General features: G+C 54.1%; 1 protein-coding gene across 3 annotated transcripts; it reads left to right on the top strand.

The window, feature by feature from the left end:
* Window positions 1-10,226: 10,226 nt before the first annotated feature.
* On the top strand, window positions 10,227-67,918 carry LRFN5 (leucine rich repeat and fibronectin type III domain containing 5). 3 transcript variants are annotated; one of them, XM_083838148.1, is made up of 4 exons: window positions 10,578-10,859; window positions 56,066-57,473; window positions 58,142-58,854; window positions 65,837-67,918. In XM_083838148.1, exons 2-4 carry the CDS (start codon window positions 56,086-56,088, stop codon window positions 65,938-65,940), a joined length of 2,205 nt encoding a protein of 734 aa, XP_083694274.1. In that variant the 5' UTR covers window positions 10,578-10,859; window positions 56,066-56,085; the 3' UTR covers window positions 65,941-67,918. The 3 variants fall into 3 exon arrangements, with proteins under 3 accessions (XP_083694273.1, XP_083694272.1, XP_083694274.1); XM_083838147.1 differs by lacking the exons at window positions 10,578-10,859; window positions 65,837-67,918 and adding an exon at window positions 10,227-10,439 and having other exon boundaries at window positions 58,142-59,348; XM_083838146.1 differs by lacking the exon at window positions 65,837-67,918 and having other exon boundaries at window positions 10,576-10,859; window positions 58,142-59,348.
* Window positions 67,919-69,720: the final 1,802 nt, after the last annotated feature.

The following is a 69,720-nucleotide window of genomic DNA, read 5'->3' as shown; positions in this document are numbered from 1 at the left end:
ACCTTTATTTTTAGGGACTAGGCCTCAAAATAATAAATAAATAAATAAATAAATAGAATAAATAAATAAATAAATAAATAATTATAAATAAATATATAGAATAAATAAATTCTATATACACACACACATATATACTGCCACATTTGGAAACTACAGTGGAAAATTTAAAAGTAAATTTAAGATGCACATTTTTAACAATAAGGATAATAAGTCGTTGGAGCAACTTACCCAAGGGGCTGTTTGGGTTTTGCCTCGCAAAGCTTTTTTCATCCCAGACTGGATTCGTCTCTAGGAAAACTTCAATCAGCAGCACAAAGACTCTTGGCTCTTGGCCTGTGCCCTGTAGCAGTTCAGACGGGGATTACATGCCTGCCTCTTTTTTTTTTTTTTTAAGAAACTAAAATCTGTTTGCAGCCTCTGAAAGGGACCTGGGGTGCAGTGCTCGCCGTCCCGACCCGGCTGCTGCGTGCCCCAGCGTGGTGCCAGGGCAGCTCAGCCTCTTGCAGGGCTGCGCCCCTCTCCTGCACAGTCACCAGCAGCAGACTCCGCAGAGAAGCCTGTGCTGGCAACAGGAGGAGCGAGCCGGTAATTAGCAGTGACGGCTTCTGACCCCGGGCGTCCCCAATCTCCCTGACTCTTGTAAAGGGAGTTATTAGTCAGATATAGTGCCTGCGTGTGAAACAATTATCACTAATTACCATCAATTCATGACATTCTGAGATTTTTAACCACAGCATGGAAGTCTTATGTGATTAGAGAGACTGTCAGGGCTAGGATTTTTCTAAAGCAACTTTCCAAGTGCTTTGCATGCAGCAAAATTTTGCGTATTCCTGAAAGCACAGGACGATTCTGTGCCAATCAGATGACTTTTAATGCCTTCTGATCTGTACATAGTATTCAAAATAAAGTAGGCTGGCAGACTGCATTAGGTTTACATGGCAAGGTTTTGGTAGCACAGGGCTACAGGGAGGGTCTCTGTGAGCAGAGCCCAGAAGCTGCCCATACTAGAGATAAGCCCGCTCCAGCCACCTCCAAAAAGAGCCTACTGCTGGCCAGAGCTGAGCCATGGGCACCGCTGGTGAGGTGGTTAAGAAAGGGAAAAAGAAACACCAACATAACAGAACTGCTGCACAACAACAGCTGTGAGAAAGGAGTGAGAAAATTCAGAAAAACAATCCCACAGACCCCAAGGTGAGTGCAGCAGGAGGCAGGAGGTGCTCCAGGCTCACAGCAGCAGTTCCCCTGCGGCCTGTGGAGGGGCCCCTGGTGGAGCAGGCTGTCCCCCTGCAGCCCACGGGTCCCACACGGAGCAGATCTCCACGCTGCAGCCCGTGGAGGAGCCCCCGGTGGAGCAGGTGGATGTGGCCTGGAGGAGGCTGCGGCCCATGGAGAGCCCCCGCAGGAGCAGGCCCCGGGCCGGAGCTGCAGCCCGTGAGAGGAGCCCCCGCAGGAGCAGGGGGCTGGGGGGAGCTGCCACCCGTGGGGGACCCGTGCTGGAGCAGTTTGCTCCTGGGGGATGGACCCCGTGGTACGGAGCCGTGTGGGAGCTGTTCTTGAGGAGCTGCTGCCTGTGGGAAGTCCACATAGGGTCAGTTTGGGAAGGACGGCATCCTGTGGGAGGGACCCCACGGGGAGCAGGGGCAGAGAGGGACTGTGAAGGAGTGGCGGAGATGAAGCATTAGGGAGTGACTGCAGCCCCCGTTCCCCGTTCCCCTGTGCCACTTGGGGGGAGGAGGTGAAAGTATGTGGATGGAGGGTGGAGAGGTTTTTAGTTTGCTTTTAGTTCTCACTGCTCTAGTCTGTTAGTAATAGGCAATAAATTACATTTATCTCCCTTTTGCCCATGATAGTAGTTGGTGAGTGATCTCCCTGTCCTTATCTCAACCCTTTTTCATCGTATTTTCTCCCCCTATTCTTTTGAGGAGAGGGAGTGACAGAGTGGCATGGTGGAGCTGAGGTGCCCATCAGCATGAAACCACCACACAGACTGGGACCAACGCAGGTACATCTTCGCAGCACGTAGCACTAGCCCCCCAACCCACCCCCCCACCCCCCCTGTTTTGCACATGGGCGGATTGTGCGAGGATGGGACCAACAGGCCTGCATTGTGTCTGGTGTGCTGCACGCTGGCAGCCCAAGGAGAGCAGGCAGCAGAGGGGGTGGTGGGGAAGAGAGGTGTAGGGAGGAGGGAATGATCCTGAACGTGCAGTGCAGCCCCAGCACGACCAGACACAGACACTGTGGTCCCCAAACCATGCCTTGGTGGCACTGTGGTGGCAGGAGAAATTGCATGAGAAGGACATGAGTGCACCCCACAGATTGCCCCACTGCAGACATGAACAGAAAATAGGCCCAAATGGCCTTTAAAATGTGCTTGCTGCCTGACTAGACGGGAGTAAATTCTCCACTGGAAATACTGTGTCATGGCTAAACTAAGTAATTCAATAGTGCTCGGCAGTTGCATAGTCTCTTCCTTATTAGATTTATCTCACAGTTCTTCCTTCCTCCTCTGTAGGGTTCTTTATTCAGAATTTGCTCAAATATTTTCCTTCAGAAGATTTAATATCTCAAAGTGCAAGTATCCAAACCCTGTATCATTTTGTAATTTCATACTCCATGGTTCTTTCATATGCATATCACTCATTTGCTATCCCTTTGAAGAATGCAGCTTGAGTAATGGAAGTGAAAGAAAAACCATTCAGTGTTGATTTTAATTGAACAAGCTCAGAAGCTGTGGGGATCCATGCCAGATTCCAGCTCACTCTCTTTTGAACAGTTATTACTAGACTTCTTTTGCATGTGTGTCTGTATTTTTTTTCCAATTAGCAACTTCCCCAAAATATTAGTTACCTTATTATTTTTTCAGTTCTGCTTGTTCAGGATGTTTACTCCTAACAATCATTCAGCCTGCTTTCTTTTCCTGGTCCAGTGGAATATTGCATTCTTTCTTTGGTGAGCAAATCATCAGACAAATCTGAACCTTGCCTGCATTCAAGAGGAAAATTTTAGAGTGACAACTGACTCAAATTTCGTCTAGCTTTTTCATTTAAATGTGGTTACGCCAGTAGTGACCTTCTGTAGGCTTTAAACTGTGACTGTAAAGACTGTAAATTAAAGATCGTATACTATAATGTATTTATTTATTTATTAAGTTTGTGTGCATAAATGAGATTTCTAGTATTCTTCATTCTCCCATCACAGTCATCTGAACACGTGCCCTCAGCTTGTTGCTTGGATGCAAGAGAAGAGATGGGACATGTGGAAGGAAGACAGTGCAAACAGCTTGAATTATTGGATACCCTTTTCCATGCAAGACTTGGCTTAAGGAAAACACTTAAATCAGCAACTGGGAGAAGAGCAAACTTTTTCAGTTCATTATGGAAACAAGCTCTCCACATGGCTGTTTCAGAAGCAGCAAGCATGCTAAGGGACTTTGAGAAGGCTGGTGATACTGATTTTGCTATTTTCGGCTGAGATGTCACCTCAACAAGGAAAATATAAATCACATAAGAAAGAACGTGAACAGGAAAGAAGTAAAAACAAACAAACAAACAAAAAGCAACTGAGCAAACAACAAACCAAAAAGAATGCAAGTATTAAGGGATGACGTTATTAAAATGTCAAGGGCACACCTAAATACTACCAGAAGAAGGGAGAAGGTGACAGGCAATGGAGTGCATCCTTAACTCAGCCACTCTGCTTTGTTAAATAAGCAAAGAGATGGGTGTTGAGCCCTGGTGATGCAGGACAAAGGCACCTGCACTATGGCCAGGTGCAGCCCGTCCCATGCACACATCACCCAACGCTTCTGCCTGCCTAAATGCAGCAGAAGCACACTCACCTGATGATGTACAGGGTCGAAAGACTGCCAGCTCTGATGAAGGCACCTCGAGTGGTGTTCTGCATTTCTCCATCATCATCCCTGTCCCTGTGGGCCTGTCTTGGCTGAGAGAAATGGCACGGTCCCTTGTGGCAGGTGAGCTCTGGGCCAGGCGATGGCAGCGACATGAGGTCTGGCGCTGAGGGGGGTGTGGGTGCTGTGCAGTGTGCCAGCAGGGAGCCTTGTGCATCTCTGCCCTTGGATCCGGCAGGTTAAAATCCCTCAGAGAAAGGAGTCTAGGGTTGTTTTTTGCTCAATACCAGCTCATCACACAGCAGCATTGCACTGCAGCACTGAGTCCCTTCCCCGGGGACCATTGGTATATTTTGGCTCCCACCTCCCGCTGTTAGCTGAAACGCGACAGTAAAAACCACTCCTGCATCAAGAACCAGGCTTCACAGACTGAAGGCAGTGTCTGCCTCAGTAACACCTGTATGTCCTTTTACAGCTGGAAAAACAGGATTGCCGGGGTTGTCAGCAGCCCCCTTGTTTTACATTCACCTCTGCCCCAGCCCCGACACATCAGTGCCGCCCTCCCGCCGCAGCGGCAGCTCCCTGTTGCGCTTGGTGCCTTCCTGCCCAGCACTCCAACTTGGGCTGGCGGCTCGGGCAGGACGGGGCATTTGTCCCTCTGTGCTGTGAGTGACAGCCACCGCCACGGTGCCTGTCCCAAGTTAACGCCAGTCCCACCTTGAGGGACTGCAGGACAGGGAGAGGTGCTCATGTTACACAGGACCAGCATCCCTTACAAAACGGAGTTACAAAATGGATTCATAACGGATTATTATTCATACATAATAAAACAAAATTACTTTGTGTGCTAGGTCACTACTGGATGTCCAGTATTAATGTGTTAGTACTCCAGTTTATATGTACAAATTTAAAAATACTGAAAGATATTAAACGCTTTTTTGACAGACAGGTACTAATTGGTAGAAATCTTCATACAATCTTGTATGAGATTTAAAGAACAATCCAAACTACATCAGTGCTTTATTTTACTTCTTTCTCAGAAAGAAAATCTGTTAGAAGATCAAACAAACAGTGCAATTACTGTAATCATGAATATAAATCTAAGTCAAAAAGATTTTCAAAAGATAAAAAACCTGACAAAAGTAGGTTTCAGTTATTAAGCATCTCCTTTACTCGATTTAGTTTCAACTGGTGAACCAAGTCTGCCTGAGGACCAACCCAGACCCGCGATCTCCCTCCTCTCCATGGTGCTGTCAGGCGCAGGGACGGATTCACCGGCTGTGCCAGTTGTCATCAGATAGAGAAGCACACCAAAGAGCAATAAATCAATCTTTTGGTGGTAAAGCATCATCTGTGCTGATGCTTTACCACTAACAAAAGTACGCTGGGCATAAACACAAAGCCAGTCTACCTTAAATAAACTTAGAACTAATTTTAAGGAAGAGGCTCATCCAACAACTGTTTGCCTGGGTCAGGTTTATGCACAGCTCTCAGTGCCTCACTGGCTGATGAATGCAATAATCGGATAAGCCTCGCTCCAGCAAGCCTCTGTGCCTGCTGCAGGCTTGCACAGCTGTCCAGGCTTCTGCTGAACTCCTGCTGCAGGCTGCTTAAGAGATGACACAACACCCAGTAACTAGGAGGAACTGTCTGTGCAATTTTTTTGTACAATGCAACAGCTCCCCCATCTTACAGACTAAAGAACTTGAAAAGGAAAAAAAAATCCTGTGAAACGAATAGCTGGGCAACGCAACAAACTTCACTGCTTCTTCTGGAGGGAGAAGCTCATGCTAAGCCCTGTGCCAGCAGCATTTCCCATTTCCCAAGTGCTCTGGAGGAGGGGAAAATCCACTCCACGCAATGCTGCACTTGACATTTCAGTGATTAAAGCAGTGAATTTTCTTCTTGTAAAGATGAGTAAACACTGCAATTTCCACATACTTTTTGATGAGGCACAACAGCCTATCATAAAAAATAACATTTACTCCCTCTTGCCTTAAAGTTTTAAGCAGGGATGCTAAAACTTGCAGCCACCCATCTGCTGCTGTTACTGCTACACTGCACTGCTGCTGATCTCCTTTAGGGTGTATACACAGCACACTATATGAACAATCAGAGGTGCCTAATGAAAAAGGTTTTTTTTTCTTTTTTTTCCCCAACATAAAGCATTTTGATCAATGCAGAATGATGTATGCCTAATTTGTCACTCCTCCAGACTCGCACACAACCACCACCACCTTAGAAAAGAAGTATTTCTCCTTTTTTACCCCAAGAATAGTGTGCAGTTTTGCTTGCCCAGCTGTTTGGCAGCAATTCATGTGGATGGTACCTGCTTCAGTTGCATCTTTAAAGAGCATGTGGGGTTATGGCACGGAGCCAGGGAGGAGGTCTGAACTGATGAGGGACAGGCTCCTGCTGCGATCCGCCGCCGTGGAGGGCAGACAGCTGGGTCTGGGAGGCGTGGGAGCCAGCTTGGCAGTGAGGTGGGCACAGTATCCCAACCAGCCAGCTGCACGCTGGTGGCACTGTGCCCAGTCCGTACGTCCCTGCTCTGTGAGATGGTTTAGGGTTAGAAAGCTCATCAGAGCAGCTCTATGTATTATTTGGTATAAACCACTTTCCTGAAAAAGATCTCTTTGTTTCAGCCCCAAAAGACCAAGGTGATGAAATACAAAAAAAACCATGGGGCGGAAAGAGGTTAAGGAGTTATTGGCTCTTTCAGAAAAAAAGGCATTAAAACTATTCTTGGAGGCTGGAGTAAGACAAAGCTCACCCCGAAGGCTTACGGGGAAGAGGAATGGGCAAGGCACACGGTGGCTGAGCTCTGGTGCAGTGAGGGCTCCCCGAGGCCGGGGGTCCAGAGCTACACCGCAGCTCAGGTGAGCAGCCCCGTGTGCCCCCAGCCCTGTGGGCGACACATGCCCAGGCCACCTTGGGGGCACGCTGCCAGGCGCGCGGGGCCTCCCCCGGGCACGGACTGGCCCCTTCCTGGGCCACCGAGGTCTCTGCCCACGCAGCCCGCCCTGAGCGCTGCAGGGAGTGTGCAGGCGCAGCCCCCCCTGCCCGACCCCGGGCAGCCAGGAGCACCCCAGCGAGGGACCCCAGTGCAGGGGGGACCAGAGGGAGGGGACTCCCCGGGGGGGGGCTGCACCAGCAGGAAGCAGACAGCAACACCGGCCCCAGGGTTCGCTTTGCCTCGCTCTGATGTGGAACAGAATGCGCTGGTGACTGCTCCTGCCTGAAGGCAGCTGAGGTTTTGCTCTCACAGGCCATGGAGCCACACTTGGCGGTGGGCGTGCGCCTCCAGGACAGGGGCAGCCAGGCAGAGCCTGACCGCTCGCTGAGCACCACCACCCGCTGGGCAGCGCAGCCAGAGGCCAGTCACCGTACAGCCACCGGTCCTCCAGACCCGAGTCCGCGCTTGTCACCAACACGGTGCTCCCAGGAAGGGACACTCCTGATCTCCTGCAGCTGGAGTGCCTTTCCTTCTGCGAGCAGATCACAGCCAGGAGCATCCCGGTGCCTTAGGGGCTGCCCTGCTTTCAAACCAAGACCCCAGGAGCTGCTACCTGGGGAGAGCACCCGCAAGGCAACCTGGAGACCAAGGCCAAGGCCGAGGGCCGTGGAAAGTGACTGAAAGAGACATGCTGCGTCTCTTGGAGCACCACTGTCGGCATGTACAGCGACCAGACGAACTGTCTGTTCCTCTCATCCAGCAGGGGGTGAGCCCCCCCCAGCACACCCCCAGCTCTCCACACCCCCAGACACTCCACGGAGGAGCGTTTTCCACCAGGTACGTTAACAAGGCAGTGGTGCCACTTCAATCCCATGTCCGCCACAGACCTCAGGCTGGCAGAGAAGCTGCAGCAGCCCTTGCACAGCCCCCTGAGGCCAGAGGGCGTGGGGCGTTATTGTAGCTGCCTGCAAGAAGGCAGTTTCTGGGCTGTGCTGTCACAATCCCAGTTCAGAGAGCGGTTCTGGACCAGTTCTCCTGGTGTGTTTGTGTTGGATGGTAGCAAACCAATGGAGCCTCCAGTACGAGCCTGACTCTGAGAGCAAGCTTCCGCTAGCAGGGCTTTTTCATTTCCCTGTCGCCAGGGAAGCCATATCCAAACACTTGCTTCCTTCGTCAATGCCAGCCGCACAGCTGGCATCACCACCGTGCCAGCTGTCCTATTCCTGGGGCAGCAGAGGAGTTGCCAGAGCAGCAAATGCTGTGAACAGGAAGCCCGAGAAGACTGTCTAATGTGGTAGAACTCAGCCAAGACTGCAAACGTTATACCACAGAGCATCTTCTTGTCTCTGCTCTCTCCAGAGGAGAGCACACTGTTAAAGCTGAGCAGGGCTGGACACAAGACTGAGGAAAGCTGAACACCCTGTCTCCAGCTCCAAAGGCCAACAGCGATAGAAGTGGATGTTAGGGAGAGTAACTGCATGAGCCAACCTCAGCAAAATCAGCTTTCTGCCATGACCTTTCCCTTAGGGGAGAAGAAGAGTTAGTCATTCCCTCCCTCCAGCATTTTAGCCTCTCTGCCCCTGTAACAACTTGAACCACATCCATGAAACAGCAGCTGGGACTTGGAGATAAACACTGACTTATGAGAGCTGCCACGAGTACCTAGCCTGGCTGCCAGGCCCTGGGCAGCTTCACAGGCTGCTGGAAGAGCAGAGGACGGCTGCTGCTCTGCGAGGGGCACTCCTCTCTGGACCACGGTCACAAGCTGCTGTGAAGACCACAAAAACAAACTCCTTTTCCACCTCAGAGGTTGCAAGGAGAGCAGTTTTCTCAGGTTGCACGGACACACCCGAGCCTAGGAGCACTGCTGCATTCCCTTTTCTCACCCGCACTGACACCACACATCAGATCCAGGTGCACGAACAGTTTCAGCAGAGAGGTGTGAAAACTGGCACCGCATCTCTCCTTTTCTGGGGTGGAGCTCCCCCCACGTGCACCTGCAGCAAAATGCCAAGGTATCCCGACAGCACCGGGTCCGCTGCCTCTGAGCGCACGGAGCAGTTGTTGAGTCCTCCCCGGCACCCTGCAGCAGCAGCCGCCCCGTGTGCTGGTCCAGCTGCAGACAGCAGCATCCTGAGCGCGTCAGCCAGGGAAGCCGAGCAGGCCTGGGCACCTCAGAAGAGCAGGCGGATGTGGGCTATCCCAACGGAGGGCAACCGAGGAGACAGCCCATTGCAGGGGGCGCAGGGCGTGCACCTTCCTCCAAACGCAGAGTCACTGGCAGGCTGACGAGGTTCGGTAGCTTCTCTTCAAGGCTTTCCAGGCGGTACTTGTCACGCCGTTCCGCTGACAGTCCTGTAACACCACTGAAATTTTCTCGCAAAAGAGAAGCGAGCAAAGGTACCAGCGTTTCATAGCACGAGATGCACTCTTCTCTCTGTTAGGGATCTCTGGAGCCAGACGACAAGCTCTGAGTCCCTAAAAGCTCCCGAATTTATTGACCCCAGAGATAACCCAGCCTCTCCTTCTCCCGCCAGGATCATCCCCTCCTCCACGTCAGGTGTCAGGGCCCGTGCCCTCGGACCAGGCGCTCGCAGGACGGCTCCGCGGGCGCGGCTGCGGGGCCGCCTCCGAGGTGCGGGCCCGCTCGCCATGCAGGTCAGCGCTCAGCCTCCGCCGCCGCCTCGCAGCCGCGCCTTGCTGCTGCCGGCGCCGCGGGCGGATCCTGCGGCTTGCTTTTGCCGGCCGCACGGCCAGGTCGAAACCCCCGCGCACTCACGACGGGTCGCAGCCGCCCTCTCCTCTCCTCTCCTCCCCGCTCCGCTCCTCTCTGTCCGCTCCTCGCTCCCCGCGCGCCCTGCGGCGGCCCCCGCCGCCCGGCACCGCACGGCCCCCGCCGCCGCCGCCCGCGCCCTCCGCCGCGCCGGGGCTGGGGGCGGCAGCGCCCGTGGGCACGGCCGCGCTCGGCGCCGCGGGGCCGCGGGCAGGCGGAAGCGTGCCGGGTCCCGCGCCGGTGCCGGGTCCCGCGCCGGTGCCGGTGCCGGGTCCCGTGCCGGCGCCCCGCGCTCCCCCGCCCGGCGGCACGTCTGCGCGGCGGCCGGCGGCTGCGGCTCAGCCGTGCGTGCGGCGGGGCGGGGAGGCGCCCGGCTCCTCCAGCCCGCCCCGGCGCGGCGGCGCGGCGCGGGGGAGGCGGCGGCTGCCTCCATGCTGCAGCGAGCGGCGCGGCTGCCCGGGGCCGGGGCCGGGGCCGGGGCCGGGGCCGGGCGGCCGCCGGCGGCGCGGAGGATGGGCGCAGCGGCCGCGGCGGAGGGGCGAGCCGCGGGCGCCGAGCTCCCCGCCCTGCCCCGCCGCAACGCCCGGCGCCGCGGCTGCTCCGCCTGAGCGCGCCCGGCGCGGAGCGGCGCGGAGCCGCATGGCCCTGCCGCCGGCCGCCCCTGCGCGCTGCGCGCCCGCTGCGCCGTAGCTGCCCCCGGGAGGCGCCGGGGCCGCCGCCGCCGCCGCCGCGCCCCGCGCCCGCACCCCCCTCCCGTCCGCCCGCCCGTCCGTGCGTCCAGCGGCGGCGCCCCGGCGCGCAGGATTACGCAGCGGGGCGCGGAGCGAGAGCGCTCGGCGAGGATTAACCTGGCGCAGGTACACGGCAAGGTCACCGGCCGGCCGGCGGGCGCGGAGCGGCGCGGAGCCGAGCGGGCTGCCCGCGGCGGGGCGATGCGAGCGGGCTCGGCGGGCTGCGCCGCCGCGTGCCCCGCGCCGTCCCCCCGCCTCCCGCCCGCCCGGCGCGGGCTGCGCGCGTGTGCATGTGCGCTGCCGCCGGCCGCGCCGCGCTGAGCCGCCGCGCTCCATGGGGCCGTCCGCGCGGGCTGCCCTGCCCGCCCCGGCCGCCGGCAGCCGCCGCCGCGGAGCCGCTCTAGGATGCGGCTGCTGAGCGCCGGCACAGGGCAGAGAGGCGGCCGGCCTGCCTGCCGCGAGACCCTGACGCCCCGCCGGAGCCTGGCCGCGGCCGCAGCTGCAGGGGGAGCGCTCCGGACGCCGTCTTTCCCCGGGAGGCACCAGGTAATCGCGGGGCGGGCGGCCGAGCCCGGCCCCATCTGCATTGCAGCCGCCGGTACCGCTCCGCGGGGGAAGGGGCGCGGGAGGGCGGCCGCGGCGGGTCCCGGGCCGGCCGGGCAGGGCTGGCCCCAAAGCGCGGCGGGCGGCGCCGGGACGGGGCTGGCGGCGGCGCCCGGGACGCCCCTCCCGGGAGGGCGGCGGCCGCGGGGCTGCGCGGGGCGGGCGGGGCGGGCGCCCCGCGGACGGGCCGGGCGGGGCCGGGCCGGGCCGAACCGAGCCGGGCCGAGCCGAGCCGGGCTGGGCCGGGCCGCGCTCCCGCCGCTGCCCGCGGGACGGCGCCGGCGGCCGCCCGCGGCTGGGGGTGCTGCAGGGCCGCGGATGCCGCGGCGGCCGCCGCCCCCTCCGCGCCTCGGCGCGGTGCTGCCGCCGCCTGGGGAGCGCCGGCACCGCCGGGCCGGGCCGGGCCGGGCCGGGCCGAGCTCTGCGCTGCCGCGCCGGGTCCGCCCCCGCGGGGCTGCCCGTGCCCGGCGGAGGCGCCGCGGGGTCGCGGCCGCGTTCGGAGCACCCCCGGCCCCCGGGCGCTCCCGCGAGGGCTGTGCCGCCGCCCCGTCGGCTCCTGCGGCCGCGGGGTGTGGAGCTGCTCCGGAGGGAAGGCGGCCGGACGGGGAGGCCCCCGGCTCTCCGGCGTCCCCTTCTCGCCCGCCCCCGCGGCGGGAGGCTCCGGGAGCCGCCCCGTCCCGCTGCCCTCGCCCGGGCGCACGCCTGGCTCCTCGCCCCGCAGTCCTGGAAGGCTGTCGCTTGTCCCCGGCATCCCGGGATATGCGTGTGCTGCCGTCCCTTCCCCTCCCCTCTGCCCGTCCGTAGCGTGCGCTTCTAGTCTGCGGGAGAGCAAATGTAGGACAAGAGAAACGTTTTTTGCTGCTGGAAGGTTCCCGCTCGGGGAGACGGCACAACAGTTGTAGAGGAGCCAGCGGAAACCTTGCAGCCATGTTGATGTCAGGAGCAAACAAACCTGGTTCCAGGGAGCAGCCGCAGCCGAGGAGGGGCCCGTGCGAGGGGCAGCCTGCACAGCCAGGCTGGCTCGGGGGCTGCCGCACCCAGGGGGGCACTGGCGTGGCTGGGCTGGAAGCGCTTTTGAAAGCCCCTTCCTTTGGTGCTTGCCAGCGCTGGCTTGGAGGCGCAGGATCTGCACCCACCGAGGTCTGCCATGAGAGTTAACGTGAGCACTGCCCTCTCTCATTGCCTTCTGTGGTGCAAGACAGCAATGTTTCCTCTCCTGAACCTTTGTCTCCTTGTCTAGCTTGGTCTGTCATGTCTCTGGGACAGGCACTGCTTGTCATTGCATGGAGTGTCTGGAGCAGGACTTGCTGGTCTCAGTTGCAGGTATGAACGTAACCTGACCAGTCCCCCAAACTGAGCGTGGGAAAGTTGGGTGTCTCTAGCTACGTCCAGCCCCTTGCAGCCTCCAGCTGACCGTCCTGGAGCCAGGATACCTGTGCCTTGGTCATCTTGCTGTTCGGACATCTTTCCCATCCATGCTTACATTTCACATGTCCCCAGAGTGACATCGTGTCAGTGCATTCCTTCTGATTGTCCTTGGCTGAGTGTGGCATGTCCAGATGTGTTCAAGCTAACGTGGCCAGACAACAAACCTGTGAGATGAGATGGATCCACCCTGGGTCAATTGGGCCTTTTTGGTTATAGCTGTGCGTCTGAGGGCCTGCTGCTGCTCTGCGGAAGGGTCTCAGCTGGTTCTGACAGCACAAATCCTGTCTGCAGATGTTTCCAGGAGCATGGTGCCCACCTGGACTTTCAGGGCTGCGCATGCCTTACGGTGCCTCATGGCCACTGGCTGGGACCCCCGTTAGCTTAGAGACATTCCCCCAAAGCTGTGAGCCGTGTATGGGCTTCACCTTCGTGCCAGCCCATGGACTTTGCAGTGCTGCTGGAGGTCTGTCCTGGGGGACTGGAGCTGGTGTGCTCCAAAACAAGGACTCTGCTGATCTGGGTGTCAGGTTCAATTTTGTAAGAAGAACCATACAACAGAGTGCTGTCAGTGCCCAAACACCTTTCTGAAGTAAATTTCTAAATATATACTGTATTCAGGGGATCGTGCATTTGTTTAAATGCATAGTAAATGCATTTAAATGCATAAGACTATCAAAATGCATACCCAAGCTTGCCAGCTAGGCCTCAAGTCACAAACCTTACTAAGAAGCTTCCCTTGACATAATAGCTTATTTCTGAAAGAGCGGTTACTAGTTTTATCATGGCAATGCAGTCAGTGGAAATATATCCTGGCTATTTCAGGCATCTAGCACGAGTTTGAGGTAGTTTACCAGTTTGATGGTTTACTAAAACCCATACAGGTACAGGAATGGACTCCCAACTGTGCTGTTTCAGTGAGTGCTGGAGGGCTGGGTGATCTTATCTTCCCTTTATGATCAAGAAGAAGGCTGGACTCTGTGGTGCAGTGTTATTCAGGATGGTTTCGTAGGGGGGCTTCTTGAATTTTTCATATAACTCTTGTCATCTAGAGAGGCTTCCATTTGGCCACACAGAGGTGAACGGAGGTAGACTTTGGTCATAAGGCAGGGGAAGAAGGATCAGGGATTGTCTCCCCAGCCCAACAACGGGACTGCCTCAGTGTGTGGTGCAAAACGGTTTGGAACCCAAGGAGAAATGTAGCAGAACAGTGTGGCAAGAAGGAAACAGATCTTCCCCGGTCAGATCTCCTGTGAGCTGCTGCCACTGCAGGTGGCTTAGTGTGCATTGTTTCCCACAGAATTCATGGAGAGGCCGGTGTGCCCGTAGGTGCAGTCTTGGCAAGCAAGGGTGCCTGCAAGCTGGAAGCACAGTGGGAAGATAAAGCACCCAAAGGTGCCTGGAGAGCTTGTTCGCCTGCTGGGGTGTAGGGCGATATGTCAGATGCTGGAGAGCTAATGGCTTTCCATTGCTGATCAATATTTCCTATGCTTTCAGATGTGGTAACAGGTTCAGTTTTATAGAACAATCTTTGAATGTTCTCTGAGCAAGCAACCAGTCCAGAAAATCATGCTAATAGCTCTGCTATTAACAGGCCTGGCAGAATTTGAGCCAAACAGAAAAGGCTTGTCTAAGTGCTATTGAAGCGTTTTGGGCCAGGCATATTCCATGCATTAGGGAAGATTTGTACTCCTTTGACCAGACATTGCTGAGTGTTGTCTATTTATACACATCTAAATATATCCTCTGCAGTCTTCAGACTTTTCTTGCTAGTAGTAAAATTACTTTTCAATATTATGCTATTAAAATGTGCTTGCTGACACTATTTGATGAGTTTCGTGCTAAGAGATATGTCTCTGCATGTGTTTTAAATAAAAATTATTCTTGAAGTAGTTACCTAAAATGCTTTGGAAGTAAAAGCATGTTGTCAGTGCAGATGGATAGCAGAAAGCAATGTAGTTGAACAGAAGCACTACTGGAGACATGCTCAAGCCTCTAAGGCCAAATCCAAACCAGTACAGGGTTTTGTTGCTTAAAAGTGAACCACTTCTTCTATAAATATATATCAAATATATATATATATCACGTATATATAAATATATATGTGTACTTTGCAATGAAAAGGAAATATTTGCTTCCAGTTAGTCAGGTATATCTTCTGGTATGCCGAAGTTTGAGACGTCGTTCTGGAAACAAAATATTGAAGAAGCACCTTCTCATTTGCTGCGAGTGTGTAGCGGGCCCAGGGAGCCAGCCGGTGCTTTGGTGCTGGGGCCTCCCCTCCTCCAGAGCAGCACCCAGGGGAGCACCCGCCTGCCCCTGGCAGCAGGGGGGTTCACAGCGATGGGAGCAGGACTCTCCTCCCCAGGTTAACTGACCGAGCAGCTCCCGACGGAGGACGGTGAGCGGGGAGCCCGTGGCCAGCCCTCCAGCCCAGCCGTGCTGCGCACCAGGGAGCAATTGCTGGTGGAGGAGCTGGTCTGGGAAGCTGTCTCACCGAGTACTGAGGTGGAGAGTAATCATAATTGCTGTCCAGGTCGTGTATTGGAAATGGTGTTACAGACCCAGGGGTAGAAGATGGTGCCCTAATTCCAGGCTATCATAAATATTCCGACATAAGCCTGCTGCAAAAGCGATTGCAATGATGAGTCCATATCTATGAGTGCATTTCTCCTGCGGTAGGGAGGGTTTTGTGGGGCTCCTGAAGAGGGATGGAGACCTTTGATGTGTTCCCAGATAACAAACAGGATCCCTCATTGGGTTGTGGTGATTATGTGGCTGTCTGTCTGGCCTGCAGCCCATCATGAAACAGTAATAACAGTAATCTTTTTTTCTGTGGCAGCTCTTGCTGATGGTTCTTGGAGAACTAAGACAGCCCGTAGAGGAAGTGAGAGGAACTGGTATTCATAGGGCGTGGAGGTGGGGCACAGGGAGTGTAAAAGCAGTGTTCTCAGAAGTCTTGAGCCTGGTGTTTGACGCCCTGATGTCCAAGGACAGGCACTGTGCCCTCCCCAGCCCCTTGAATCACAGAATCATAGAATGGTTTGGGTTGGAAGGGACCTGAAAGAGCATGTAGTTCTACCCCCACCCCCTGCCATGGGCAGGGACAGTTTCCAGTAGATAAGGTTGCCCAAGTCCCAGCCTGGCCTTGAACGCCCTATGGATGGGGCATCCACAGCTTCTCCGGGCGGCTCGTTGCAGTGCCTTACCACCCTCGGAGGTGGTGAATCCTAGGTCCAGGCTCTGTCAGCCAGAGGTCTGTGATGTGGTGAAAGGTCGTGGTGCCAGGAGCCTGGCCCTGGAGGCCACTGCCCGGCCAAGGACCGGGGGACATGGAATCAATGGCAGCTGTGTTAGCTGACAAATCACCTTGTAATTTAGAAAGGTGTGTAGTGGCGTCTGTGGTGTCTGAAGGGAGGAGGACCTGGGGGAAGGTCCCTGGCCAAGAGCATGTCCAGGTGGTGCCCGGTCCAGAGGGCGATGGCAGCGCTGGCCCTGGGGGCTGCGTCCACACAGGCCCTGGGTGCTGGCTGCCTGCTGGCCCTGGCCTTGGGGCTGCTGGCCTAGCTAGCGTGGCAGCTTCCACCTTCCTGGGGATTAAATCACTCTGCAGATAATATTTGTCCCGAGCTGGCTGAATAATGCAAAGGGTGATTTGTCAAATGGCTAATGGGAACCCTCAGTGAAGGCCTCCTTAACTGCGTAGCATGTGGCCAGAGTGACTCTGAGTGCTTGAAGCTGGTTCCCGATGCTGTGAAACCTTTCCCTGATGCCTTGCTTTTGAGGTTGCTCTTCCAGATGAAGTTTCTCACCAGGAACTCTTAGCAAAACATTTCCATGAAAACACGTGATTAGGTAACTTTGCTTTAAAGTTGAATGCCTTTTTTGTCCTTTGAAGATTTTGTTCAGGCTTCTCTGTCAAGATCATGTTGGATTGCTTTTTGGATTAGAGGCATAAGGCTGTTTTCATTGCCTCAACATTGTTATGTTGCCACATATCTGATATTCCCTTGGTAAGTCATTGTAATTCTTTGTTTTGCGTAGTCTCTGTGCCTGGCCAAGGGGGACAGAGACCAGAGGCCGGAGCTTGGCACAGGAGCCTGTAGCAGGGAGGTGTGGCAGCGCTTTACCTACCATAGCATGAAGACTGACCACCAGCTGTAATACAGCAGTAAGGAAAAGGCGTACAAGGAAGAAGCAGCGTAGTAGAAAAAGTCTGACAGACAGGAAACCCCCAAATGTGTTTTCAGCACACTGGTGGCAATGTTCCTGGTCCTAGGATTTGGGCATGGGATTTCTCTAACAACACTGAACAGTAATTCAGAGACTTTCTGCTACGTGTGGATGAGACGTGGGTTGAATTTCTTCTAGGTTTTAGCCAGAGTTAAGGATTTACCCATTTCATGCAGTCTGTCCCAGCAAAGGAAAACACATACAGTTGGCAGCATTGCCTGTGCTCTGGAAAGCTGCATTGTTTTTGTTTTCACCAACACACTCTTAAAATACTTGATGTAAAGCCCCCTTCCAGGCTCCGTGGGAGCGCATCTGAGTAAGGCGAGCAGGACGTATCGCCTTGCCAGCTGTGACTCAGTGGCTGTGCTGAGGACGTGGCATTTCACTGGAGAGCCCCTGCTCGGGTCACGACTCAGCTGCTCTGCACCGAGCTGCCTTTGAGCCCGGCCATGCCAGGGCTCCTCGCGGCTCCGCTGCACGCTGGCGCCACTGAGCAGGCGCTGCCACTCGCGTTGGTCTAGAGTGCCACGAGAGGACCCTTCCACACTGACACAGGGCTGTGCGCCTGCCTCCGCCAGGGTGTAAGGAAACCAGATGAGAGCAGTACAAGCCTCAGTTCAGGCTGTGGTGGTGTTTGCCCATATGCAACTGCAGCGTGTCCCAGCAGGCTCTGTTCAGGAATCTTCTTGGATAGTCTGTGGTGGGGCTGGGGAGGTGGTGTGGGTTGATCCATATGAGGACCTTTCCTCACAGTGCAGCTTGCGACTCTGCAGCATTTGAGCCCCGTAGGTTATGGCTTTGGTTCCTAAAGAGGTTTTGTTGCACAACCCAGTGCCACGATGCAACTCCATGGCTTCTCTTTGTGTATCAGCTCTGTGCATACCCTGTTAGAGTGGATCCAGAGGAGGCCACAAGGATGATCAGAGGGCTGGAGCTCTCCTGCTATGAAGAGAGGCTGAGAGAGGTGGGGTGTTGAGCCTGGAGAAGAGAAGGCCCTGGGAAGGCCTTATAGCAGCCTTCCAGTTCCTAAAGGGGGCTACAGGAAAGCTGGGGAGGGACTCTTTGTCAGGGGGTGTAGTGATAGAACAAGGCTGATAGTAATGGCTTTAAACTTTAAAAGGGTAGATTTAGATTAGATATTAGGAAGAACTTTATTTTTGTGAGGGTCTGGAGGCACTGGAATGGGCTGCCCAGAGATGCTGTGGATGCCCCATCTCTAGCAGTGTTTAAGGCCAGGTGTGATGGGGCTTTGAGCAGCCTGGTCTAGTGGAAGGTGTCCCTGTCCATGGCAGGGGGGTGGGAACCTTATGATCTTTAAGGTCCTTTCCAACCCAAACCATTCTGTGACTCTGCTGGGAGAAACTTTGGGAAGGCAGCAGACTCACAGGCTGGAAAGAGCTGTGCTGTGCTGGAGACAAGGATTGTGGAGTGCACGTGGGGAGGACCAGTGTGCCAGGTGACGTTTCACTGTAAAGGCTCGGCCCAGCCTCTGCGAGCAGAGCACGCACATGGATGCCCCTCTTTGGGCTGCTCAGCGTTTGGTGCCCTGGCTGTAGCAGTGATGGACTGGGCCACTCCAAACCATGTTTGGTCCCTGTCACCCAGCCTGTGGCAAGGGATGCACTTGGTGACCAGTTCTGGGGGTGCAGTTTTCTTTCTAGTTGCTCCTTGTTCCCTTGCACGGAGCCCCCGTTCTCACTCCAGATGATCACAACAGTCGCCTTACATACGCCTCCCCATCTCTGTATCCCCGTGTCTGCAAGCAGCGAGAAGCCCTCCCGTTGTGGGCTAGTGGAAAACTCATGGCGATATGGTTAGTCCTGTACTGCGTGTCTTCAGTTGTCCAAGAAAAGGAGGTTTGTTCATGTTCCAGGTAGAACTAAGATATTTCAGCTCATGGTTTGTTAAAAACAGGTATACACCTAACAGCGTATGTGTGTGGTGGCAGGTAGATGCTGTGCCCCTTCCTGCATTGAATAGCCATAAATGGCTCATCTTAAATGGCTCTTCAGCCCAGCCCCCACAACTGTTTTTGCAATTAAGAGATTCAGAGCAATGCTTTTGTGTTGTTCTAGTGGCATAAGGCAGTTTTTGTTTTGTTTTATTTTATTTTATTTTTTATTATTTTATTTTTTTACATTATATCAGAAAACTTTAGCACTCCAATCACTTCTCATATTGCAGCTCCATAAAAATGGAATACTTCCACTGGAACCAAATTGGAGTTTGGCTGGTGTAAGAGCTGAGCGTGGTTTCCAGTCTCATTGCATCCTTCACAGAGGCCTGGCACGCTGGCAGTGTAGTCCTTCATCCAGCCTAGCACATAACGTACTTACCTAGGTTTAGTTGCAGTAATCCTTTTAGAGTCCGTAGGACTGTGCACAGCACTAGAGGAAGTGCATGCCTGAGGGCTTGCCTGGCTCGGGGCCCTGCTGGCTGTTATTAGCCTTGTTACTTCAGCAATGTAAGGTCATGCCTGACTTCACCGGACATGCCGTGCCACATGCACAGGAGCGTGCTGTTGGGACCTGCTCCTCCGCTGGGTGCGGCGCAGAGCTGACACCTGCCCAGGGCAGCAGGAGAGACATGAAGAGGGGGTTCCTGAACTTGCTCTGCTTGGAGAATCTGCTAGAAACACTACAAGAGTTGTGCATCTTGTGAAACGTTGGCTTTTAAAAATTTAGTAGAAAGTCATAAATCGCAGTGCCGTGCAGTTCTCTGTGTGGGGTGGCAGATTTACAGTAAAATACATCTCTGCAGAGGCTGCCACCTTAGGAGGAGGTTTTCATTTCTTCACATGACATATGGTGGTCTTATTAAATGAGCATTGGTCATTAGTGTTGAGTGATGACTTACTCCCCGGCGTGATGGGGAATAAGAGCGAGGGCGGTGTGCTGGGCGTGCCTCGTCGCGTGCCACGCGCCGCTCCCCGGGCGTGATGGCGGGGCTGGTGCGGCTGGGGGCCGGGGGCACCGGCCCGGCTCTGCCCTGCGCTGGGGCTGTGCTCGCTCTGCTCCCAGTGCCGTGGGCGCAAGAGAAGAAGGCGGCAGAGCTGGCTGCTGGCCTGGCCTCTTCTGGGGCACTGGCCCCTCTCCTGTGGATGTCAGATGCCGGAGAGTGGGGTCGCCTCCAGGACCTGGCCCTGGCCCCGGCGAGGGTGCAGGGTCTCAGCGCATCCCCTGGGTCACGGCACCGCCCTGGGCACCAGCCCCGTCGCCCCGCGTGGCGTGTGGGCTCGTGGGCAGCTGGGCGAGTTGAATCGCAGGACGTTCGTCCCTCACCGTGGTCCAGGGCAGGGGCTTTGTTTGCTCCGCTGTAAGTAAACAAGCGGAGCACACCTCAGTTTGCTTTTTGTGTTCAAACAGCCTGACCTATAGACATTTCGATGCAGTTGTTGAAATGGGAGGTTACTTCCCTCAGGGCTCACATTTCTGTTGTGTTCATTATTGCCCATTACTGCCCTGGGTCAGACGCTCTGTTTCCAACTTGTTTTATTTAAGAGGCAGTCTGCAAACAAACACCTTCTGTGTATTGAAGCAATCCCCATGTCCTTCCCTTCTCATAGAAGGAAAATATGATAAATACCATGGAAAAAGATGTAGTAGGTAAAGAAGGATAGTTACAGCTGACTGCTAGTTACGTGTGACAACTGTATAGATTTCTAAGGGAACAAATTAGGAATATAGTTTATAAATGAATGTTCCTAGTGTAGCGTTGTGGAATACGTAAAAACGAGTAAAAGATAAACTGCTTAGGTAAATGCCCTTTCATGGCTTACGTTGGCGAGCCACACGATCAGCGTTAGCTCTGTTTGAGTATCGCAGCCCCTCGCTGTTCACAGACGTTGTGTTATTGTCTTCCACACTTCCACTGGAGGATGCAAACAGCTCAACTGAATAAGCTTAATTTCTACTAAGAAGCATTAGAGAGGCCTGTGTATAGACTGTGTGACTGTATTTGAATTGCATCTGGAAAGCTAAAATAATAATAAATAAATAACAATAATTAGGAGCAAAATTCTGGCTGGCAGAATGAGAGGCTCTCAGAATGCAGAGTTGCCATCTGAAATTCAGGCCATACATGAAACCAGATACCCAAGTGGTTCCCTGATGGTCAGTAATGCTTCTGTGATTTATATTTGGAATGTGAAGAGAGGTGAAGGATAAAAGAGGAGAGTGAAGAGCACAAGCATTACAATTACCACATAAATCAGAAGAATCATACTCTGAGGGTGCAATGTGTTTCTCCTTTACTGCTGGACACAGAAAATCTAAACCAGAACATCTCTGCAGAGCACCCGTTCATCTGGTGGTGTGCTGACTGCGTCCATGCAGTGTGGCAGGGACAGCGGCTTGCTCATTGTCCCGCTGCCATGTGCCGTGTCCATCTTCAACTTACGTTCTGACCAGCAGTGCAGAGATTGCAAATAATACTGAGCATTAAGATGCAAAAGTAGATATTTTATGCTGTAGGCTGGTTTCTTAACTTAGATTTGTGTGCGCAGGGCGCCATGAAGCAGGATATCCTGTTGCTTTTAGGGTAGCCTCCGTGTGCCTTGTCTAAGCATGCTAAGTTTCACTGACATAGCCTTGGTTTGCGTCTCTTTTAGCAAGTGGTGTGGGGTAGCAGGAGAGCATTTCCAGGGTGACCTGATGGGTGGTAAGGAGCTGATATCCACACCGTGTGCGTCTGGGATGTTGCACAGATCTGGCTTTGGTAAGACATCATGGACCGGACGGGGGTCAGAGGCAGGAGCACACGGAGTTCGGGGCAGAGCATGCTGTCCTGTCCCGCTGTGCTTCCCTGGGAGCAGCCCCGAGCGGGGCTCCCCAGCGTGGGGCGTCCCCTGGGAGGGGGCTGGCATGGGGCCTGGCTCGCTGCTGCCGGCAGCGCAGCTCTGCAGCACGTGGCTGCGGCGCGGGGCGCTGGCTCGGCTCCGTGCAGGCTCAGCCCAGGGCTGAACGGCGGTGTGCGACACTTCTTATCTCGCCAGCTCAGAAATGCAGTGCTCAGGGCATCCTGATGGATTTGTGACACTCCCTGTGGGACTTTGTGCTCATAAACCAATTAAAGGATTACATTGTAATAATGTGGAGAGTATTCTTTGTTTATTAAGTAATGCAGGTATAATTCAATTAGTGACAGGCTGACCTGCTGATGTCAAGATGTGGATGCCAGCCAGGTCAGAGTCTTGAGCTCTGCTTTGCAGCTCAGCAGCAAGCTCGCTTCTGGCCTCTGAACCAAAGTGCCAAAAGCTGGAGAGAATAGCTGTGAGCTAAAAAGCTGAGATAGCTGCGCCTCTGGTTGCTCCTCCTGGCTTGCAGAGAGCTGGTGGTGGAAAGCCAGGGGAGAGTCACTCTGCAGGATGCCCGGTCTCCCTAAGAGCTGCCTCCGGCCACTCCTGCTCGTAGCAGGAGGTGAGCACAGGCAAAGCTTCAGTCGGACCCTGTGTAGCCATTTCCTCATCCCTTGCGCCATGCTCACTTGGCGCCGTCTTGGGTAAGGTGTGGGGGCAGCACTGATACCTACCGTGGCCACGGCTGTCCCCCCACATGAGCCGTGCTGCCTGTTCTGGTGCCGCCTGCTGGGAGGGAAAGCCAGGTCTTGCACAGCTGCATCTGCCCTCGCGCCTTTGCCGGCCGAGGAACAAGAGACGTGTCCCTCCAGGGCTGCGGGAGGCAGCAGGACCTGACTCGCCCCGGCTTCCAGCACGCAGGCACTCAGCCTTTGTACCTGCATGACTGACTAGCTGGTGTGCGTTACTCCTGAGCGGTCATTAAAACAGCAGAATTTGTTAAGATTTTTACTAGTGTTCGTTTATGAAATGTTTTCAAGCTTGGCTGGGTATTTAATGTTCAGCATGGCTCAGAAAGCACAGTTTGACCAAACTGTGAAAGGCAATTTGCTCCCAGGGAGACGCGTACCATGCAACATGGCCAGCCCAACTCAAGCGTGCAGCTGGGACCAGGTGGGTGCAAAAGGTGTTTCTGGGCTGCCAGAGATTTCCAGAACAACCAGTAGATTTCACTATCCAAAACAATGATGCTGGTCAAAATCACGCTCTGGTTTTCCGTGCAATCCTATGACAAGATTATGAGGAATTTGCAGCAAAGATGAAGTAATGCCTACCTCGTTATATGTTGAATGCAAATACAGTGAGAAAATACCTATATTATCTATACGTGTATGCAAATATAGACATAAAATCAGCTCATGTAGCCTGGCAGTGCTGGCACAATATAAGCACCCGACAGCACAAGAGAATAATCTCTGAGGACCAAGGAACGGCTTGTAAGCCATGCCCATATTTTGCAGCACTTACTTTCTCGGTTGCACTTTGCAGGGAGTTTGCTTGGCTGCCAGTTACTGTTTGCCAGGAGGAAAGCCCCAAACTGCTAGTAGTCTGGGCAGCTGTCTTTGCAGCAAACTAGGCACATATGGTAAAATAAATGAGGCCTGGGCAGTAAGCTGTTCCCCCGCCAAGGTGAGAAAAGCCGGAGGCGCCCGCCCGCCATCACTGCTGGGGACGGGGCGGCCTCGACCCCACGCAGTGATCGCTGCCTGGCTGGGCTGGGGGCAGTGCGGGTTTCTGTCCAGTTTGTGCTATATTGCGTCGCAAAATCTTGCCTCTCCTTACAGAAAAACCCGCCACAGGAAGAAAGCGTGTACTTTTTTGGGTGAAGGGGGAGATGAATGCTGATTTTCCAGCTGCTGCGAGGCCCTTATGTGGTAACCGTAGCAACCGGGCTTCAAAGACAAGGGGTTAAGGTACAGGTTTCCCAACTTCTCCATCGGCACAGGCAGCGTCCTTCCAATGCAGTCGTCCACCGCAAGAGGTGACAGGAGCCGTGTGGGGGGAGCCTGGCTCCGTCCCCTCTGGGAGCTGCCCCGGCTGAGCCCTCCGGCCGCGGGCACCCCCGGCTGCTGGTGCACATCCAGAGCACGCAGGGTGCAGCACCCTGCACGCCTCATTTCCCTGCGGCTTACGCCTTCGGCTACAGAACTTGAAATGTAAACCTCTCTGTGTGCTGCTTCTCTCCCAGAAGCTCAAGCAGCTTCTTCAAATCCTTCCCAAAATTGTAAGATTTGAGCCCATTTGCTTGGAGGGCAGAAGCGGAAGCGTGGGATCTCCGTGGTCAATCACAGCTTAGCAGCAGTTCCTTGATGTTTAGGGTGAGTTTTCACATGCTGGTGATGCCAAGCTGTCCTGACATTATTCCTTTTCCCATCGCTGTGTGATGCAATGTCTTATTTTCTATTTACCTGTGCCCTGCTGCTTCTCTTTAAAACATGCAGTTAGTTAAGGCTGTAACTTTGACATGACATTCATTCCCATAAAGTGCTTTGTACACTAATATGGTACAATCATGTTGCAGTAAGATGGTATCTAAATGCTTCTAAATGTCAGTCCGTGTTGATGCATGGATGCTGTTTCATCAGGAAATTAATTGCAAATACAACACCTCTGGGCATCCTGGAACAATAGTCTCTGCAGTGCTCCCAATTACCAGCCAGCACTTGCACAGAAAAGATAATGGCATATGAATGAGTTAATGGTAGTTGGAGGGGCTGAAGGGAAGGAGGATACCTTTTACAAATTAATGAAGGGGAAGAAAACAATGGAAGGAAAGTCAGTTCCTCGGCAAATGAGGACAGGAATGGAACCAGCAACCTGCCTACATAACTGACTTGATTTAAAGTTGACTTTATCATCCTTGCAACGATGGCTTCATCTCTGTGGTGTCAGAGCAGCAGCTCCAGCCGCTCCGGACTGTGGAGCTCCGTGTGCGGCCATCTGGGTGTTCTGTCCCTGCCCCTGCATCCCTGCCCTGAGCCTTGCCCTTGGGGCGGGGGTCTTCTGTATGGCCACATTTTGGGTTGGCCGCGTGTGACTGAGCTGCCCCCAGCTCCGGCTCCCCCTGCCACCAGCGAGCTCCTGCGCCTGGGGCTGCTCGCCCAGGGCGAGAGCTGCGCACCCCTGCGCTGCGCCCGCTGCCCCCGGGGACCCCCGGGCTGGCCCGCTCCCCAGGGCAGGGCAGGCCCATCAGCCGCGCAGGACGCCCGGGTGGCGGCCCCGTGACTGCCCCCGCAGGACGGCGCTGCCCAGCCCTTGGGGCTTGGCTGCAGCACGTGGTGCTCCCCTCTCCGAGGGGCTGACCTGGCTGGGCTTTGGGCGAGGAGCGGGCGAGCAGGAGCCCAGCTGGGTGGCGGGGTCTGTCTGCTGTGCAGCAGCAGTGGGGAGGTGGGCTGAGACTGTCTGTGTGTGCCTTGCCAGCGCATCCCATCAAGTGATAACAGCTGTTTGACAGCGATCTGTGAGCCTGATGGGCTAGGCTCGTCTCCCAGACTAGGAGTAGGAAAGAGTAAAATACCCGTGCTCCCAGCCTGTGTCAGGGCAGGACTGAGCAGCATTTTCCAAGGGCAGCCTGGACATCTTGTGGGTTCTTGTGGGGATCAGAGGGCAGGAGGGGCCCTTGTGCAGCCCTCTGTGCATGCAGCGCTGCCAGGTCTCCTCCTGAAATTCGCTAGGCGGAAATTGTGGGGAGGTGGAAGCTGAGGCTGAGCTCAGGTCGAGGGTGCCCCACGGTGCCGCCGGCCAGGAGATGTGCTCCTGCGTCCTCACCCGGGCCATGTGGCGGGCAGCGGCGGGCATCCTTCTCCCAGGATGTGCCCGATTTGTCAGGCCGTGACTTCTCAGTGGTTTTGCTGAAGTGATGATGCTTACATCCCATGCAGTGTCGATTTTTCACATTATATCAACGTGTTCTGCCTGTTATCACCGAGGACAGAGCTGATGGCAGGATCCTTTTGCTGTGAGCATGGGCCTCTCTGTTATTTCATTAGATTCAGCTACTGAGGGACAGCAGCTTCAAAATGTAATCGCTTTGCTTTGCAAAAGGTCTTTTCCAATATGTTTCCAGCTGTGCCATGGTGGGTGCAAGTGCTGAGAGTGTCAATATGTTGAAAGGAAATTGCACATAAAGACAGCTCTTTACACCAAAAAGACACAGTAAGGCCAGTCAGATCTCATTCAGAGGTTGTGTAAAAGGCTGACGTGGTATCACTAGGAGATATTGCTCAGTGCTTTTGGGACTTGTTTGTTTGTTTTGCTCTATGCGTATGTAAATGAGAGTTTAACTGATTGCAAATAGCAAAGTAGCACATTCCTCTAATTTAAATGGTTGGAACAAAGTGAAGCATTGCCTTATTCCTTTCTAGTGGTGTGAGCTGTCTTGTGTCGTGGCTCTGCTGCACTGCTTTATTAGAAACTCATTTCCCATATGTCATCTTTAGACGTCAGTGTGTGTCAGAAAAGGCTGTGCTTGTGCCGGGTGTACTAATTCACATTTTCTGCAGCATATTTCCATGTTTCCCTAGCCACTGCTCTGCCATGGTTAGGATGCAGCAAGTCATGGCATGCTGACGAGGTCTGCTATGGACACCCAACTGAAGTCTGGTTCAGAGAGCCTCTGCTGGAGCCTGGCAGCCTCTGTAGGCAGTGGCCAGGGCACAGAGGCAGATGTCTGGAGCACAGGATCTCAGGGATTTGCTTCCTAGCTCTGCTTCAGGTTGAAAGAGAGTAATTTCTTGCATTAAGGGCATCACTCCTGAGAGCAAAAGGTTTTGTTTTTTCCTGGGCAGTGCTCCTGGCAGCTGCCCTCTCTGCTGTTTCTCAAACAGCCTGTTTGTGGCTGCTGTTCTCCGAGCAGTGCCGGTGTGGTTTGGGCAGTGCCAGAGCTGTCGCGGATGTCTCCAGGTGCTTCCTCTGGTCGTGGCTGTTGGGAGAGCGGCAGGGTGATGCTGGGCTGCCGCTGCCCACTGTCGCCCCTTGCCCTTCACTGTGAAAGCCGAGCAGGTCCTGGTGACAGTGGGGACACAGCACACCTGCCTCCGGGGCGTCTGGGTGTCACCCTGGGAGCCAGCCGGGCTCTCGCTGTGGCCTCCGACTGGTCCTGGGAGCAGTGCGGTTGCTCTCAGTGGCTCGCGAGAGGCTAGTCTGCTGCCGGGCATTTACGTGTCCCCAGAAGGTTTTTCAGTGACTAAAAAAAACCAACCCGAGAGTCACCTGCTGTCCAGACAGGCATCCCTGGCTGAGGAGTCCTCTCTGCCGGGGGAGCAGCACAGCAACCCTGCAAGGTCACTGCTGGAAGGCTGCAAGCAGCGGGGGCTGCCAGAGGTGGTGGGGAGCTGCCGGGTTTCCACCGGGGCTGTGGGGCGCGGGGCTGCGGGGACGGACGGGGCTGGGGCCCCGGGGGAGAAGGGCCGGGCCGCGGGGCCGCGCGGAGCGCAGGCCGTGCAGCCCCGTGGCGCTGGTGGTGTGCGGCCTGGGGACCGTGCGCTGTGCTGAGGGGACAGGTCCTGGGCTGGTGTGCGCAGAGCTGCCGCAGCACCCTCCTCCGCCACCGCTGCTTCCACACGGGCGTGCCCTGTTTGAGGCTGCTGCTTCCAAGCCCCTGCAGACTGTCCTGTGTCCTGCTGCCTCGCCAGCCCTGCTCCCACCAGGAATCTTCTCCCCAGCCCCGTGGCCCCACTCCTGTGCCGAGGGGACGCCCCCATCCTGGGCTGAGGTGTCCCAGCTCCAAGCACCGTGCCGGGGGATGCTGCCTGTGCCAGGGGCAGGGGCATGGAGGGTTCCCTCTGTTTGCCGGCCAGCCTGGGGTGCTTGGAGTTTTATCATATGAAAAGAAGAAAAGCTCAGTGGTTTCTGTGCTTGGAGACTCCATCTCCCACAGTTAGTGCAGCGAAGAGGGAGGCACGGAGGGGAGCAGCAGCCTGGGGACAGATGCTCTCGGAAGACGGACCTCTCCAGGAGGATTGTGACCTTGAACTTCGGTTGGGCTGTATCAGTGATTTTGGGACTTTGTTTACCATATCTGTGTTGAGATACACAAGCAGAACAGCACTCACTCACACTGGAGTCTCACCATGGCACGTGCTGCTCACAGAAGTGCTGCTCTGCAGAGCTTACAGCCAGATAAATAAAATTGGCAGAAGAGTGATTTTTAATTAGGAACTGAACTCTGAAGCAGCTCAGTGACTTGCAGTGTTTCAAGGTCTGTGGCAGCCAGGGTCGAGGCACAGACTGAAGGGCTGATCCCAGCCGGTGACGGAGCTAGCTTTCCTCCCTTGTTGCAACACCCGATGAATAAATGTGGAACAAATGTTGCTGCATTGATTACTACAAAAACTTCTCTTTGATGAGCAAAATGTGCAACCTTGACTAGAAAGCATAACTGTAATTTTTAGAAGGCATGTATCTCTTGAAAGACTTAAGAGTCCTGTTTCTGAGAGAGATGAAGCATCAATGTGCTCACAAAATTAGTGGTACTTGAACTTCTGAGTGGCAAACTAACTTGAAAACAATGTTCAACCCTGTGAGCATTAAAAGTGTAACCCACAGTGTTGCTGTGCCAATCTGTCTCAATACTCAATACTGTAAAACTGAAATATTTTGTTTTTCTCTGTCTTTCCCCTCTCTTGTTTTTAATTGTAGAATTAAACAAAAGGATCCGGGAAAAAAAAAAACAGATTGGAACGGAAGAACTTTGATAGCAAAGCTGGAAAAAAAGTTTTGGATTCTTTAAAATAAAATTTTATTTTCAGGAAAAGGCTCTTTTATTGCAAGAAAGACAATTAGCTTCAGTTCTTTGCAGCATAAAATTCAGCATATGAGAAATTATTTGCATATCTCAGAGGCTTCAGTGCAGTGGGAGTGATAAGGATGGACCAACGATAATGCTTTTGCTTTTCTGTTGCTTTCTTTAGTACAGTAAAACTTAAAGAACAGAACAGCAATCAGCAATAGCAGTTGTAATGTTGGCAAAAGATTGCAGTATGTTCACAGCAGCCATGGCAAGTGATGCGTTCACACTGTTCCAAAATGTGCAGTTCTGTGGCTGTGCCACTGCGCTTCCCGTGGCAGACAGTCACTGTCACCCATGTTACAGAGGATGCGAGACCTCACCTCTCCCGGGTGGTTTATTTCAGGTAGTTTGGTGTCTTTGGGTTCTCCAAGGTCTCCGCTGTGACTGACGCTCTCCTGGCCCTCGGTGGCTCCCTGCCCGTGGCAGCTGCTCAGCCTTGCTCGCGGCCGCATGGGAGCCAGCTCCAGGCTTTCCTGAGGAAGCCGAGCAGCGGCTGCCTGTCCCCGGGGATGGCACGGTGCCTGCCCGTGGGCTGCCCCCTGGTCTCTCCATTGTAACTCACACTTTGCAACTGTGAGTGCGTTACAGACCCGGGCCAGGCGAGGCTGCGGGGCGAGCAGCACCCTGCGGCTCAGGGACTTGTGTGTGGCAGTTGTGGGGTGCAGCTGGGCCCCTCGCGCTGCCACAGGCGGAGCAGCCCTTGGGGTGTCCGACTTGGGTGGGCGTGGGCGCGAGCTGTGCCCCCGCCTGCCCCGGCACGGCGCTGCGCTGCCTGGGGGCCCTGGGCCGGCAGCTTCCACTGCCGTGGGGAAGGGGCGGCGTGAGGTTGCCTTCGGGGCTGGGAGAGCTAAGGTTTAACTGGGTGAGCTCTGCTGTCAGGGTGCTCTGCGGTCTGTGCGTCGGGAAATGCCTCGGACATTTTCTGCAAAATGCCGTGCTCAGACTGTTTCAAGTTTGATGTCCTTGCTGTATGTTTAGGACAGATTTCTGAATAACCTGCCCTGGGGTTATTGGTTTCAGTTGGACCTGGAGTGCCTGGAAGCTGCAGGTGTGCGGTGCTGTGTCAGGCGCCCCCAGCTGCCACGCAAAGCCTCGGGGCCTGGCACCCCACGGCTGCCGAGGCCCAGCCGCTGCGTCGCTGTCGGTGCTGCCTTTGGTGCCGAGGAAGCTGCCGGTGCTGTTGGCCTCCAGGCAGTTAGAGGCATTCCGGTTCTCCAATAGTAATTTTGAAGAAAAAAGATGTATTCTTGTTCAGAGTGAAACAAAAGTTTAAAAATCCCTGCCAAAATCCCTTCTTGTTCAACAGCTGTCTTGGTCATCTCTGTGTAGCCTGTGCAGATGGGGGCACACTGTTATCTTTTTTTTGCTATAGCAAACACAGATGAAAAATCTGCCTAGTCTCCAGGCACCAACCGTCTCCTCACCCCTCTTGATGCCCTGCAGGTGCCAAGGCTCAAAAAGGCTCATACGGGTGTGCGCTGTGCTCACCCCCACCCCAGACCCGCGGTGCCCGGTGCAGCAGGGGCAGCTCTTCCCCAGCCCCTGCGCTCCCGCGAGCAGCTTCTGCTGAGCTTCTGGAGAGGGTGCTGTGGGCACTGCGCGGGGAGCAGCCCGGCTTGGATTTCACTCCTCATCTCTCACTTTCTCGTGTAGATCCAAGTGGCACCTAAGCAGCAGGACTTGGGTGCAGGAGATCTCCAGTAAGGGCGAGTCATGGCCGTGTGCTGCTCCCTGCGCCAGGGAGATGCCGGGGATGTGCCAGTGACATGCCCAGGGCTGCTCCCCACCTGCTCGGGAGGTGATGGGCTCTCCTGTGCGTCCTCCCCTTTCCTTCTTCTCATTCAGCTTCTTTCTGTCAAGCTTGCTTGGATTGATGAGTAGGATCTGACACGCACCACGTCACGGGAAAATGCATTCCTATGCCTGGAAGCCTAAAAATGAGAAAATGCAGTGCGTTTCTAAAGAGAACATTCTAGGGAGAACAAAGTACCTCGTTTGATTTCAGTGCATAATTTAGGAATAACTCAATTATCTTCAGTAAAGTCATGCTAATTTACCTTCGGTAAAAGTTTGAGGTTTCCTGTTTCTACGAGCATTTTCCTGCATAATGCTGTTCTTTCTCCTTTGGTGAAAAGGAAACCATGTAGTTTCCCTGATGCAAATTAAGATAGGAGAGAATTATACCTAAATGTATTCAATGGAAAATTATTACATTTAATATATAGCCCGAGCTCCAGGTTAAAATCACTGGCCTGGTCATTGGAAGGCACAGGCATCCTAAACAGCTGGGGCTTCTGTGGTTAGCTGATATGACAACATCGCAAGGAACATGCGTGGCAGAGGTGCGTGAGAGCTGTATGGACCTGATTTTCATTTTTACTTTGAAAATATCGGAGAGTTGGGAAGGCTTACATAGGCAGGAGGTGCTACAGACAGCCATCGTGCTATGGCCACCAGCAGTTGAGCGATGCGGGCACTGAAGTTAAGGCTTCCCGTCCCCCTGCCCCCCCGCCGCTGCAGGGCTGCAGAAGGGCTGCGTGTGGAGCTCCGACGGAGCCTCCTCGCTGCGGGGCCGCACTCTGCCAAGGCGCGAGGGCCGCAGGTCCTGGCCCCGCGCACCGTGCCGCACGGCGAGCCTACGGGGCTGAGCGCAGGGGGCCCAGGGTGGTGTTGGCGCGGGGCTGGCCCCGAGCTGCCGTCCCCAGTGCCAGCACAGCGTGCTGCTGGCCAGGCCCGGGCGTGCTGCTGGGCCAGCGGCGGCTGGGAGGGTTGCTGGAAGAGCGGGCAGCGGGCATGGGCATGCGGCAGGCGTTGAATTCCCTCTTGCAAGTCAAGGAAAGATTTTGCCCTTCTGAGCTGGCAAATGGCAGGTTGCGGTGCAGTTCTGGATAATTTTGCTTACACCTGATGCAGCAAGGGGGTTTGTCCTTTACCTTCAGTCTGGAGCCTGTTGTGCTGCTCCTGCAAGCCACGAAGATACAGTTTGGGAGCCGCAGGGGCAGGCTGGAAGATGTGGGGAAAGGGCTTCTAGATCTCCTGAAATCTGTCTCCTCTGAGCAAAGATCAAAAGTGGCAGTGGCACGGCAAAACTTAGCAGGACGTGTGGCTCAGTGGTCAAAGCTGGGGCTGCTCCGCTGAAGCCTTGCAGGCTCTAGGATGGCCAATCTACAGTTGAGTGCAACAGAAATGTGGCGCAAATATAATGCTTACAGCTGCCTACAACGGTAGGTATTTCTGATGACTCTAGCCAGGATTAGCCTCAACTTGGTGTACTGATGGATTTGATTTTGGTGGGGTTGTAGGTGTCCGTCTATCAAGTGTTCATTTCATGAGGCCAACAGAAATCTTGCAACAGAAGCACAGTTGATCAATTTTTGAAGCAGCAATTAAAATCTAAACTTCTTTGCCAAAGCCTTAAGTGTGTCTCTTATCTAAAATGCTCAGACACATTGCTGAGTTAAGAACATTAGGACCAAGAGACCCATTAAATTATCTGGCACAGAAGAGATAGCTATAAAACCTGCAAACTTACTTGATCTCATGCTGCAGATTTGATGGTATCTTCCTTATACACTAAGATGCAGAAGAGGGAGGAGGGAGAAGACTTTTTAGAACAATTCCTCTGGGATAGAAACTTTGAAAGCATGCTAAGGATTTCTTTTTGTTTTTCCAGAAATCTGTAAAGTATTTTTGATCTTGTCCAGCTGAAAGGAAATCTGCTTTGTTTGCCTCTTTTTTTTTTTTTTTTTTAAATCATCCTATAAGAAGTTTTATCTCTCTTTTGGAAAAAGACAAAAAGATATAACACTGTTCTGTAAGCCGTTCCCCAGATTAATTAAAATGATCCATGATAATTAGATTGATTCAGAAACTGTTCAAAACTGTAACTCAGAGATGAGGTAAGGTCATAAAAATAATCACTGTACAGCTTTTCTATGTTTCTGTGATGGTTATTAATCCATAATCCAGTTTCTTTTAAGTTTGGAGTTGGGGGTTATTAAAAGAAGTAGCCTGGATTTAAGTAGTAGGATTTATTTATTAGCCAAAGTTCGGTGCTTAATAACCAGTAAACACTTGTGTACACACTATCCTGACTAGCCTCAACGACGGTGTTTATAATGCGAAGCAGTGTGGTATGGAGAAATACCAATTAACACATGAAATAATGATGCGCTTACTTTGTCACCTACTTAACGCAGAGCTGCGTCTGGAGCAGCCGGGCTTCCTCCTGCCCTGGGTGCACGGGCGTCCTTCGGGGCGAATCCGTACGGCTGCTCCTGGAACCGCCTTCCTTGCTGCCATTTTCTGAGCTACATTTTTGTGAGGCCACGTCTTTGCTTCCTGGTCCTACTCCCCAGAAAAATTTCTGTGTGCTGAGGCTCTTTTTTGTGCCTGAATATCGATGTGCCTTCGGAGGTCAGTCGAAGTTCTTTAACTAAAATGTTAAATATCCCTGGGTCAGGTACCAGGTGCAGAAGGAGAATTGCACGTAGAAACAAGTAAAAGCCTGTCATAGGAACGGACCTGTCATAGGAATGGACCTAGCTCTAGGCAGAGACAGAAATATTGTCAATGGCTGTGCAGAAAAGAAAGGACTTTTCAGTAATTATTTCTGTTTGCCATTTCCAAAGAAGCAAAAAAATGCAAACTCACAGTGACAATGAGATTTTTTTTTACCTCTGCAGGAACTAAGAAAAAGCTTAAAAAGTGACAGTTTAAGTAAGGCATTTTAAAAGTGGCAGAGCTGGATAACGGGTACCCAAGAGTATTAAAATAATTGGCTGAGGAGCTCCCTGAGACAGCAAAGGTTTATTTTTATCACCTCCTGGAACACCATGGACAATCCCGAGGAATGGGAAGGGGCTAATGAAAACTGATAGAAAAACCAAATATGATTGGCTCCGGGGGAACTGTGCTGTCGGCTCCCGCTGGCCTGATCCCTCCCTTGCTCCCCTCCTGTTCCAGTGCCCGTACCCGTACCAGTTTGTCCAGCGCCCTGCACCACACGGTGCCCAGCAGCTGTGATCTCCCGTCCTCCCTTTTCCTGGAGAGCCCAGACCGGGGCTGTCCTCGGGCAGGTGCCGGCCCTGCGCTGGGCACCTCTGCCTTCTCCAGCATCGCCCTGCCCACGCCTGCTGGTCTGGGGGTGGCCGTGGGACTCCTGTGCCCTCTTGCTCCCTTTCCCGAGACCTCCCCGTCCCTGCAGCCCGTCTGTGGAGCTATCCGAGATGTTTCCCCTCTGCGCAGGCAGCTTCCCTTGCTCCTGCTGCCTGGCCTGGCCCTGCAGAGCTTTATCTGGCCTGTTTCTTCTTTATGAAAATACAGTTAGATAGTACTGGATTGTTTTTTTTAAATACAAATGTGGGAAGGACATTTTCACCCGTCAGTTACAGAAAATCCCGCTGGGTGGAACGGGACCCAGCCTAGGCTCTGGGTCGGCGACTCCAAACCTCCCAATGTTTTACTGCAAGTTCTTAGCTGCCATAGCTCTGTTTTAAACAGTTTCCCGTTTAGCTGACTGACAGGTGCTTAACCCAGGATATCTGAGCCTGCAAGATAGATGCTGCAGTCCGTGATCACTGAGCGTTGGTCCCGTTGCAGTCCCTCGGAGCCGCAGATGGCTCCCACAGCGTCCCACCCGCGGTGAAGGGGGACCTGCTGCGGGCTGGGTGCGCGTCGGGGTGCGCTCGCGTGGTACTGCCGGCACAGGGCACCGACCAACATAACAACTCCGCCGTGTCCCTAAGTACATGCAGGAACCTCTTCTCACCTGTCCTGAGCTCTGCTCACGGGCTTTGTTTGTTTTAGAGGAAATTTTTAAGTTTCACAGGCTTCTACAGGTTTTTCTATCTGCATCCCCTCTCACACAGCTTTCCGTATAAATTCTCCTACACCCAGTGACCTCATGTATTCTCTGAGGCATGCCAGGTTTTTAAGCCCTTTGGCATCATTATTCTGTTGCCTCTAAATAGTATGCCATCAATTATGGAAAGAACTGATATGAACTGATAGGATGGGCTCGGTCTATAGTTTCCTGATTACACTACACAGATAGGCTTAATGACTTTCTGCAGGGCGTTATCTTCTGCTGCGTCCTCTGCAAATTCACTCTCCCAGAGAGGGAGGGATCCTTTATTTGGGACTCCAGTGGGCTGAGTTATTTGCCGTATCACCTAAGGAGCGTTTCTGCCGGTGCCCCAGGACGGGGCTGCTGCCGGCAGCACCCAGCTGCGTGCCCCTGCGCTGGCTGCCCCTCGCCTGCCCTTGGCAGACAGCACGGGGGGGGCGCCCCCAGCGGGCCCTACCTGGGCCAGCCCTCTGTTCCTGCCTTTCCCCTGAAGCTGTCACCGGTCCTACATTTGCTTATCTGCCCTGCTGCTAGAGCTCTGCTAATATCTCATGCAGCTCATCATTACTTTCTTCTGTTGTTTTTCCCTATATCAGGAAACGATAAATATGTATTTTAGTGCCGTCAGGTTTGTCAAGCGTGCAGAGTACTGCCTCCTGAAAAAAGTCCCAGCAGCAGATTTTGAGCCAAAGGGAAGACTGCAAAAAATAGTTTCTCCCTTATGGCACACTGAAAGTTTGTCTTTTAGGCAAAATTGCCCAAACCTGACAGATGTATCAAGTTTTTAAAAATATAGGTCCCAGTATTTCACTGAAACTGTCATCCTTGGTAGGCAAAGGAAAATTCGCCTTTTAGTATGCCCGTTGATTTCTTTTGGATCTAAATCCACTTCGTGCTGCGGCTGAGCTCCTGCGGCCGGGCAGTGCTCGTGCTCCTCTCGCCAGCAGCGCCGCAGCCGGGCGTGCTCCCGGGTCCAGCCCCGCGCTGGGCTTCTGCGAGCGCGGCCTCCCCTGCAGCTCCGTGCAGCCTGGTGGGGAGATCCGGGCTCCGGCCGTCTGTGGCCAGAGCTTCATCTCTTGGGCTTCCTGGGCTTCATCCCCTCCAGGTCTGACCCTTGGCACCACGCGGCACGTCCCGTCCAGCAGAGAGGGACCGGGGGTGGAAGGGCGCTCAAACGCTCGGTGCCCGAGGACGCGCTGGGTGGGTCGGGCAGTGGCTCCCAGCTGTACCCGAGGCCATGGCTTGGGGCCGGGAGCCGTGCCCCCCGGGCACCCCGTGCTGCTGTGGTGGAGGTGCCGTGCAGGGGATGCTCAGGAGCACTGTGACTGGTTTTTGCCTGGTTTGTAATTCTCTTCCTGAACCGTGGTTTAAAACAAGTTGGGGAAAATTGGTTTTGTCACCTTAAAGCTCTGGGCGTTTAACGTGGGGTGTTTCAGATGGGGGTTTGGCACTTGCTGTTAGGCTGCAGATGGATCCCAGCAGCCAGAGCGGGTCACATCGTTAGTGCTCTGAAACATTCCCTTTGAATTGATCTAAGCCCTAAGGCAGTCTCAGCTTTGAACTACATTTGAATTGATTTTACCTCCCGGACGGTGAGACGTGGAGTTATTTCGGAGCCAGAGAGGGATGGAGGTGGGAGCAGTGCGAGGGCTCTGCCGGGCGCTCCCCGCGCCCCGTCTCGGCGTCAGGCCCGGGCGGGTGCCCCGAGCACCCCGCTGCCCCGCAGCTCCTCTGCACCAGGGCTCTGCCGGGGAGCCGCAGCCGCGGCTGCTGTGAGTTCGTGGTTCCTGGGAAGGGGGACTGCTTGGACTTCCAGGCAAGATAACGTGGTGGATTAATTAGATAGTTAAGTGCTAATAGCAATTGAGAAGAGATACGCTTGCTGTATGCCCCTAAGTTTGAATTTATTACAACTCCTTTCTGTACGGCCTATTAATTTTTGATGACTTTAGATAAATTGTGCTCAGCCTGAAAATAAATTAAAATAAGTGCATATAAATCATTTACTATTCTTGGCTTCTGCAAAACAAATTTCCATTTCAGCTCTTGTTGTCCTTTTATTACATGTATTCTGCCTAAGCACATCATTCTTTATTGTGATAAAAATGTTTTATCTCCTTGAGATTCCTTGGTTTTGTCTTTGAAGTTTTGAGACTGCTGTAGACGCAGCACATCTTATATCATTTCAGGAGCTAGTTTGACTATATCCATTTTGATTTACCAGTTAACAGGCTAGACCTAGATACTAAATAGGTATTATTTCAGGAGAGAGATCTACAGTTTGCAACTCGTATTAGCTGATGTTAAATTAAACTTTAGAACTTAAAATCCAGCCTATGCTTTATGGCTCACATCCCTAAGTAATGTAGAGGCAAGTGTAGAGGAAAGCCTAATAAATGCTCATCTGTTTTTGGCTCATTTAGTTTACTCTATGTTTATGTAAAAGTACAGTGACTAAGAAAAGAATTGGCCTCAGTTAGTCCTGCGATGATTGCGAAATATTAATACTAAGATAATAAATGTCCATCTGGACTAAATCATTGTTAGTTTATTTTTCATTTAATTTTGTAGATTATGTGTAAGTGAGGCAGTGAAAGAACTGAGTTATTTTTACAGCACTTAATAAAACCTATGGACTGCTTAGGCTTGGAAAACGAATTATGATTACCCCCCCCCCCCCATTTTACTTTGATATGCCGAGCTAATGACCCCCCTCCTTGGTGGCGCAGTTTCTCCTGCTGTCCACGCACCCTGCCCGAGCTGCAGGCAGGTCTGGCGGCAGGTGAGGCGCTCGGGCACGGTGCTCGCGCAGCGGGTGACGGTGCTGATGGACGGGGTGCGTGGGCCATGCCGTTCCCCTGCGCTGGCCCTGGGCAGCAGGGATGCCTTGGCCTCATCACCAGCCTGTGCCACCTGCGGCTCTGCTCCCGTGTGTCCTGGGCTTCCTCGCCCAGCTGGTGCTGGCCCAGCTGGTGCTGGTGGGGCAATGGGATGGTGGAGCAGGCCCCGCGGGTGTGACAGCGGCAGTGCACAGGGACATGAGCTCCTGGCCAGCCCCGGCAGGATGTGCTCCAGGTCCTGGTTCTCTCTTCTCCTGCTCTGTCCCACCCAGCTTGGACAACACCCTAGCACTGGGTGTGACCGCGGGCACCCCGAGCCAGGGAGCAGTGTGCTGCGGAGCTTGCCCCCAGCTCAGCCGGTGGGGCCAGGGCAGGGGCTGGATCCTTGCTGCTGCAGTGCACATCTCACCCGCACAGTCCTGGGCGCCTCTGCCTCTGCCTCCAGCTCAGCTGTGGTCATGGTGCCACGCTCCCCTGTAAGGGCCACCGGGGCTGTGGGTGGGCGATGGAGCTTGGGTGTGTGATGGAGCTTGGGTGTGTGATGGAGCTTGGCTGCGCAGTTGGGCTCACATGCACGGTGGAGCTCATGAACATGATGAAGTTTGGGTGGAGCTCAGGTGCATGGTGGAGCTTGGTTGGGGGTGCAGTGGAGGTTGGGTTTGTGGTGGAGCTTGGGTGTTTGAAGCCTGGGACAGTGGAGAGATCATTTCCCTGCCTCCTCACGGGAATGGCAGGAGAGTCTCTGTTTCCATGTGTCCATTTCCCGTGGTTGCAGAGACAGAGTTTGGATAGCACCGTGACGGGGCTCCCTGGCGCACCCCTGCCACCCTCCCTGTGTGGCTGCAGCGGGGCGCGCTCACCCTCACCGCTCAGCGTACCCCTCCCCAGGCGCCTCGCGAAGAGAGCAGGCTGTTGGGCGCTGAAGGCAGGCGGCTGTGGAGGAGCACGCCCAGCTGGGCAGTGGATTGTCTATCGTCCCGTAGAGCACTTTACCCTGGATGTGAAGCTGCACACCAGATCGGACAGAAATCCGGGGTTTGATTCAGGTTTCGGTTCAGTGGGCACAGCCCTCTCTCAAAGGCTCTGCTCACAGGTCTGCGGTGCCCCAGGTGGCCACGTCCCTGGGGAGAGCTGCGGTGACGGGGCTGAGCTGTCACGGCGGGTGCCAGAAGTGGGTTAGGAACTGAGTGCGAGCTCTGGAGTAGTCCTCAGAGGGAGGATAAAGGGCTAGATCCCGAGGCAAAGATGAGGCTCATACTTGTTGTACACGAAATGCTGCATTTAAATTTGAGAACGTGCAGAACTTTTTGAAAATGAAGCCTTGTTGTTAAAGATGAACCCCCTGAATTTAAGGGAAGGGCACTGTGTCTACGTGGAGCTGCGCTGTGAAAGTGGAGCAGGGGTTTTGCTGGTGTCGTGTTCACCTGTGTGCAGGGGCAGGCAGAGAAGTTCATGCCGATGCCCCATTTCAAACACAGGGGTCCCCGAGTGGTTCCTTGGCATGGGGGTACCTTTGGCTACCGACACATCTGAGCTTTCTGTCCTCCAAAAGCCCTCATGAGGCACAACCCTGCATAAGAGTCAGGCAGGAAATGCTTCCCATATGCTTTTTGCAGTTTCCAGGAGTGAACTAGTGACTCCAAGGTGAATCCAGAACTTGGCGGAGATGGTTTTAGTGCTTTTTCCAGGAGATGATCCCCACTGGATGGCCAGTGGCCCTATAGCTGGAGTGCTCAGCCAGCCAAGCAAGGTCTGATGCAGCATTTTGGTGTGCAGTCCTCTTTTTCCTGCTTCAGTTTTGTTTTGAACACCGGTTGTTGTGGCTTGCAGCGCAGTCGCAGGGTGCGTGCACCACAGGTGTACGTGTGGTGCTGCGTGGTGCCCGGCTGCCTGTGTCGCCGTACTGCTCGGAGCCTCTGCAGGCATCAGTCCGGCTTTGGTGCGTCCGCTGTCTTGTTCACGCATCTGCTGGCAGCGACAAGTGCCAGGATTTGGCGTGGTGTATTTCAGGTCGCTCTGTGGTGGTGCCAGCCTTGTGGCAGGCCACGGACAGAACGATTCTTCTGGATGATTTTCCTGCCGAGCCTCTGGTTCGGCTCTGTGCGGAGGGAAGCAAGGACATTCCGGCGTCCTCCTTTATGGGATATGCAGTTGCATGCTCCCTTCTGCTACCCCAGGTAACTGCAGGTACCTGAATAGAATTTGCTTTTCTAGCTGTTTGGAAGAGGACTGATCAGATCTGTGTGTGTGTGTGTGTTCGTGCGCTGTCAGGAGTTTCCCCAGCACGTTTGCTGGCTGTGACACAGAGATGGCCGGGGACAGAAACGTGGGCTTCTGGATCAGGAGAATCAGGACTTTGGCCTCCAAAAAGGCAGGATGCAGGTGGGGGAGGAAGGTGAAGTCTGTGACTGAGGCACCGTCCGACCGTGTGCCGTGGCACAGAGCGCTCCACAAGTGCGCAGGGATGTGGCTTTCTGTCTGTAAGCCTCCGTCCCACGCACAGGTCTGTGTTTCTGCAGTCGTTCCCGCTCCGGGGTCGCAAGGGGACGTTGGTGGAGCAGAGCAGGCTTCTCTCCACGTGCGCCTGCGCCGGGCACCTGCAGGACAGCGCCGAGGTGCTCGCAGGAGCAGAAGTGACAGGAGTCACAGGACCCCGGGACAGGAGCGCGGCTCTGGCGTTGCGCCCCAGACGCTGCCCGCCCCGGTGAGGGGCTGCGGGGCTGCAGCAGCAGCGCCTGGGCTGCAGTCAGGCAAAACACGCTGGGGGAGTTCAGCACCATGAAACACTCTGATTGGTGTTAGAACAAGCTGAAACAAAATGTCTCATTTTGTTTTCCTGAATGGCAAATCGGTTTTTTTGATAGAAATAATGAGATTTTCCTCATGGGAAAATTGGATTTGGGGATAGATGTTTGCTGTCAAAGCCACTGAGGTAGAAAACGCCTGTCCAGCTCCGACAACAGGGAAGAAGCCACGCTCACCGCAGGGCTGCGGGGCAGTAGCTGGGCTCGGGTTTGGGCTGGGGTCGGTGCGCTGGGGCCTGGGGAGCGCCTGTGGGTGAGCGGCTCTGGAGCCGCCTGCGCCGTCAGCCCTGAAATGCCCGGGGACATGCGCTGGGCTCACCCCAGGGCTGACCTGGGGACTTGACAAAAGGCTTCTTTAAAAAAAAAAAAAAAAAAATCAACATAATTTATTTTGAGGGTTTTTCAGTTAAATTTTCTTTGGAAATTTGGAATCTGAAATTAAAATTCCAGCAAAACAAATCTGCAGTGTTGACAAATGACTTTGTTCTCTCAAGAACAGTTCTAACATTTTCGTTTCAGGCATGCCCTGTGTTACAGAAAAGCCTCACGACTGCTTATTAGTAGGGTTGTCAGACATTTCCAAATCTTACGCTGATTTTCATTAGTTTATAATAATGTTACACCTTTGGTGTTTGGGCTGTGTTTGGGCTGAAGCAATTGCTATCGATTGCCTACCTACAGCTAATGTCTTTTTTATTTGATACAAGGTATTTCAGCAGTTTCTGAGATGACTTTAATTTATTTTTAACTAGGAAACAAACTGATGACTTATTTGGGTGAGAGCTTTGCCATTTTCCTTGCTTGACACAAATTAAAAATTCCCGGTGGGACTTTGCCAGGAGAAGAGCTTGCGCCGTGCCCCGGAGGAGCACCGCCAGCGCGGTGCCGGGGGTGCTGGGTGCTGCGAGGGCCCTGCCCCACCTCGGCGTGCGCGGCCCCTCGGGGCAGCGGGGCCAGGGAGGGCAGCGAGCGTCTGCGGGGATCTTCCCTGGGGTTCAGGACCACGTCTGGGCAGTCAGGGCTCTGCATGTGAAACAGGGACGGCGTTGGCTTCCCTCGGGGGAGCTGAGAAGACGGGCGGTATTGTTGGAAATCAACAACAGGAGAGCCAATGCAGGAGATAATAACTCTCTCCAGAGCAAGGTTTGAACAGTGAGCAGTGAATAAATCCTGAGGCCACAAGTACACTATCTAGATAAAGCAAAATATTTAATGGCTGATTACTGGTGAGCGCCATCCATCCTGGTCCCTCAGCAGAACGGGCTCCTTCGGCGGCAGCCGGCAGCCGAGCGGCTCGGGCTGGGCAGGGGCCGGGTCCCCACGGGCCGGGCTGGGGTCTGGGGGCAGCCAGCGGGGCCCAGGGGCGGCAGGGCAGGGGCAGGTGGGCCCAGGAGCAGCCCACGAGTGGAGGCAGCTGCTTGCGAGAGGTGAGGCTGCGTCCTGGCACCTGGGGCGCTGGGGACGGCCCAGCGGGCGGTGGCTGCTGTCCCACGCCTGGCGGGGTTGGCGGGCTCCAGAGAGGGGCAGGGTGCCGGAGGAGCTTGGTGTGCAGCGCTGGCACTTGTCCTGCGTACCCGGCCATGGCAAGTCCTGGCATCAGTGCCTCCGGTCCCTAACCCTCGCCTCGGAGCCAAGGCTTCGGCATTTGGGTGGACATTTCCGAAATGGCCACTTCGTGCTGAGTTTTCAAACCTGCATTTTCCAAGACTAGGAACTCCTTTAAAGTAGAAGTATGAAAAAAAAAGGGAGGCTGAAGTGCGTGTTCTGGGATAGTCCCAGGATTTCTGCTGCTTGCTGGCACCAGGAGAGTCTGTGCCCTGCCAAGCCGTGGCAATGCCGACCTCGAGCCGCTCACAGTGCCAAGGCAGCCTGCGGAGGAGCCGTGTCCCTGCAAGATGCACGCTGTACTGGGGAAGTGGCGGCCGCTCGGCCAAAACCCCCAGGCTGTGACAGCTTTCCTTCTCCTTGGCCTCCTGCCATTCAGAAACGCTCTGTGTTGGGATGGGTTTCTTGGCTCCCTGCGTCCTTTTGCAGCAACTTGAGCGATGCCCTGCTCCTTCCCTGCTCCCTCCCTGCTCCCTCCCTGCTCCCTCCCGCACCCCGCCGGCAGCTGCTGCCTGGGGCCGGGGTGGGTCCTGGGGGCAGGCAGGCCGGGCGCTGGGTGGTGGGCGCTGGGCGCTGCCAGGCCCCACATCGCCCTGGCACGGCACAGCACAGCACAGCATGGCCTGGCATGGCACGGCACGGCACGGCACAGCACGGCACAGCACAGCATGGCCTGGCATGGCACGGCATGGCACGGCACAGCACGGCACAGCACAGCATGGCCTGGCATGGCACGGCACGGCACGGCACAGCACGGCACAGCCGCTCCTGGTGTGGCCTCAGGGGATGCCGGGCGGGGGGTCCTGGCTCTGTCCCTGTGCACTGGGGCGAGAGCCCTGGCTGTGCCGGCAGGGCCTGCGGCAGGGCGTTCGCGCAGGTAGCAGGCGGCGCTGGCTGAACGAAATACGTGGAAGGGTTTTCCCTGGGAGAGAGCGGCAGCATTGCTTTTGAAACGCTGTGTGGGAAAGCACCGATTTTGGCAAACTTTGTGACAGAGAAGTGTCAAAGCAAATCCCTTCACGTTTCTGTTGTGTTTTGATGTTGCAAAAACACTTAGTTTTGAAAATGCCGCGATACTCCAATTCAATAACAATGTTTTGATAAGATAAAAGCTGTTTTGTTTAAACAATTATTCACTTTATTCACTTAGGCTTGCTCACATTTTTAAGCTGCACAATTAATGCTGATATTACAGTCAGCATTTAGCATATTTTTGTAGTATTTAGTATGGCAATAGCCCAACAGTTGAAAAATGTAATAGCTTGGTGTTTCTGACTTCAAAAACCAGCGTTCTCAAAGCACTTGCTCCCTGGTTTCCCCGGGGCCAGACCCTGCCCCTTGCTCAGCCAGGACAGCTGCCCCCCACCAGCCCGACCCTCTGGCTCTGCTGCGGTCTCGCTTGCCCGAAACCATCGGCTTTGCAAAGGCAGAAGTAGCGGGGGAGAAGTGGGGTTACAGTCTCATCTGGGTGCCCAGGGAATTTTCATGCAAACGAGGGCTGATCAAGAGCAAAATAGATCCTTGCACTTCTCCACTGGAAGGATGGGAACTCCCTCTGAGCACGGCGTATTAATACACCAGTCATAAAGGAAATTGCGCTCTGCTTCCTTCATTGTGTATGGCTGCATGAATGCTTATTGCTGGCTGAGGAAGGGAAAAGAAAAGAATTTATAATAGATAGTTTATAGATGTGGAGAAGATGAGCAGTCTGTGCCCGCTGTGTTTGCAGACCTGTACCACTTAGAGCACCGAGCAGGATGCTCTGGCTGCTTGCTTTCTGTCATTGTGCACTTCTTTCAACACGTGCAAAAAGAAAAACTAGTGCAGTAGTGATGGACAATTCAGGTGGTAAAAAAAAAATAAGTCTGTTGTCTACAGATAACTATTAATGTACACTTGTTTAATTTGCCTCAGAAAGTCAGTGCTTCACTGGAAACTGCTGCTGGACCAAAATGTATTACGGAGCCTTTATATTTCAAGGACAAGGAGGATATACAAAGAAAAAAGCCAAAGCAGGCTCTCAGCTGTGCCTTGAAGTCAAGGTAATAACACTGCCACAGACAGCTCGTTGGCTTGTACAATGGACAAGATGGGATTGCGAATACGCCCTTTACTTTTTATCAGTAAAAGTGAAAGCAAGAGGCCATTTCCTCTGCAGGCTGAGTACCTAAAACCAGAAGCTGAGTGTTCAGAGGGATGCAGGCATAGGAAGGGCACAGGCACGCTTGGCTGGATGTTTTCACAGCTGGCTGTGTTTCAGTACAGCAGAATATCGTGGTGTTTACTAACCTGTACAAAACTGGGGCCGAACAGGAGATTTTGTGTTGTGACGGAACATCAGGGGATGCAGATGTTGGCGGCCATGGCGTCTTGCAGTGAAGTGCTGAGATGCAAAGCAAGTATTCGAACCCAGCAGCAGTGGCTTGGCACAGCACGCGCCCAGGCAGCCCTGCACTGCCCTGAAGAGCTGCAGTGTGAAGGCCCTGCCGAGGCTTTGCTGAGGGTGGTGAACATCACCCGCAGGCTGCAGGCAGGACCCGGGTGCTGCCGCGTCCTCGGGGAGCCCGCAGAGGGGCACGCTGGCTGGGCTGCCGTGCCCCCAGGCGCTGCCCCTCCGGCGGGCACCCGGAGAGCAGGGCTGGGGGTGCTGGGGGGCACGGGCGAGCGGGGCTGGGCGCTGCCCTGGGCAGGCAGCTGCTGCCCGTGCCTCCGTGTGCCCAGCTGGGCTGGTGGGCTCTGCGGGGCACCGCCACGTCCAGCAGCCCGGTGCCTGCTCCTCCCGCAGCCATCCCTGAGATGTTCACCAGCGTCTCTTTCAGAAGCAGCCCTCATTTGTCCGTACCGGTTTAAATACCCGTCTCCTCAGGCTGGTCCCAGAGCCCATGAGAAGTGCCTCCCAGAGCCCCGCGTGGTCAGGAGGCTGAGGGCGGTCGCCTCGCTGGGTTTTCTTACGGCAGAGCTATTAATAAGTGACATAGCTGCAGCCTTGTTCCTACACCGCCGTGTTGAGTCACGCCGTGTATCACTCTCTGCTCCTTCTCTGTGCTACAAATGCCTGATGAGCTGCCTTCGCTTCAGCTTTGCGTGCCTGAGTTTTCTTTCCTGTATGAGTTGCTCAGCATTTAATTTATTGAATTTCAGATGCATTAATTTTAGCCCATAATCGCGGTGGCGGAGCAGAGCTGTGTGCTTGGCGGTGCTCTCAGGGACACGCCGGCAGCAGTGGTGCAGCAGATGAGCAGCCGTGCGGTGCGCGTGCGGTGCGCGTGCCGTCTCAGGTGGCCTCCTGGTGCAGAGGAACCGCCACGACAGTGCCGGTCACACGCTGCCATCAGTGCGCTTGGCAGCAGCTGGTGGCAACAGCACTGTGCTTAGACGTTTTCAGATCGGTTTGCTGGGAAACGTGCGTGAGAGAGAGACCAAGTAGTGGAGAGCAGAACAGAAAGGGAAAACAGGCCAGATTCCTGGAAGTCTCTGCGACTTGCTTCGGCTGTGCTCCTCCTGTCCTCACCTGCATGGCACGGGGTCTGTGCCGGTGCCGCTGTGACCGCAGCTGTGCCGTGCTGGGGCCGGTCCCGCAGCGCCGCAGAGCTGGGGCTCCACCTCGCCACCACAACCCATCCGCTGGCACAGGTGCTGGCGCGTCTGTGTAGAAATGCAGAGCTCCCATAAGCTCTTCGGGAAGGAACTGTGTCAGCAGAAGTGAGGAGACTGCCTGAAGTGTCCATTATCCTAGGTTACTGCTGTAAATCCTTTATCCATAAGCAGAGAATCACGCTTTGTTTACTTCGGTACAGGGAATATTATTTTTACCTTTTGAGGGCTTGGCATTTTTGAGTGTTGTCTGCTCCACTTTGAAATAATCCTAAAACAAGGTGCTGTAATAGTAAATACGGGACAGTCACGCTACGGATCACGTAGCTGCACATTGCTTGGGGATGTGAACGGGGGGCAGCTGCTGGAGCTTGGTGGCTGGGGGGAGGCAGCGGCGTTGCATTCCTCAGCTCTGGCTGCGCGTGCGACACAGGGGGGACGTGCGGTCTGCAGGACAGGCTCCCGGCAGCGTGCTGCAGGTGGCCCTGCTGGACCCTGCTGGGGGCTGAACGAGGTGCTCCCCGGGGGTGCCGGCCCAGTCCGGCACTTCTCTGACTCTCTGTAGGGGTCTGCTGTCAAATGACCAGTTTCCCTTTGCATCATTTCCCGTTATTTCCTGGATAAGCTTGAGCAACTGTGATGACGCAGGGGAGGTATTTTTTGCCCAGAACTGTGATACAATGTACACAAAGATCCTTTGAGGTCAGCGACCAACGAGAGGCTGGGAATTAAGGCGGGATGAGTAATTTCAAAATGATTAGTGGAACTGCAGGCTGAGGTAATCACGTCCCACGCAGCAGGGGATGCAGGGCTAATTTAAGAGCATGCAGAAAGCGTGGTTCCGTCCCGGTGAGGGGTGGGTGTGTACACGATCCTAGTATTTGTTTGGGGCTGCCTTCCTGGAAGTGAGTGAGCGTCAGCCCCGTCCAGCAGTGATGTGCAAGATGTGATGTCCTGCTGATCTCACTCGGAGCAGCAAACCCCGCTCCCCTGCTAGCAGTCCGGGTGGCTCTGCAGCAGCTGAGCTCTGGCAGTGCGGACCAAGGCCGGGAGCCCCTCACCCTCCCCCAGCCCAGCCCTTTTGCTGCTCCAAGGCCGGGTCTGCTTTTCAGCTGAGGCAGCTGGAGGAGCCAAAGCAATCTGCCGATGTGTCGGCACGAAGGACGCCTCGTTGCAGCGGTAGTATTTCAGCTGCTGTCTCCTCCCTGCCTGCCTGCGTGGCACGTGCTGTGAGCGGCATCTCTGGAAATGCTGTGGGGAGGCTCAAGAGCAGCACGGCTGCCACGGCCGGCCGAGCCTCCCCGGGCTGGTCAGGAGAGGAGCAGCCTGGCCTCATCCAGTGGTGGTCGCCCCCTGGACAGGTTTCCAGCTGTGCACGGCGCCCAGTGCTGCTGGGGGGGGCTGCGGGCCGGGGAGCGCTCGGGGGCTGCGCTCTGCGGGAGCTGTGCCGGGGCTGTGTGTCCGTGCCCTCGCTCCAGCCTGGGCAGAGGGCATCAGGAGCTTGTGTCCTGGAGAAAAGGCGACACAGAACCAGCTTACCCTGCTCTGCTGAAAGGGGCTGCCATGCCTCGGGCGGGCTGCAGAGAGGCCCGGAGCAGGAGGTGCCCCTGGGGAGCTGCAAGCACAGGGAGCCACGGCCCCGGGCACCTATGCCAAGGCGGCGGGAATAAGCAGTTACATTCGCGCCCTTGATGCATCCTCTGCCAATTTTACACTGATGAGATCTTGAAACAAAGTATTATATCAAAGCACTCTAATCTTACGGGTTATAATAAAATAAACAGACAAAATAAGTGCAAGTAACAACTTGCAAATTGTCTTGAAGATTGCAAACAATTTAAGGAAATAGAGTTGCTCATGAAACAGATGAACTGTGGGGAATAAAAAGCCAAACTGCTGCAACACCTCAGTTCTCTGCTGGCACGTAACTGTTTCTTACTGCTTGGCTGTCTCCATAGCCGAGTGACAACTGAGAAATGTGTAGAATTAACATTAATAATGGATTTAGCAACCTTTTAGTACTGTCCAGGTGACAGCCCCTCTTCGACTGCAGCAACTGGGGACGGTGTTCTGGGAGGGAACGGGCAGGCACTGGGCACGTCTGGCGCTCCCCTGCTGTGGGGACGGCAGTGGCAGCAGGACACGTGCCCCCCGCACCGTGCCGTGACCCTGGGGTGCTGGGGCCAGGGAGAGCAGTGCCTGCCGTGCCCAGCGCCGCCGCTCCTGCCCCCCCGTCCTGCTCGTCACCCTGCGGGTCACAGGGCACTTCTTCCTGCTCGTCCCAAAGCAGAGGAGTCAGGCCTTTCTGTGAAAGGCCTACACCAGGTAGGCTGCGCGAGTCTGAGTGAACTGCTAGGTGAACAAACATTGGTGTCCATTAACAGTCACAGGCAAATAAGCTGTAGGACTTAGTTTGCGAGAACCGGTAAGTGACAGGAGTTGTGTCTGTACATTTATAAATGAAAACACTTGACCAGCTCTGTGAAAATGTATGTTGCACATGTGGCTTGAAATGTGCTGAACTTCCTGAACCACATTTAATTGGAAACTTAAAAAAAAAAAAAAAACGTAGTGCCTGGTGCACTGGTGATGGAAGCAGCGACAGCTTTGCTTGCAGATGTCAGCCTGGCGAGCAGTGCAGTCTAGGTCTTACTAGTACTGGTTCTGCTTTCTTTAGAAATCATTTTAATTAAAATAAATGTTATTTTTCACTTTAATCTTGCTGGTTTAGACCTCATTACGGGGAGAAAAATTGCCTCCCAGAATGCATTACTTCAAGTGTGTATTGCTTGCGGCGTAAGGCTGGAGGAAAACGAGAATAGCTACGAAGCAGCTCATTAGTCAGTCTGCCTCCAGCGATGGGCTATACTGCATCATTTACAGGGAGACCGTCCGCCAGGGTGCCCCTGACCACCTATGCAGTAGCGTCAGGCACACAAAAGGGAGGCCTTGGAGCTGGCAGAATTTAATGTTCTGGAAGTTGGGGGGTGCAGCTGCGTTTGTTGCAGTGTTGGAAGCCATTTAACACAGCACTGGCAATGTGCCTCCCCGTGGTGATTAACCTGTTAAATCCTCCAGCAAGTACTGCAAGTGTCCAAACCCCAAAGCAGCCCCTCCTTCCTCCTTGCAAGACCCAGGAGCAGTCAGGAGGGCCGGGGGACGCCCGGCCGCTGCTCCCCCGGTGCCCGTTGCCGCACCAGGGCCGTGGGGCTGCGAGCGCTGGGCACTGCGGGGGCGCACGGGTCCTGTCTGCGCTGTGCGGCCGTGGGGCCCCCGGGAATTGCGTTTTGATCCGAGTGCTTCTGTTTTCTTAGGTGCGCTTTGTTTCTGATTCAGGAAGACACTCAGGCATGTTTACAAACCATTGACCTTTGTGAAATTGAAGCTCCGCGTTCTCCACTTAAGTAGTTTTAGCAGATCATAAGCCACTTCTCACAGCATCTCTATTTATATGCGCCCGTTTTAGCATGGCTTCCAGATGCCTTTCAAGACCTGTGCCAGCTATTTCCTCATCCTTCATCTCGAGCAGGTGAATATGACCAGCTTCTGGACTTTTTTTCCCCACCACAAAATTGCATTTGCAAAGACCTTGAAAATCTTCTGCTGAGGCCTGGAGGGATAGAATGTGCAGTCAATAGCTTCTGTCATGACCTGAGTGATGACAGATTATGGCTGAGTCAGGCACCGTGTTAGCAGCTGGCTCAGACTAGCCGGCGGTGTGCCGTGTTCAGTTTTCCCAACGTGCTCACTGTGTGCGGCACCTACAATCCAACAGACTCAGATTCAGTGGAAATCATTTGCTAATTAATTACGGCATCCTGCTGCTTCCCTTTGTTACTTAGTTCACAATATGAAAATGAAACTTGTAGCACTGGACACATCAGCAGATGCTACACTAATCTGCTAAGTGTATTGCTCCCAGTGAAGACCGGGGAAAAAAAGTCAGCAAGCCATACATCGGGAACAGGAAGCATTTCAATCTGATGTGCCTGCCATTTCCTTCCTGTGTCCCTGGATCAACTCCAGGCAGAAATTTCAAATTCATTAGCTGTTTACGTGACCTCGATTGGTTACTAGAAGCAATGGGCGGTCGTTTACATTCGTAGCACGTGCACCTCGGGGCCTTTGACGCAGACATCGGAGCTGCTGCTGCTGAACCCCGCAGGCGCCTGAGCCCTGGCCGTGCGGGGGCAGGGCAGGTGTGACAGTCCTGGGTGCGGGCGGATCCAGCCCTGCCACCCCGCGGGTGCTGGGGTGCCCTGGGCACACCGCAGTGACAGCATCCCCCGGGGCCGCGTCCTGGTACCCAGGTGTGGTGCTGGGGTCTGCCCGTGTTCCCTTGCCCAGCTGAGCGTGGCGTGAGGGCACATCCGTGCTGTTACGCAGCGCCCAGGGCTGAAGTCTGTGCTCAGAGCATGGCTTCGCGGAGCCTGGTGCAGAGGCCAGAAGCCCTGTGGGATAGACCTGGCACGGGGAGAAAGGCTGCGTTGTTGCCCATCACATCAGCGCTTCTCCGATGAGCTTGCCAGGGCAGAGGTCTGCAGGAGGTGGCAAGGACAACTGGTGTCTGTCACACAGCTCACCCTGGGGGCTGCTTTTAAAGGGCTTGGCTTCGGAGCTGGGCTCGCTGGGAGCCGGGGGGCTGGTGGTGTCAGCCTGCACCTGCCCGAGCTGGGGCGGGTCCCGAGAGGAGGTGCGCACCAGGAGGGGGCCGATGTTGTTGCTCTGGGGAGACACATTTCTAGCGCCTGCATGGCAGTGAGCCATGGAGCCCACTGTAATTCATGGTTACATGTTGTAGACGTTGAATAACTCAAATTGAAGAATCTACTAAATGAAACTAATCTAAACCTTGAGAGCCTTTTTTACTTGAACCGCAAGCATCCCATGAGGAGCTGGGGTGTCCCTATCTTTTTTCAGTAAGTTAAAGCAGTGCATACTTTCAAAGGAAACTAGCATTTGTCCATTTGTTTTCTTTTTCTTCTTTTTTATGTTTTTAAGCAAGGCATGAGAATCAGGCAATGCTTTGCGGAGCTGATGAGGAGCCACGAGCTGTGCCGTGCTGCTGTCGGTGCGAGGCGCGAGGCGTGCTGGGGAGGCAGGGGGCACGGGCAGCCACCCAGCTGGGCCAGGCGGGGAGCTGACCGGCTGGGAGCCGTGCTGGGCCTGCTGGAGAGACGTGTCTTCTGCTGGTGGCTCTCTTCTAAGCCACCGCATCCTGTGGATTCAGCCATCTCCCCAAATATCTCTTCCTTGGTCACTGGCATGACACAGCGTGCGATGCAGAGCATCTTCATGAGGAAGCACTCCGCTGGCTTTCGGCAAGGTGGTGAAACACGCCTGGACTGACGTCCATCCTGAGCGGGGCCGGGTGCCCTCCCTGCGCTGAGGAGCCGGGCAGGCTGCAGCACGGGCCCGGCAATTCAAAGCCAAGTGCAGTTTCTGTTAATTGTAATATCCTGTGCTGTTCTTCAGCTGCAAATATCAGTACATCTTTGTGTGTCACACAGATTTTAGAGCACTTGTGAGCACTTGTACAGACACATAGCTTTATTTTAAGCTTTGCTTGCATTTATATTACAACTTACATGACACTTCTAAAAAAAACCCTTGCGAATGATAAGGAACAATTTGACAAGACTAGTTGGGCACTGGGCAGCAGCAGGGACCCCACAGCCCGTATGGTTTTCATTAGGACATCTCAGAGTGGAGGGAGACACCCTCGTGGGGCTTGGCCATGATCAGAGGGAGCCATACACCCACTTTTCTCTGCTCTCCTCCTTTCTCCCCCAGTGCTTGCCGACAGGAGTTTCTCGCACTGCAGCACAAGAGATCCAATAGACTCGATAGGATTTTAGAACCACCATGCTGGTGCTGGCTCGGCCCCATTTCTGGGGCATGACCTTTTCTACCAGGACCATGGGAGGAAAGCAGACCTGAGCTTTGAGGGCAGTGTGGGACATGGAGAGCTCCCCTCCAGGCCTGGCTGCCCCAGCTGGGGCTGGGGCCTGGGGGCTGCTCTGCTGCTGTGCTCTGCTGAGCTGCCTGCAGCACGGGACGGGATGGGATGGGACGGGATGGGACGGGACGGGACGGGATGGGACGGGACGGGACGGGATGGGATGGGATGGGATGGGATGGGATGGGATGGGATGGGATGGGATGGGATGGGATGGGATGGGACAGGATGGGGTGAGATGGGACAGGTGCTACCTGGGGGCTCTGGACTTGCCCCCACCCCATGCCCCTGCCTGGGGGCACATGAAGGAAGAAGCAATCACAAGTGCTTTTCTGTGGTCAGGTGTCCCCCTCCCCGAGTGGCAGCCGTGGGCAGCACTGGGCTGCCTGCCGCCTGTGCCGCCCCGTGTCCCGCTCCACAGGGAGGTTTCGCACATGGGAGCTGCTGACGCCTGCTTTGCCCTGCTGCAGGTTGTTCAGCATGCTGCGCCTGTGCTGGCGGATGGGGATGAGTGGGATTCCCGATCGCGGCCTGCTCTCTGCCAGTTCTGCTGCCAGACGCAGCCGCCCTCAGGGTGAGGAGCCCTTTCCACAGGGGGATGCCTCGCTCCGCGGCGGCAGCGGCACGCGTCTGACCGGGCGGCCCTGCAAAGAGAAGTTTGTCACAGATCAGTTGCACTTTTCTGCCTTGTTTGAGGACATTGTGCTCTCATCCCTTGAGCTTCAACTGCTAGGAAACTGGTCTCAGCTGCAGCTTCGAGGTGAGGAGCTCCCCAAGGGGGCTGCTGTGGAGGATGCTGCTGAGGAAGGCTCTAGGCTCCGTGTGCTGGGAGAGGAGGGACAGATCATGGCGCACACAGCACCTCTGCCCAGACAAGTGCTCCACGTGAGGGGAGCAGCGTTTGGCTGGCAGTGCCACGCGTCGCCCTCACAGCACGACTGTGCCCACGCGGAGCTTCCTGTGGTCGGGGGGTCTTTGGGCACAGCGCAGGGGCGGCAGGCCCGGGGGTGCCCTGCCATGGGCTGGGGCTCCCTTCCCCCGTGTACGTCCCACAGGCTGGGGCTGCCATGTGCCCCACTCCCACCCCATTGCTGTTTAGGGGAGCAGCTGCAGACTCAAAGCAAAAGTGTTGTTTAGACCAAAGGAGCTGAGATCCTTATGCCACTGACCTGCCCTTGGCCAGGGGGTGTCCAGAGGGCCTGCAGAAAGGGCTTCCTCACCCAGCCCAGTGTGGTGGGACACTTGCGAGCACGTGCACAGCTTCTGCTCCCCGAGGCATTGCTCCCCAGGAGCTGCCCCTCCTGGGGTCGGCCATGGCTGTGTCGCCGTGCTGGCTGTGCAGGTCCGGGCACCCGGAGGTGGCTGAGGGTGCTGGAGAGGGCAGGCAGCCCTGGCAGTGGGCTCTGAAGGGGGAGTCTTCAAGCTCTTGAAGCTTGCTCGACTCCTGACACTTCCTTGTCATCCTTTCTCCAGCAGCGAAATCACCCACTGCCCGTCCGTGGGGCGCCGGCTCCACGTTCTCCCTTTGCGTCTGTCCTGCACTCAGCACTCGGCACAGACCCTCATCGCAGATCGCCAGAAGCTGAAGCCTCTGTCACCCGCCTGTCAGGGCAGTCAGCAGCTTGTCCCCCCGTCCCGAGCCGCCCATGGCTGCGGCCCTGCCGAGCCTCCTGTGCCGTCACGCACCGAGCAGCCGGGCAAGCGCTCACCCCTGCCTCCAGCAGCTGCCCCCAGTCCCTGCGCCAGCTCCGCGGCGTGGCCGAGTGGGGCTGGTCCTGTGGCCTTGCTCCAACAGTAGGTTGTTAAGTAAGGCCATGGCTAATTGTCTTGGTGTACATTAATGGTCTGAGCAGTGCGCAGAGTTTATGAGGCTTAGCTGAGGTCCAGCCCAGGGACAGGCTGTGTGTCAGTGCCCTGGCAGGACGGGACGGCATAGGGCACCTGGTGAAGACGTGGTTGGTGTTGGTGTGTTTGGCAATAACCCCCCTGAAGGGGCAGGAGAGCGCCGGCCTCATGGCTCCATCAGCAGGGGGGGCAGCAGCGGCAGCCCCGGGGCCTGGCCGTGGGCAGCGCTGGTGTGGTGGTGCCTCCTGGACACAGTGCGGGTCTCAGGTGAGAAGCCAGCTGTAGGAGGGATCTGTGCTTGCTTCCACCCCAGTCAAACTGAGGCAGCACTTCATTTACATTGCCACGTGCACCCAGAGTGATGGAGGGCTGCTGGCACAGAGTGTTTCACTGGCTCAGTTAGTCAGAAGAAGGCTGGGAACTGGGAGGCTGCTTGAAGCTGCGCTTGCTCTCAGATAAGTTGTCCGTGAAAGCAGTTGCAGGATGGCGGAGAAGGGTTAGGTCCTGTCTGGCACAGGAGGCGAGTGACCCAGGAGTTACGGAGGGCAAAGAGGGTACCTGCGGGGCTGGCCAGCGGCAGCAGCTCTGCGAGGGGCTGCGCAGCATAGGGAAGAGGGTCACTGTGGGTAGGCTTTAAGTTTGCGTTTGCTTATGTCGCTGTTTTGTTTGTAACAGTCTTTCCAAACTTGTCATCTGAAGCTTTACCCTCTGCTTTACTTAAATGCACCTTGCTGACTTTGTTTTAATCCTGCGTAGCTCTGAAAATGAACTTGGCTGAATCTGAGAAATGCTGAGCGCATTACTTTAATCACAGCTACAAATCTAAATGAGCTGTATTGTATTAGCAAATCTAAATGAGTACGGTGTTCCCAAGCCAGGATTGTTTGGGGACCTCAGCAGTCAGGCCATGGATGCTGCTAAGCTGCAAAGTTCATCTTGAATCTGTGTGCGCCAGATCCAGGGTAAAAGAGAAAATCCTGCCTGGAACGGGTGGGCGACTGCAGCGGTTGCTCAGGGAGGTGGCTCCGGGGGGTGGTCCCCAGCGGGCTCGGGGTGTTGCACAAGGTGGGTTATTTGTGCAGAGCTTCCTTAGCCCATGGTCGTTGTCAGAACTGTCCTTTAGTTCTGTTTGCACCTGCAGAACAACCCCGATGTACAATGCTGACACAAGAGGTACAAAATTTAACCCACAAAATATATTTAAACGCTGCCCAGGAGGTTTGCTTTCTGCTACAATTAATGCAAAAAATTATCCCCAACAGAGTGCAAAAGGTTTCGTTCTAAAGTTTTACAGTTTCTGACAAGAGCAGGCTGCCTCCCGTGAGGTTAACGGAAAGGGGAAACAAATTTAATAGGTGCATTTATAGCCCAAGAATGGCCAGTTTCCACTGGAGGAGTCCCGTATAAATTGGTGCCACGTTGGATTGTATAGCGAGCAAATTGCACTCTCAGCTGACTGTAAAAAGTAAATTTGTTTTTATATCCTTTTCCAGTTGTCAGATAAATAGCAGTTCTCTTCAGCAAACGTTGCTGGTGCGTGGCAGCACAGCGGACGTGCTGGCAGGTGCCAGGAGCTGGGCTCCCCTGCTCGGAGGCACCCTCCGCCGGGTCCCACGGGAGGGAAGCCCAGGGTGCCGGCAGGGCGGCGGGGAGCGCTGGGAGCGAGCACCGTCTGCCTGAAGCCGGCAGCACGCTGAGCACGAATAGCTTCACTCATCAGGAGGCCATATGTTTGGAGATTTCACCGGGGGGTTTGGGATGGTTCCCAACACTGCAATAACAATAGGCTCTACCTTCAGTGGCATATTCATTTTTGAACTTAAATCTGACAGTTAAAGACTTCTTTTTTAATTTTATGTTATTTTCCTTAATGAGGGCTTACTGGTTATAGTCAGTAGTCATGAGAAATATTAGCAAAAGAGAAAAAAAAATAGTGCTGAAAGGCAGGTTTTAGGGACTGGTATTTTCACTTACCCTTCCTGTGCCTTAGGTTTGCATGGCAGCGTGGATTGATTATAGATAGACTAGACAACAGGAGATGTAATTATTGTTGTAATATTAAATACCTTTAAATATCTGTGAAAATTCAAGACCCCTGCATATGGTTAGCTGTGAAACTTTTTTTACATTATTTTTGTTAGTACACTTCTAGGATGATGATGTGTCTGAATAATCTGATCGGTGTATGAATTGTTTTAGCAATCCCAAAGGAAGCTGACTGCTTCATTTCCATTGTGGAGTCCTGCTGAAGACAGTTGCTTAAAACTGAGCCGTTTTTCTCCTGAAACTCATATGTATTGCTCAGCAGGACTGTGTTTCTGCCCATGCTTCTCACTTTCGGCATGGAGGCATACCTGGGAATATACCACCATCTTCATCCACCAATGGGTACTGCGGTGAATGTGCTGTGACAAAGGGGCGTTCAGAAACTGGTAGCATTGCACTTGTGGAGTTTTTAGCAGAGTGACTGATAGACGATTTCATTTAATTGGTGTGGGCATGGTTGTTATCTTCCTTGTTTTCATACTCTGTGAGGATCCTGGATCTACCAATGTAAAAGATAAGGCTAATTGAACTGTCAGGGTTTCTGGGATAAGAGTGCGGCACTGCTGTAGCATCAGGGAAAACAGCGATACTCTAAAATTAGCCCATGTTCCACTTTTAGTAAGATCGCTGTTGGTTTTTTTCCTTTTTTTTCTCTTCCTTTTTTTTTGTTTGTTTGCTTGCTTTATTCACATTTTTGTTTGTTTATTTTTTTGAATGACATAAAGTTATTTCCTTCTGGGTTTATTCTGAAAATAGCATTAAGAGTTTAAATGTTCAGTAGAAATTGTTATAAACCTATTGAATGATTTAGAGGCCACTGAGAATTTTAGGTTAGCATGTAAAGCACACATGAAACATCCCTTCTTTCCAATATGCAAATGGCATTATCACAAAGTGGCTCTAGATCATGAGGTCAAGAGCATCTTTGGAAGTTCAGTGTCTGCTTCGCAAGTCTGCGGATGAGCTCTAGCAGGAGGGGCTCAAAAGGCACCACTGCTGCAACGTGTGGTGCCACCAACTGCTTCCGAACCGCTTTGTCATTTGCATATAAATGTGTACATGTCTGTATGTATATGTCTGTATCCATATGTATAAAAATCTCAGTTGTTCTTCTGGAAGGTACTGTAGAAGCTCTTATGTCAGGATATGGACAATTATAAAGACATCTGGTAGTAAGATGGGAAAGAAAGACTGTTATATGAACCTCAGTTTCATGATTTAACCATAGATGGCTTGTCTTTCTTTTTTTTATGATCTTACTTGCTAATCTTGCGGGCATTAACAACCATTTTTTCTTCCTTACAGGCTCGTGAACCTAATCTACAATGGAAAAACTGCTTTTGTTTCTGCTGTTCATTGGCGTAGCAGTGAGAGCTCAGATCTGCCCAAAGCGCTGTGTCTGTCAGATTTTGTCTCCGAACCTTGCGACCCTTTGTGCCAAGAAAGGGCTCTTATTTGTTCCACCAAACATTGACAGGAGGACCGTGGAATTAAGGCTGGCAGACAACTTTGTTACAAACATTAAAAGGAAAGACTTTGCCAATATGACCAGCCTTGTGGACCTGACGCTGTCCAGGAATACAATAAGTTTTATCACACCTCACGCATTTGCTGACTTGCGCAATTTGCGGGCTTTGCATTTGAACAGCAACCGATTGACTAAGATCACCAATGACATGTTCAGTGGACTCTCCAATCTTCATCACTTGATACTTAACAACAACCAGCTGACACTGATTTCTTCCACAGCTTTTGATGATGTTTTAGCTCTTGAGGAATTGGATTTGTCTTACAACAATCTGGAAACCATCCCCTGGGATGCCGTGGAGAAGATGGTTAGTTTGCACACTCTCAGTCTAGACCACAATATGATTGATCATATTCCTAAAGGGACCTTCTCCCACCTCCACAAGATGACCAGGTTAGATGTCACGTCTAACAAACTGCAGAAGCTACCGCCTGATCCTCTCTTCCAGCGAGCTCAGGTACTGGCAACCTCAGGAATTATCAGCCCCTCTACTTTTGCGTTAAGCTTTGGTGGAAACCCGTTGCATTGCAACTGTGAGCTTTTGTGGCTGAGGCGTCTTTCCAGGGAAGACGACCTGGAGACATGTGCTTCTCCCCAGCTCTTGTCTGGCCGGTACTTCTGGTCAATCCCTGAGGAGGAGTTCCTGTGCGAGCCTCCCCTCATTACCAGGCACACCCACGAGCTGAGGGTGCTGGAGGGCCAAAGGGCAGCACTGAGGTGCAAGGCCCGGGGGGATCCAGAACCAGCAATTCATTGGATTTCACCCGAGGGCAAACTTATTTCTAATGCAACGAGGTCTGTGGTGTACGACAACGGGACGCTCGACATCCTCATAACGACGGTGAAGGACACGGGCTCTTTCACCTGCATTGCTTCCAACCCAGCTGGGGAAGCCACACAGACGGTGGACCTGCACATAATTAAACTCCCTCACTTGCTGAACAGTACTAACCACATCCACGAGCCTGACCCTGGCTCCTCGGATATCTCTACGTCCACCAAGTCAGGCTCTAATGCGAGCAGCAGCAATGGGGATACTAAAGTCAGTCAAGACAAGAAGGTGGTCGTCGCTGAAGCAACATCGTCTACTGCTTTGCTGAAATTCAATTTTCAAAGAAACATACCTGGAATACGCATGTTCCAGATCCAGTACAACGGTACTTACGATGACTCCCTTGTTTACAGGTAAGGCAGAGCCAGCCCGGCCCGGCCCAGCCCGTGCCCAGGGCCCCTCCGAGCTGGGTGCTCTCCGCTCCTCCAGCGGCTGGCGGCGCGAGCCTGCTGCAGGAGTAATGTGGTGTTCAGCTCGCAGACAGGGCAATTGCTCTGAGTGCTGTTATTTTTGGTAATCCAAATGGACTCTAATCCACTAAAGTAATCTGATTAGCAAAAGGATTGTAAAGTTAGATGAGCTAAGTGGATGTTAACACTCTCAGTTTTATGAAAACACAGGGAAAACACTGCCCGTAAATGCGTTCCTGTGAGCGCGCCCTGGCTGCTGTGGCAGTGCCCGTGCAGGAGCAGTGCGGGGATGTGCTGTGCACCCTGGGTGGATTTGTTCTGAGTCTCAGCTGTAACAGTCATACCTTTCAAAACTGTGTTTTTCTTAATTTCATCTATGTTTTCGCAATGGTCTTTCTCAAGAGGGGCTCTGCTGAGCAGAAGCCGTGCAGGGGGAGCGTGGTGCTGCCTGCTGCCGCACCAGAGCCAAGGCAGCGTGGGGACGACTGGAAGGGCAGGACGGGAGGACCGAGGCCCCGGGGGGGTCAGCATGGCTGGGGGCTCCGGCAGGTGGGCTGGGAGGTGGCTCTGGGTCTTCCATGTCTGTTGACGCCAATCTCCTCATCCCCCAGAATGATACCTCCCACGAGCAAAACCTTCCTGGTCAACAACCTGGCTGCTGGGACTGTGTACGACCTGTGCGTCTTGGCCATCTACGATGACGGGATCACCTCGCTGACTGCCACCCGCGTCGTGGGGTGCACGCAGTTCACCACCGAGCAGGATTACGTGCGCTGCCATTTCATGCAGTCCCAGTTCCTGGGTGGGACCATGATTATCATCATTGGTGGGATCATCGTGGCCTCGGTGCTCGTGTTCATCATCATCCTCATGATCCGCTATAAGGTGTGCAACAACAACGGGCAGCAGAAGGCCACCAAGGTCAGCAACGTGTACTCGCAGACAAACGGGGCTCAGATGCAGGGCTGCGGCGGGGTGCTGTCCCAGTCCGTGTCCAAGCAGGCTGTCGGGCACGAGGAGGGCGTCCAGTGCTGCAAGGCTGCCAGCGACGGCGCCGCCCCCTCGCCGGAGACCGGCTCCGGCCAGGACGCCGCCACCACTACCTCCGCTTTGCCTCACGCGTGGACTTCCAGCGCTTCTGCGCCCCAGAAGCAGAAGCGGAAGCCGGGGCCAAAGCCAGGCAGCGAGCCGCAGAGTGAAGCTGTCACGAATATCGAGTCCCAAAACACTAACAGAAATAACTCCACTGCTCTGCAGCTAGCTAGCCGTCCCCCCGACTCTGACAAAGGGGCCCCCACGTACAAAAGAGCACAATCAAAGCCAAGTAAGTTTCTCACTTTGCCGGCCGCCACGTCCAGAGCCAAGCGCAGGCTGTCGCTGGGCGGGGAGCTGCTGCAGTGCCGCTGCCACCTGGACGCCCCGGGCGCGGGCGGACTGTGCTCCAGGCGCAGCCTCTCTATGAACGGGATGCTGACCCAGGCAGACCGCTCTGACGGGGAGAGTGGAAAAGCAACTTTCTCGAGTTCTGAGTGGATATTGGAAAGCACTGTGTGACCTGCCTTTTGTTTTATTTTTTTTTTTAAGTTAAATTTTTTATTTCGGTGAAAAACAAAACACCAAATGTCGTGTGAAACTCCATCTCCTAGGGAATGGGATTTGGAAGTCCACTGTTGTCTCGCTGATTAATGGCTTGTTCACGCGGGGTTCTCTATAAGCCACCCAGTGCACACAGGGTTTTATTTAGTTTCCATTTTATTTTATTTATTATCAAAACTGAAGGCAACATTGAGAGATTAAAAAAAAAAAAAAAGAAAAAAATTAAGGGGTGAAAAAAGCATGATACAGCACCAGTGCCTTCCCTACTCTAGGACTGGCTTCCTGGTTCTGCAGTAGCAGAAAACACAAGAGAGAGTTTTCACAGAAAAAGCCTTTTATAAAGGAAATGAAATTTCCTCCAAGCTAACAAATAACCACTTCTGGATCAATCAGTAAAATATTTTTTAAAATGGTCAGACTGTATATTTCTTTTCCGTGACAATGGTGTTGCCTTTGTTTTTAGGCAGATGCTGTACAGAAACAACAACATTGTGTTGTTATCTTGTGTAAAATAAAATACTCACTCGGTACACCCAGCCGGCCTCACGGTATCTGCCCGCCCGCAGCCCTGCCCGGGGCGCGGACAAGGAGGAGGAGGAGGAGGAGGAGGAGGAGTGGGACAGGGGAGCACTGGGGCAAGGGTCCCCCTCTGTCCAGAGCCGGGGTGTCAGTGCCAAAGCTGGGAAAACTGCCGCCTTTCAGCAGCAGCACCCAGGGCCAATACCTGACCAGTTGCTCCCAGCTCGTGCGAAGCTTGGTTTGCTGCATGGGAATTGACTTTGTCGAGCTCCAAGGAGGGCGCAGGCAGCTCGGGATGGCGGGCAGCGAGCCCGAGCGGAGCAGCAGGTGTGGGTGCCGGGGCCGCGTGCCGCTGCGGGAGGGCAGCAGCGGGCTCTGGAGCCGCTCGGCGAGTGCCGAGGGCAGGGGTGATGGTGGCGACCCGGTCTGGTCTGGGCCTTTGGGGGCCCGTTTCCTCTAAGCGCTACAGTTTGCATCAGGCCACCATGCAAAGACAAGCATATGGCAGTAAGTGGTAACAGTTGAAACACCCACGTTGTGAGGATGACAAATGTGCTGCTGCTGCTCTGCTCATTCTAAAGAAAATTTAACAATTACTATTAATTAAACTTGTAAGGTCATTGTGTTTAAATCAAAGACAGTTGAACTGAGCAATTTCAGTGCATTCTCAGATGCTAAATACTGGTTTTAATATAGGCTTTGTGACCATTAAAGCGATACAATAGTTAAATTTTATACCCCCTGTGCTTGTGCTCGAAGGAAATACAACCCAAGCAGATGCTTGAAGATGTCCTGGCTCTAAGCCAGCGCATCCGTGCAGCGGGTCAGCCCCAGGGCTGTCGTGGAAGGGGGCTCCTCCTCACAGTCCTCTGGGATTCTGCTGCCGAGGTGCTACGGCTCTGCCCTGGGGCGTGCAAAACCTTCTGTGGGTCTTGGCTGCGGTGTGCCGCTCCCTGCTTGGGCTGTCTGTCCGGGAGGCGCGGATCCTGGGTGGGGGTGGTATAAAGCACACGAAAAGAAGAGGCTGTTTCTTTTTTAGAAAGCCCTTTCTCTTCTTTGGAAGTGCGGAGACCAGAAAGGAAACGAAGCCTCAAAATTAGAATACCCGTTTCCTGCTGGAAAAGCTAAAAACATCCCTCCAAATTTCTCTGGAAGATCACGTTCTTCTAGAGGGGATGTATGCACATAAATTAGCCAGTAAAATAGCGCACCACCAGAGACAGTGATATATTTGTCAAAGTGATGGTAGTTTGAAAATGAAGGCATTGTCAAGTATGGGAAAAATGAGTACTTAAGTGCTCCATTGAGGAGCTGGATCTCTGCAGGTAGTACCTTCACTTTATGCTTGGGTAAGGAGACAGCTCTAAAGGTTTTCTGCTGAGGTACTTGTTTTAATTGTGCGTTTTAAAAACATCAAATGAAAATGCTTTATATGTTGTCTAAAATTGGACGTGTGTCTAATGTTTTGTGAAGGTGCTAAAACATTAATAGCTTCTGGGGGCTTAGGGGGTTTTATTTTCATATTTTTAATTTTTTACTCTAAGGAATCGATTTTCTAAACACTGAAGCTGAGTATTCCGTCCACAATGCATTTGTATAAGCAGCTTAGAAGGACCATATGTCACCGTGTTTGATTTAATTCTGTGCTAATATTGCAGGAACAGTTAGACCTGGAAAGCTGAGGTTTCTTCTCATGCAGCTTTCTGTCTTCGTCAGAGATGAGTATCCATTGGGTATGCACTGTGCCACTGCCACTGTAGTAAATGTACAGCAGGACATTTCATTTTATTTGGGCTTGATTCCACCGAAAGCCATGCGAAGGAGGAAATTCTGTCCTTCCTGTTCTGCACAACCAGAGGCTGCCAACAGTTAGAGGCAGAAAAAGTGCTGAGATACTGCTTGATCAGAAGAATAACATTTATGTATGTTTGTTCAGTGACGTTCTGGAAAATTTTCTAGTTCTTCGGAAACAAAAGTGTGCATTTAATGAATCCAAGCCAGGAGTACCCCGCCGCGGGTGCTTGGTGCCAGCACGCTGGCAGGCCCTGGGAGCTCGGGGCGCTGGTGGCGTGCTGAGGCTCACACGGGCCTGGTGTGCTGGGCCCTGCTCCCGGCGGAGCTCCGCCGGCCCGGGGCTGTGCAAGGGGTGTGCGGCACCGAAACCAGCAGGCGGGACCGTGCTGCCCCGGGTATCACCTGGCCTGCAGGTCTGCTGCCTTTTAATGATGCTTCTTGAAAATAGGTTTTACTCCTACTAAAATTTCTGGCACATGCTTCCTCTTACGTCTTTCTAAATACACTCGTAATCCCTTTTCCAGAGCATGGTTGTGCTGTTAAGGAGGTCTGGTACCAATAATGTTTGGATGGAGAAGCAGGGTTTTGTTGGGTAAAAAGGTTGTTGTGTTAGCTTTTCTTTCTGTGCCGCTTTCTGCTTATGTTTTGGACATGTTCTTGACAGTGAATATATGGTACTGCTCAGCTCTGGGTGCAAATGTGGCTTTATTTCTGGCAACGTGTCCTGGTTTGCTTGAAGCCCCCCCCCAGGCACCCGTGCAGCCCCGCGATAGATAACGAGGTGAACGGGGGGGATGCGGCCGCCTGCTGGGTGCCTGGCCGAGGTCCGGCAGGCGGCCGGGGGTGCGGAGGTGCGTGTGGCCCGGCGGGCGATGCCCGCGGAGGGCTGTGGGGTGGTGCCGTCCCCACGGCGGTCTCTGCCCTGTGCTGCTGGCGGCCGCCACGTGGCTGCAGGGACAGGTCCCGTGGTGGCTGGGCAGATCCTGGCGGGGCGGCGGGAGGCGGTGGCAGGGCCCGTTCCCGCACGCTCCCGCTCTGCCAGCGTCCCCGTGGCCGTGCCTGGCGTGTGGCGCGGCGCCAGCGCCTGTCCCGGCGGGTCTCTCACGGCTGGTGCTGCGCCCAGCAGAGCTGCTGGAGGCTGGCGCTGTGCTCGCTGCCGAGCAGAGCTGGTCGCATTTTCCCAGAGGTCTGCTGGTCGCTGCCTCGTGCTCGCACGTTGCGGTGCTGAGTAACGCGAGCCAGCTGCGCGCCCGCGAAGCAGCAGGAGCCAGCCGATCGATGCCGAGCTCTGGTGGGTGGCAGTCCTGCAGGGCCGGCTGTCCCTGGGTCCCGCGGCAGCCTGCTGTCCCTGTGCCCACTGCTCACGTGTCCTTCAAAAAGCACAGCGTAGCTCTTCCTGCGTCGCCTGTAAAACCAGCACCCAGAGCCACAGCAGGCACTGTGCAGGGAGAGGCAGTGGGTTTTAGTCCCCGGTGATTGATCCAACAAGCAAAAGTAATGGTCACGGTTGTTATCGCTTACTATTGCTTCTCTTCTTTTTAATTGGGAGAAACTGGAATCTCAGAGGTCCTGCTTGCAGAGTGGCAACATTTGTCAACCTCGCAATATCTCCAGAAAATTTATTGTCCTGTTCTTTTAAGGTGCTCCTTGTAACAAGTGATGTTCTCTTGTTCTCTTAAAGCAGCAATAACAACAGTAACAGAACAACACAATGCCTTTCCCATGGTAACTTAGTAAGTAATTTTAAGGTAGGTCAAAGTTCTGGTTTAAAAAAACCAAATCAAACCAAAACACAACACAGCAAAATCAATAGGGTCCTGCTTACTGAAAACGTCTCCAGTACTTTGCTTTTGTAAATGTCTTTCTGCACGCCTTCTAGTTCAGCACTGACTGTGACACCAAAACGCGGATTGCCTCTGCAGCTGTGGGCTGTGGCAGCATCTCCTCTCCTCTGTGCAGATGTGCAAGTGTGCGCCTTTGTCACAGGTGTGGTGCATTGGGTGCGTACCATCATTTAAAAAAAACAAAACAACTTTTCCTGTATACAGCTAATGTTTTATTTTAAAAAAACACACAAAAACAACAAAAAACTTTCCCTGTATACAGCTAATGTTAACAGCTAGAGCCTAACAGTGTTCTGCAAGGAAAGCACCGTCCCCATGGCAGTGGCTGTGTTACCTCTCCCACTGTGGGGTGCCCAGGCCCCCTGTTGGGCCGGTGCTCCCGGTGCCCCCAGTAAGTAGCCTTGCTGCAGCACCCCTCTGAGCCCGCGCCCCCTGCAAGTCGGCGGTGCTCACCGCTGCGCCCGCCCCAGGGCTGGCGTGTCCCTCGGGGCAGCGGGGCGGAGAGGGGCAGCAGCACTGACTGTCCCACCGGGGCTGCGGGGAGGTGGCAGCGTTAGGACGTGTGCTTTGATGTCGGATGAAGTCAACGCTGTGAAGTGTGAAGAACAAATGTGCCATATTCTGAGTCGCTCTTTGAGTGTGGCTGGGGCCTTGCTTTCACAGCAGCGCAGGTGTCCGTGAAGCAAAAGTGTGCAGGTTAGTGGGGCCGAAATTGAATGGGTTAAAGCATGTACAACCTGGCATCAGTAATACAAGACCAAGAGAAGGCAAATCCTACTGATCTTGCTGATAGTAAGCTTTTAATACAATTGATTTATTCACAAGAGCCAGGCGTGAAGGCTGCTGCTTTAGCAAGAAGGAAGCTTAGCTTGCAAGGAAAGAAACTAAAAAAGAAAAAAGCAAACATGGCAAATTGCTGGCTGCAGAGAGACCACGAGTTTGAAACTTTGTCTCTGTGGAAGTAAGCAGAATGAGCTCTGCTGCTTTTGTTGTGCTGGAACAAGCCGTGTCCCCCTCAGGCCATTTGAAGTTGTTATTCAATTGATATCAACTTCCCAATTGATAGAAATTAGTAATAACTGATAACAATTGTTATCAGTTGGGAAACTGGGAGGAAGTCCATGTGCCTGCCTTGATGCCACAATGTGCGTCCCCCAGGGGAAGCCTGGTCGGTGCTGGGGGGCACCTCAGGAGGGGCTACCCCTCGCCCCAGCTCACAGAGCCCTGCAGGAGGGTGGCCACATGCTGGAGACAGGAGAGCAGAGGAGGGGATGCATTTCCCTGCTTTTTTCCCCGAGTCTGTAGCTAGAGCAGCGCAGGTTAGGAGCGTGTCCCCAGCACCGCAAGTGCACTGGGAGCTGCTGCCCTCCTGCACGTGCAGCGCACGCGTGCCGGTGGGGCTGCCCAAGCCCGTGGGAGCTACCGGGGGCGCCTTTTGGTGCGGGAATAGTCACGGCATGTCCTGGCCTGACGCGGAGCCTCATGGGCACTCGTTCATTAAACTCCTGGCTTTGCCCTGAAGGCGCTTTCTGGGCTGGCTCAGCACAGCTGCCTAGCTGTCTGGGGCTGCACCATGGGGCCCATTTCCTCTGTCACGTTGAAGCTGCCCTTTAAGGGTGACTTCTGCTGGTGCTGGAGCCCTGTGAGACACTGGGTGAGCCCGCAAGGCGCAGCATTGCTGCGGCCGGGAGGAGCCACAGGGCCACCTCGGAGCAGCTTTGGTCTCCCAGCATCACCGGGAATTTTGTGTGCAAGCCACGCCGTCTCTTCTGCACAGGAAATTTTGTTTGCAGAGGACAGTGAGAAGGAAGATTAAGGGTTCTGGCACCTGCCCTCTCCACCCCCGTGCTCCCTTGGGTGGGGTGGTGGTGGGCAGCACAATGTTCCTGCGGGGTCGGTGGGCAGGGAGCCCCCCAAGCCCCGGCGCTTGGCTTCACGCAGCTGGGAGAGCTGTGACTGCAAGGGCGAACTGAAAGCAGGGCGCCTGGCTGGTAGGTGGGTGCTGGCGTTCCCGAAGGTAAGTGAGGCTGTGGGGCTGGCAGGCAGCGAGGCCGGAGCCCTGCCACGCGTGGCAGTGGCCTCCCCGAGGAGCAGGGGCCCCCTGTGCCGCCTGCTCTCCCTGCTCCCCCCGGCGCACACGGTGCGGTTGCTCACTGACGGGCACTTACAAACCTGCACGTTTTCCACATAGCGACTTTTTCACTTGCATGTAAACCTTGCAAGGGCCAGTGCTGGACACGTGCCCATCCACTGCTTTCTTTTGGTGTTTTCACTTCTGTGCAAACTTCTGAAACTATACCAAGAGTTGAAATCCCTATCGTAGAAAAGGGCTTCACCTCAGAGAAGGCAAAAGCCAATCTAGAAAATGGAAAACCCTCTGATTCTGGAACAATGATCTTTACCTGGTCTTTGCTTTGTGTGGGCGTTTTTTGTTTGTTCATTTCCCTTTTGCAGCAAGGGGCCAGCCAGCACTCCTGCTGCAGCCGAGGCCGGGCGAAAGGCCCGATCCTGCGCTTCGTCCCCTCACTGTCTCTGTTCTGTCTCTTTGCACAGAAGCTGACCCGAAGGACGCCTGCCCTCCTCCGCTCCCTGAAAACGTTGCCACCGATGTTTTTACTCGGCAGAAAACAATACGATTCCATCGCAGTGAAGATTGATGTGTCGAACCGTGCTCACTCCCGTCAAAACTCTTACTTGAAGCCGCGGCTGAAGCCAAGAGGCCGTGGAGGTTGGCTGTGTCGGATAAACTTTCTTCCCCAGTTCACAGATTCCCCATCTCCCATCTGCCACATTAAGTCTAAATACATTTTTTTCTGGTGTCTGAGGTTTTTATAAAACTAATGATGAAAAATTTGGTGGCAACAGCTGCAGTACCGGTCATGTTAAACGTTGCCAGTGGTGAGTTCACAAACTGTAAACATGGTAGCTTATATCACCTTAATGAATAAATGTTTTACTACGACGGAGCTGGCATGTGGGTTGATTCGGAGGGCAGCGCCCGGGGCCGTGACACCTCCTGTGTGCGGGTGCTGCTGCCCCGTGCCCGCGGCCCCGAGCGCGGTGTGGGGCTGGTGCCGCGGTGCTGCCGGTGCCCGCGGCGTGGGCGGGACACTGCCCGCGCCTCTGCCCCTGGTCCCCTCGGGAAGAGCCGCCTGGGTCTCGCCCACCCCAGGGCTGGGAGCGGGGAGGGGAGCCCCTCCTGCCCCTGGGCACCACCGAAACCCCGCTTTTGCACCCGCGTCTCTCTCCTCCGGACGGGGCCCCGGGTGTGCGGCCGTGTTTGGGTGCCCCGTGCTCCTGCAGCACCAGCCCTGGGCGTGCTGCCAGTCCTGTGTCAGGGCAGCCCTCGGGGGGGCTGGGGACTGGGGGCAACTGGGGACTGCGGGGGCTGCAGCTGGGGACTGCGGGGGCTGCAGCTGGGGACTGCGGGGGCTGCGGCTGCCTGTGGCTGCACCAGCGCCTTCGGCACGCTCTGGTCCAGCATGACACCGAGACTTTCCGTCATGGCTTGCTTTTCAAACAAGATGAAGGGTTTTATTTTTCTTCTTTCTCATCAAGAATTCCGTATGGCTTCCAGATATAATTGTATCTTTAGCAAAAAACGCAGTGAATCAACCACACCTTTTAAAGAACAGCCAGTGTAAGTATTGCCGGTGGGGCTGGCTGTGTGGAGGGCAGGTGCTGGTGCTGCCCAAGCACCGCGGCCCTGCCCCATCCCCGCAGCTCCCAGGGCTCTGTGGCAGGGACCGCCGCCAGTGGCAGCTGCTGATGCCCTGTGCAGCTGTGGACACCAGCCCAGATGCCCATCCGAGGGGCTCACCTGGGGTCTGCGGCACCCGCAGGGACAACCACATCTCCCTGGCTCAAGTGTGAGCTGACCCGGGAGCATCAGCAGCCACCGGGCACCCGCTGAGGCTGCCCGGAGGTGGCCAAAGCACAGAAAGCACACAGCCGGGCCGCGGAGCTGCACGGGGCGAGCGGCGGGGGCACGGGCTCTCCCGGGCTGGCGGGGGCCCGGCACTCCAGGCTGAGTGTGTGCAGGAGGCATGGGGCTGGTCCGGCCCCGCAGACCCTGGGGATGAATGGTCAGGGCTTTGTCCAGTGCACTAGAATGCCAGATGGACATTTAAAGAGGAAAACCCATCAATTCTGCTCAGGAATTGGACTCGTTGCTCTTATTTTCATTAAGCATGACCTGGGATCTTTCTGGCACTGCACATAGACTGGATTTTACCTGGATTATAATAACAGCACATATTGCTCTTCCCTTTCCTTACTGCATAGTGTAATTGGGGTTTGAATTCTGGAAAAGGATGAGTCCAAAATAAACTACCTTTCAAAAAAACGTTTGGTGGAATCTGAGTCCATGACATCACCACAGCTCTGACTGCAGACCCCGCTGACTTCCCTGGTGAAGATAGAGGACGACTGGCCTTTCTTGGAGGAAGCAGATGACATCCAGGTCTGTGAAACAGCCAAGCAGCGTGAAACCATGATTCAGAGATGGGGTTATAAGAAGAAATGAGAGGTTGTTTCTTCCTTTGACATTCTGCATTAGGCTGTGCAGCTGCTGAAACCTTATTAAACCAACAAGCTCCAAATTCTTCCTGCAAAGACCGTATCAGCTCTCAGGAGTTCATTTCGCATTAATACCATGTTATTACCCTCAGTCAATGGCTCCAATTTCAAGCTTTCACGCACATAGCAGAGCTGTTTTTCCCTTGCTGATTACTTTTTATGTCCTTTTAATTAATCGTCAAGGTAAGTTCCACCTGTCAGCTCAATGTTAGTTAGAAATCCAGATTTCACTGTGGTCAGATTTGCTGAAGTTGTGAATCAGATTTTGCAAAAAAACCCTGCAATATCTGAAGAGTAGAGCTTGCCACCTGCACGCTGTCATTAATAGTCCTGTTGGTGGGCTAGCAATGGGGGACTGCTTTAGCTTGGGTAGTTTAATAGCATTTCATCCATACATTAAGAGATTAGAGGAATATCAACAAGCAAAAATGACTTGTTAAAGAAAACCAGAATGTGGATACTTACTGGAGAATCATGCCAATCTTCTCTTTTTATGAATCTAGAGATAATTCTGGCCCACTAGCAGCATTTTCTTAGCCCCTGGCGGGTGCTGCACCGGCTGACAATGCGTGTGCCAGCATCGCCGCCTCGGCGGGCAGCAGCCCTCAGCCAGGCTCCGCCACCTCAGGGCCAAACAGCACCCGGTGGGCAGCAGCTCGCGGCTGCCACTGCTGCTCCCCAAAGCAGGTGAAGTGCTTTTCTTAACAGGTTGAGAAAGCTCAGGACAACACTTCTGTAGGTGACAAGGAGGCAGTGGGAACCGGTGGAGAGAAAGACAGACAAGGATGCAGCTGCCAGCCCCCCAGGGCGCACCGGTGGCAGAGGCTCGGGCAGCCCAGGTGCTGGCAGCGTGACCAGCGGCACCTCCGTGCACACCGTGACCAGCAGCAGCTCCGTGCACACCGTGACCAGCGGCACCTCCGTGCACACCCTGACCAGCGGCAGCTCCGTGCACGCCCTGTGCTCCGGGCGTCCCAGCGAGAGGCAGCCGGACCGTGCAGCCTGCCGGCTGCTGTTGCTCTTGCGGTCCTGTGCTGCACCAAGGGCAGCTACTTGGGAAATTTCTGATTAAACTTTATTTTCACAGAAGTATGCAGACTTACCATGATCTTGTTCTGTTTTGGTTGTGTCTGTTTTGTTTTGTTTTGTTTTGTTTTTCCAGTGGGAGAAAAATAAATGAAGAAAAAACTTTTTTTCAGAGAAAAATGAAACCCTCGAGCAGCCCACAGAGGATTGGTTCCTGGGAAGCAGGAAGCCCAGGTTTGGCTAGATCTGCAGTGGGGATTTACATTTCCATTTTCCATATCTGATGCAAACATCATTCACTAATGCCCCAGGCTGTAATCCCAAATTAGCACAGGCCTTTCTCCTCCTCCTCTCTGCTGCTGGCAGGAGAGAATTGCCTTGTCATGTGCTTACTGCAACCAAGGGACACCAGAATGGCTCTTGTCCTGCTCAGCTGTGATGAAGCATTAACGAGTTACTGATGAATGCACTGCTGCCCAGCAGGGAAGCCGGACCTGTGGCCATTGTACCTGGGAATGCCTTCTCTTGCTGTTCCAGGAGCGGGAATTGCTGAAGTGCCCTTTCCCCATGCGTTAGAGAAGGAGGGAGGCTGTATCCTGGCTGCAAAGTATTCTTCGAGCATCGCCCTGACCTCACTGTGCGAGGAGGACTGCAAGGAGACCTGTCCCTGTAGCGTCTTTCAGCCATTAGTAAGCAAGGTCCCAGGCTATCCCAGCAGAGCGGTGACCACTAAAAGCCCATTCTCTATAAGCCTCTGTTTGTCCTTTTGCTTAATGAGAGTGTCATCTTCACAAATCCGTACCAGGCATACAGGTCTGAGGAGGCATGCACCC

The sequence above is a fragment of the Anser anser genome (assembly GCF_964211835.1).
Source record: "Anser anser genome assembly, chromosome: 5".
NCBI lineage: Eukaryota > Metazoa > Chordata > Aves > Anseriformes > Anatidae > Anser > Anser anser.
Note: the sequence above shows the minus strand (reverse complement) of the source record. Positions and strands in the feature narration are given on the sequence as shown.

Excerpts from the sequence above, each read along its gene's own strand:
- LRFN5 (XM_083838147.1), top strand. The coding sequence starts at position 56,086 with ATGGAAAAACTGCTTTTGTTTCTGCTGTTCATTGGCGTAGCAGTGAGA. Across the intron at positions 57,474-58,141 it reads GATGACTCCCTTGTTTACAG|AATGATACCTCCCACGAGCA; the intron begins GTAAGGCAGAGC and ends CTCATCCCCCAG.